Source organism: Conger conger, chromosome 12 (genome assembly GCF_963514075.1).
Source record: "Conger conger chromosome 12, fConCon1.1, whole genome shotgun sequence".
NCBI lineage: Eukaryota > Metazoa > Chordata > Actinopteri > Anguilliformes > Congridae > Conger > Conger conger.
Genome location: NC_083771.1, coordinates 46046866 through 46118954, shown reverse-complemented (window position 1 = coordinate 46118954; position 72089 = coordinate 46046866). Strand labels below are relative to the sequence as shown.

General features: G+C 43.7%; 3 protein-coding genes across 3 annotated transcripts in view; 1 reads left to right on the top strand and 2 right to left on the bottom strand.

Annotated features, from left to right (window-relative positions):
* The window catches only part of LOC133142069 (stromal cell-derived factor 2-like), a 6164-nt gene extending 5082 nt beyond the window's left edge, over positions 1-1082 (bottom strand). The window contains exon 1 of the mRNA XM_061263022.1: positions 763-1082. Within this exon, the coding sequence (XP_061119006.1) occupies positions 763-946 (184 nt within the window). The 5' untranslated portion in view covers positions 947-1082. The remainder of the gene's footprint in view (positions 1-762) is intronic.
* Positions 1083-9194: 8112 nt separating this feature from the next.
* LOC133105650 (ubiquitin-conjugating enzyme E2 L3-like) lies at positions 9195-13905 on the bottom strand. Its single transcript, XM_061215876.1, has 4 exons — positions 13794-13905; positions 11993-12088; positions 10671-10857; positions 9195-10203 (listed from the first exon to the last, which is right to left on the bottom strand). The coding sequence occupies exons 1-4, from the start codon at positions 13827-13829 to the stop codon at positions 10046-10048; spliced, it is 477 nt and encodes a 158-aa protein (XP_061071860.1). The 5' UTR covers positions 13830-13905; the 3' UTR covers positions 9195-10045.
* Positions 13906-37504: 23599 nt separating this feature from the next.
* Positions 37505-57911, top strand: LOC133105583 (hypermethylated in cancer 2 protein-like). Its single transcript, XM_061215775.1, has 2 exons — positions 37505-37585; positions 56154-57911. Exon 2 carries the CDS (start codon positions 56184-56186, stop codon positions 57909-57911), a length of 1728 nt encoding a protein of 575 aa, XP_061071759.1. The 5' UTR covers positions 37505-37585; positions 56154-56183.
* Positions 57912-72089: the final 14178 nt, after the last annotated feature.

The window sequence follows — 72089 nt, the reverse complement described above, 5'->3', positions numbered from 1 at the left end:
TAACTGGTTTAGCTGTGGCTGATCGGTGTAGGGCGGCCTGTAGCGGCCTGTAGTGGTTAAGATAAATAACTGGGACACGCAAGGTCGGTGGTTCTAATCCCGGTGTAGCCACAATAAGATCCGCACAGCCGTTGGGCCCTTGAGCAAGGCCCTTAGCCCTGCATTGCTCCAGGGGAGGATTGTCTCCCGCTTAATCTAATCAACTGTACGTCGCTCTGGATAAGAGCGTTTGCCAAATGCCAATAATGTAATGTAATGTAATGTAATATAAATGTATATATAAAATACATTGTGTTAACGTAAAACATTCACTAGGTGGCGGTAATGCACAAATCTTCGTTTTCAAAACGCCATTAAACAACCACAAGAAGAAGAAGACAGATCGTAGCGTTCAGTCCATCTCGGCTTTTCATTTTAGCATCTTACATAGCTGTAGTGTAGTCTGTCGGACATTGTGTCAATCGTGGAGAGCGAGAAAATGGAAGTGGCCGATCCATTTATTTGAGCGCATTAATGTCTACATTAATTAGTGCCATCTGTCACACATAGAACAGGCTATTTCAGGCCAGGAGCATAAATCGTTAATCTAGCTTGATTAGCCTGCCCAACAAGATTCCTTACTACACAATAAATGGGTGGTATGCTCACGTTATATTCTCCGATGTTTCCAACTGTCGCGCAGGTCTAGTCTTAACTGAGATGTGGTCGAAATACAAACGTAAACATAGATGTTATAATAGAAGAGCATTTTAGGCAACTTACCTGAACCGTATTTGACATCATGGGAGTGGAGTCTAACGTTATGCCGTGTGTTGAGTAATTTCAATAAGGAACCGCAGGTGACATAGTTGAATTCAGTTTCTCGACAATCGCATTGTAGTACAATACAGATCAGCACGAACAATGTTGTAAAGACATGTATACGTAGCTCCTTTATTAAATGCATTGTTCCGACACGGAGTTAATTTACTGTTTCCAGACAGAGCGGATATGTTTGAATGAAAACGGCCACTTTCGTGGATAGGAACCAACCACAACTTGACAGGTATAGAGCAACAAAGTGTCCACATGCTGTTCCCCAATTGGCCGATGCGCCGGCGAATAAAAGGAAACGATTATCTCAGTGGTTCAATTTCTAATCCCTCCTGATGATTGGTTGACCGACGTTCCACTTTAATCTCTGTCCGGAAAGACTACGGAGACGAGTTGGCCTGACATTGCTTATCAACATAAGAATAGTAATAATACATTAGCAGATGTTATACAAGAGAATATATATTCGAGGGATATTGCGGATGTGTGTGATGCTAAATACGTGCCAAACTAATGTCACGTGTCTCGCGTTGGTGACTTTGAACTAGACTACGAATTGACTGGATATTAGAAACATTTGGGGAAAGTTTCTTTAGATATTGACTTGAAACGAAAACGCTCTGCGTCCAAAATAGATGTAGACTAGCTACAGATGACTGAGTAGTGGCGACTTCCTTTGTATAAATGTTCCACAACAGTCGCATTTTTCAGAACGTTTGATCACGTGATGTCGTCCTAGTTGTCCCCTCTGGTATGGCGGTTGGGCGGAAGTGCGGAAAGTAGGTGGCCACCATCTTAGTCATGTTTCAGGTGTAGACAACAGCTACCTTTTACAAATGGGCTACATTTCATTTGAGTGTGACCGAGATTATACATTCTTGGGACCTATCTGGTTGCCGCTTGCTTTAGCTTAAAGTCTTGTATCGGTATTGATGTGGGTTGTTCAATAGGGCAGGACGTCATGAGACTACCACCGAATGGAGATTCTCCATACAAAAGTCCGTGCAGGGCTGAGCTTAATCTTGCCAAACTGTCCTATATTACATATAATTCAGACATTTGATTTAATGTGAGTTTATTCATGTAAATCATATAAGGACAGTCAACTACATACTACTACTACCACTACTAGAGGAAATGATGTGCCATCTTTCGGATGAGACCAAGTGCACCCCCACACACTGCAAAAAACTAAAAATAAGTCACTAAACACGTATTATATTGACACTATATTGACTTTTACTTTTTTGAATCAAGATTTGCCAGTGGAATAAGAAATTTCACTTGGCAAGCGAACAGCAACTTAAAACAACCTAATATTTCCTACTTCAGAGACAAAAAGAGCACAAGTCTTATTAGAAGAGTGAAAATGCTTATTAATACAGGCATTTTTTTGCAGCACAGTGTTCACCACAGTTCAGGTGGGGCGACATTGGCTCAGGCAGTAACAGCAGTCGTCTAGCAGTTGGAGAGTTGCCGGTTCGATTCCCCACCCTGGGTGTGTTGAAGTGTCCCTGAGCAAGATACCTAAGCCCCTGACGGGCTGGTTGGTGTCATGGCAGCCAATCGTCATGAGTGTGTGTATGAAAAGCATCAATTGTACAGCCTTTTAAATAAACACCGTGAAGCAGGTCCTGTGGGAGACGAGGAACATCAAGGTCTACCAAAAAACAACTGTAGACCTGATCACTCTCCGGAGGAGGATTCAAAACCTCCTCCAAGACGGCGTGATGTTGGACATTCACACCAACAAGACCCTGGCGAGAGAGAAATGGGGGGTGGACCACTGGAAAGAACTGGTTATATAGTCCACCCCCCCAAGAGGGGCAAGACATTCTCAACACCTGCCAAACCCGAGCAAGATGGACCCTTTTTAAGCATTTTTGCCCGCTTTGGGCTTTCTTAAAAAGACTCACTTTGTTGTTTTTCGTTTGTTCTGATATGATTTTCCTTAGACTTGTTTCTCATTTGTTTAGTTATCTGTTTGCACGTTTTTGTTTGGAGTTATGTTTCTTGTGATTTACAGTTGTTGTCTAGTTTTGTCGAGTGTTTGTTTTTGTTGAAATCATTATTTTGAGTTATTGAGTGTGTTTTAAAAAAGGAAAAGAATTTTAAAATGTAAAAGAAATTTAAACCAATAAAACAACCTTTTAAATAAAGGCGCTACATCAATTCCAACCATTGACCATTTACAACAGGTGACCACAATCTCACACCTTCTCAGTCTGCATTCTTGATCCCTTCCCCAGCCTGGAATTGTAGTATCCATTCACCTGCTTGGCAAAATGTTTTTATGAATACATACAGCATTCGAGTGAGTTCTTGTAAAATTTAATATTTCTTATTTTTTATTCAGTGCATTCAGGGTTTGCTAACTTAGCTTTTCTTCTGTATAAACTATGATGGTACGACATTAATGTGTCATTGTGTCCTGTACAGCACTGCTTTTAATGGAAATTCTCACTTGCAGGCTCTTTTAAAGTTCGTATTTATTTTATAGCAGGGGTAGGGTAGGCAACCCCGGTCCTGGAGTGTCCATTTCTTGTTTTCGTTCCACCTCAGCTTGATCGCTAGGGTTTGGTGGATGATTAAAAGGCTAAATATTCTGAATGGTGAAACACTGAGTGCCTCCAGCACATGGTCGACTAAATTCATTAAGCCTGATTGACTAAAATTAAGTAAATTAGTAAAGTAACTAAAATTAATTTATGAAGGCAAAAGTGCAGACACTGGAATCTAGAGCAATTTACACATGTTTACACAGTATCAATTTATAAAACCATCTTTGCATGTATCCGAGCATATCGATTATGTGCGTTTTTACAGTGGGTATTTAGAATTATGGAATAGCAAACTCTTCAGCAAAATATTCACTATTCAATTCAATACGTGACACAATTTATCTTTTACCGTAGGAATGTGGGATTATGGGCAATTGTATTCAATACGTGGCACTATTTAAAAATAAAAAATAAAATGAAATCAAATTGTTTTCAGGAAATACCAGGTAGACCTTGGGAAGCTCCATGCCAGGTATACAAGCTATTGATTTCATGACTTTTTACTGTATTAATTTAGAATTATGGGATTGCAAAATCCTCCAAAACGGTAATTGCTTTCATTACATGGCACTTTTCAAAAATCAATAATAAATTTAAATCAAACTGTTTTCAGGAAAGACCACATTCATCTTGAAGAACACCATACCAGGTGTGGACAGCATTGATTGCATGACTTTTTGCTGTAGGAATTTGGAACTATGGGATTGCAAAGTCCTCCAAAATGGCAGACATATTCAATACATATCACTTTAAAAAAATCAATAAAAAATGTAAATCAAACTGTTTTCAGGAAAGACAACTTACATCTGGAAGAACACCATACCAGGTATAGAGACCATTGATTGTGTGACTTTTTGCTGTAGGAATTTGGAATTATGGGATTGCAAAATCCTCCAAAATGGTAAACATATTAAATACATGACATGATTCAAAAATCAATAAAACATTTAAATCAAATTGTTTTCAGGAAAGACCATGTCCATCTTGAAGAACACTGCCCGGTATAGACAACATTTCATGCCCAGCATTTTACTGTAGGAATTTGTAATTATGGAATTGCAAAATCCTCCAAGAAGGTAAATGCTTTCAATGCATGGCACTTTTATAAAATCAATGATAAATTGAAATCAAACTGTTTTCAGGAAAGAGCACTTCCATCTTGAAGAACACTCTGCCCGGTATAGTCAAAATTTCTGGTGCAGCATTTTACTGTAGGAATTTGGAATTATGGAATTAAAAATTCCTCCAACACGGTAATTGCTTTCAATACATGGCAATTTTCAAAATCCAATAATAAATTTAAATCAAACTGTTTTCAGGAAAAACCACTTACATCTTGAAGAACACCATGCCAGGTATAGACACCATTGATTGTGTGACGTTTTACTGTAGGAATTTGGAAATATGAGATTGAAAATTCCTCCAAAATGGCAGACATATTCAATACATATCACTTTTAAAAAATTTTAATCAAACTGTTAAGTCAAATTTTCAAAATCCAATAATACATTTAAATCAAACTGTTTTCAGGAAAAAACACTTACATCTTGAAGAACACCATACCAGGTGTGGACAGCATTGATTGCATGACTTTTTGCTGTAGGAATTTGGAACTATGGGATTGCAAAGTCCTCCAAAATGGCAGACATATTCAATACATATCACTTTTAAAAAACCAATAAAAAATGTGATTCAAACTGTATTCAGGAAAGACCACTTAGATCATGAGGAAGACCATACCTGGTATAGACACCATTGATTGCGTGACTTTTTATTGTAGGAATTTGGATCTATGGGATTGCAAATTCCTTCCAAATGGTAAACATACGAAATACATTACACAATTCAAAAATCAAAACTTTTTTTAAAATCAAACTGTTTCAGGAAAGACCACTTCCATCTTGAAGAACACTATGCCAGGTATAGACACCATTGATTGCGTGACTTTTTACTGTAGGAATTTGGAATTATGGCATTGCAAAATCCTCCAAAATGGTAAACATATTAAATACATGACATTATTCAAAAATCAATACAAAATTTAAATCAACCTGTTTTCAGGAAAGAGCACTTCCATCTTGAAGAACACTCTGCCCGGTATAGTCAAAATTTCTGGTGCAGCATTTTACTGTAGGAATTTGGAATTATGGAATTAAAAATTCCTCCAAGACGGTAATTGCTTTCAATACATGGCAATTTTCAAAATCCAATAATACATTTTAATCAAACTTTTCAGGAAAAACCACTTACATCTTGAAGAACACCATATCAGGTATAGACACCATTGATTGTGTGACGTTTTACTGTAGGAATTTGGAATTATGGGATTGCAAAATCCTCCAAAATGGTAAACATATTCAATACATGACACTATTCAAAAATCTATCAAAAATGTGAATTCAACTCTTTTCAGGAAAGACCACTTACATCTTGAAGAAACCCATACCAGGTATGGACAGCATTGATTGCGTGACTTTTTACTGTAGGAATTTGGAACTATGGGATTTCAAAGTCCTCCAAAATGGAAGACATATTCAATACATATCACTTTTTTAAAATCATTACAAAATTTACATCAATCTGTTTTCAGGAAAGACCATGTCCATCTTGAAGAACACTCTGCCCGGTATAGAAATAATTTCTGATGCAGCATTTTACTGTAGGACTTTGGAATTATGGAATTGATATGTATTGAATATGTCTGCCATTTTGGAGGACTTTGCAATCCCATAGTTGTAATTGTAAAGGACATTTCTATGCTGATGACGGTTGTCTGCACCAGTGCCCCCTCAGCAGGCTCTTATTCTCCCCAGAAATCCCTCATTGGCCTTAACCTGGTCCTAACTGCAACAAAAAAAAACTAAATTCATGTATGTTTCTAGATCTAGTAACTCTGTTAATGATCTGCATATTCACACATTGAATGGAACTGAAATTGAACAAGTCCCTCATTATAAGTATCTGGGTTCACAATGCTCTAACTTTTAAAATACATATTGAGAATTTGCAGAATGGCCTGAGGATAACATAAGGGTCATAAAACCGGAATGGAACTGCAAAGTTCCAGGTTCAGTAGCCAGGCAGGTTGCTACCCCTGAGCGGGGAACTTAACGTGAATTACTTTAGTAGATGTTTAGCTGTTTAAATTAATTTAATGTAAAGGTAAGCTCTTTAAAGTTGCTCTGGATAACAGTTTCTGCCAAATACCTGAAACATAAATGTAATTTTTGGCAACATCAAATTCTTGAATTTTGTGTTGAGCTGAATTTTTGTACTGCATTCGTTATGGTAGTTGTGTGCAGGCTGGGGGGAAAATAAATAAATAAATAAATACAAATTATGACAGTGGTGATCGGTGTCTGAAAGGTGTCTGAAAGGTGCCATACTCCACACGTATATAAACCACTGGGTACTGTACATATACTGGACATGCCACTGCAAAACTATATTAAATATGACATACCAACCACCCAAACTGATCCTTTATCATTTTTCAACCATTACAAATGATCAGTTAAAAACTGTGAACACATATTCTGTCTTTTTAAATGGCCACTCTTATCTGAGGTAATTTGTTTGTCAGGTTTCACACAAGGGGCTCATGGCAAATGGTGGACACAGGGACATGCACAGATAGACCCCAGGTAGTGACCAAGCACTACGTTACATGTACAGTTGATTAGACTAAGCAGGAGACGATCCTCGCCCGGAGCAATGCAGATTTAAGGGCCTTGCTCAAGGGCCCAACGGCTGTGCGGATCTTATTGTGGCTACAACCGGGATTAGAACCACTGACCTTGCGTGTCCCAGTCATGTACCTTAACCACTACGCTACAGGTCGCCCAGTCGCCAAACTAACTCGGCATTGTTTGTCACTGTTGTGAAATTAGACCACTATTAAAACATTTCAATACAGCAGCAGTCAGCCTGGAAATAGGCCACCTGCCCTCTTAAGCTCCATGTGCACGGACATTACTCCCGTGCCTGACATTAATCTCAGAGGCTGTAGAGGGCTCATTTTTAAGAACTAAGGCATGCATTGGTACCCACCCTGTCATGGTTGCTTGCCGGGAAGGGGGGTAAATAACGCTTGAAAGTTACACTAAATTCTGGCAAAGTGCCAAACTGAGGCTTACTGTTGACTCCCTCACCAAGCAGTCTTACCCAAATAAATGTCATATCATACTGTTCGTCTATTTTAGGGAGATTCATTCATTCATTATCCTAACCCGCTTATCCTGAACAGGGCCGCAGGGGGGCTGGAGCCTATCCCAGCATACATTGGGCGAAAGGCAGGAATACACCCTGGACATGTCGCCAGTCCATCGCAGGGCACACACACCATTCACTCACACACACACACACACTCATACCTACAGGCAATTTAGACTCTCCAATCAGCCTAACCTGCATGTCTTTGGACTGTGGGGGGGAAACCCACGCAGACACGGGGAGAACATGCAAACTCCACACAGAGAGGCCCTGGCCGACGGGGATTTGAAACCCAGGACCTCCTTGCTGTGAGGCGGCAGTGCTACCCACTGCACCATCCGTGCCGCCTATTTTAGGGAGATTAACCCTAAAAATGAACCCTTTAAAGCAGGAGAATGATCCCGCTCCCTTCATCTGAGTACACAGAACGCACTTTGACTAATTGCTGCAACTGAACATGGACAAACAAAAGGTTGCAGACCAATATCAAAATGAAGAGGAGTAACTTGCACTGATTACAAAAGGAGAATGAGAGTGAGTGGGCTCAGGCCGTAAGAGCAGTCGTCTGGCAGTCGGAGGGTTTCTGGTTCGATCCCCCGCCCGGGCTGTGTCGAAGTGTCCCTGAGCAAGACACCTAACCCCCAAATGCTCCTGACAAGCTGGTTGGTGCCTTCCATGGCAGCCAATCACTGTTGGTGTGTGAGTGTGTGCATCAATGGATGAATGAGAAGCATCAATTGTACAGCGCTTTGGATAAAGGTGCTATATAAATGCCAATCATTTACCATTCAATGCAGATTGGGCTAGTATACCGTTTCAGATAAAAGATCAGCACTCATTGGCTTTCTATAGTTGTTACACCCACATTTCCAATGATTTCTTTAAGTTTTTCCAGAGTCATAGCTTTTTAAGATGTTGCCGTTGTTGATGTGCTTGTAAGTTCACCTTACACACCCGTGTATTTTTGACATTTTACATTGTCCAGGGGCACATACCTTTTCCTATAAGTAGGGGGCAATCACTTTATTTAGGGGGTTATTTTATTTATTCAGAGAACAGCTTTTTTCTGTTTTTTTTGTGTGAAGACTTCTTGATTTTGAATGGTTATTTACCACTAAAGTTTGCAGTGGCATTGTTTCCTTTGTCATTGCCAATGCTTGTCCTTGCGATACAGAAATAGTGAATGCTAAAGACCATCATGTCCGTGTGAATTGATACAGTAATTTCGGAGAAACCTGCTGAGTATTAAACATCTGGGTATTGAAGTGTATGGGTATTGAAATAAATATGCCAGTACAAGATGTGCCACTGCAACTTTATTTTTGTTCAATAAATAAGAAATTGTATCAATATCGCACTGATATAACTTAGTGATACGGACATGAGCCTCAATGGTGCATGGAACAAAGGTGTTATGCGGTTATAAATTATCTGGCTTACTTTGGAAAGATTTTTTTCTTTGTGTTTTTGTACAGCAAATAGTTATAATACATATGCATCACTAATATTGTGACTAATTTCGCAATATTAATTTCTCAATTATAAACACACGTCCCGTACTTAAATGTGGTTTTGCTTTTAAACAAGAATACAATGACTGGTGAAAGGTTTCCAAAGGCCAAAAAATTTTATATATTTTTTTTAAAGAACAGACAGAGACAAAGGCATATCAGACAATACTTCAATGACAAAGAAAGTACTGGAAATCGCAGTGAAAAAAGAAAAATAATTCTGCAGTGATCTTTTAAAAATAAACAATTACATTCAGCCACACACACACACATTTCTCCTTATTAGAATCCTTGATACATCCCTGTCGGTGAACAGGCCGCAATCTTAATCATTGAATGATCGGGAAACTAAGGTTAAGAACTGAATAGGCTAAATCACACAGACTCCAGAGAAGCTTCAGAATGAGAGCAAGTCTGAAGGAGTACAAGACATTTCACCACACCTCTGTGCCTGGAATTAACATCTTTTTTTTTTCTTCTTTTTTTTCTTAAACACATTGGATTTAGAAGAGAAATCACAAGAAAAAGACAAAAGGAAAGGGGGCTACCAACATTACCACCTGAAAGGGATAGTACCACGTCTTGAAAAAAAATAAAAATAAAACAAAAAGTGTCTGCAATGGAAGTGTACACTTGAGCAGTGATTGTTTTGTTGTTCTGGATCTCTCCTCCATCTGATTTTAGTTCTGTGTTTTTATTGACTGATTTATTTAATCTTTTTAAGTTTTTTTAAATTTAAGACCGTTAGAAAGTTCAAAAGAGCCTCAAGACTCTAACACCAAGAGGCGACTTCTGGTTTACAAAAAGTCCTACTTCGAGAGAGGATATGCGTGTGTGTGTGTGTGTGTTTGGACCAGCAAGAGGAAAGATAACGGTGAAGGTTAAAGGGAAAGGCAGAAAGAGGTATACGACACGGGAAGGGGGTCCGGGGGGAGGTAGGCCGTCACGTTAATTGTCCGACGGCCGCTGTTCGCTATGTCTCTTTGTAAACTCTTCTGCGTTCCTAAAGAATTTTGAGCGCTCCTTTGAATACTCCTCGGCCAAGTCAGCCCTCAGAGGGTGGTCTGGCTCAGGGTCGTTCACCAGTGTAACAAGGGCCTGGATCACTGGTGGACAGAAAGAGGGGGGGAGAAAATAAATGAATAAATCAAACATTTAAAAACTACATTTCCCATCAGCCACTGCACACGAACCAAGATAAATAATCAAGACTGCTTGTCTACATTTGTGGACTTTGGATGTCATTTCTACTAGCAAACCCCACCCTCCCTCTACCAAAGTGACTTTAATTATGACGCAGGAAAAGAACACTAAAGTGGTGCCGACACCCAACATTAACGTTACATTAGCTAGCGTCATACAAATAAAACAATTACATTCAGTTTTCATTCACCTTGATTAAATGACACAGAAACCACTGCCTGCTATTCATGTTCCCCAACCCTAAACAGCCGGAACAAAAGTTCTTCGCTGTTGTGACGTCATGGTGATTTAAATCTATATTTGCTACATCATAAGACCATTGAACTTAGACCCGCAGAGTTCATGGTGATGTGCGGTTGATCTCGCTTACCTTGATCGGTCTTGGTCGCTGGCTTCCAGTTCTCGGCACTAATGATTGGCAGACAGACCTGACCCTTCTCGTCAATGTTGGGGTGGTAGATCTTGGTCTTAAACATGATCTTGGGGGGCTTGAACGGGTACTCAGAAGGAAATACGATCTCGATCCTGAACGCTCCTTTGTTGTAAGGGGCGTTATCCTATTCAACAAGACCACAATGCCAAAAAAAATGTCATCCACATGTACAGCACCGTTCATCCAGTGCACATCCACAATTAATAAAAAAATCCAAATTAAAAACACACTAAGAAATTAACTATGAACAAATAAGAAAAGACACTGCAATGATAAAACTGACTGGACAAATCTTCAACCCCTTCAGTGAACCCCAAGAGTGCCATATGGCACTCAAGCATAACTACCGTAAAATCCCAAGAGTAACATGGGTATAGCAACCTCATACCTTCTCAACCAATCAAAATGACTGCCAAGCCATCATTCTGAGCCCCTATTAAAACCCTACTAAATTCTCTCAGCCAAAGCCAAAGCCAAAGCCCCTGGGGACTTGGGAAGAGCCACTTCATATTGGGCTTGGGACTGAAAGGGCCAACAGGCCACATTAAGGTCTGTAGTTATTTAACTTTATTGAAGTTAAGAGGCCGAGAAACATCTGTACAAACACTGGGCCTTCCCTTTGTGGACAGGCTTAAAAATGAATGTGATCCATCCTTCTGCTCTTTAGTTTTTTTGTTTCGTTTTGATACGAAAGAGCCGTTCCCCTCGTTGACTAAACCACTCTGTACAAAGACGTGGCAACAACAGTGACACCAGTTAATCAGTACCTGTACAGTTCTCCTCATTAGGCGTCATAGTCATACACAGCCATCAAGATTATTGGTAACACTTTATTTTACAGCCTGTTAATTGCCTAGTATTTCTGGGTAAGTGCACAACTACTTTTGTAATTAGCAGGCAAATACTTTGTTTCATAGTACTTACCACTGAAATCAAAGTCAGTGAGTACCATATGCAAGTACTATGTAAATAAATTTTACAGCACGTTTCAAAGTAGATAGATAATTGCATTTATGTAGCACTTTTCTAGACGGTCAAAGCGGTTTACAGTGATGGGAGGGAAACTCGGCTCATTACTAGGCAATTAACAGCCGGTAAAATAGCGCTAACTGCTAAGCAGAAATAGAGAATTGACTGTGTTGGGCAAGTAATAACAGAACAAGATAAGTAGTATGTAGCCAGAAAATACGATTATTATTATTATTATTGATTAGTTGCTTGGAAACCACTTGTCACCGGAGAGAATGCAATATACTTACAGGTACAATGAGCCCTTGCCAGGAGAGAATATTCCTTTCATCAACTATGATGTGACGGAAATTTTTCATGGGAGTCGTCTGGAGTTCCGAAAGTTCCTGCAGAACAATTAAACAAGAGTATAAATAAAGCACTCTGTGTGGGGCTTGAACCACCAACCTAGATATAGGTCTGGTTTTTTTACTCTTCCATGTACTCTTCTGCTTCTGCTACTCTGTAAAGCCACTTCTGTAAAAAGTGCTAAACAAATTAAACTGGATTGAATATTCATAATTTGTAGAAAGGGCTACAAAGGGCTAAAGGGATACAGTTTTCCACTCAAACTGAAACTGAAACGCAAACGCACAGCACAGTGACTCAGCATTATCATTTCTGGAGCTGTCCTTACAAGTGAACACTGATACAACAACAAAAAGATTTGTATGGGCTATTTTCATATCCAAAACAGGCTAGTGTTCAAGTGATTAACACACCCCGTTTACTTTCAGCCGACTGGCACACCCACTGGTAAAGCGATAAAGTTTAACTGGCCACTGGCTCAGTGTTTCGTTAACAGATTTCACTGTGTCAGCTTGTTAATTTAGTCTGTGTCCGATATTTCCTTCATATCTGGGAAGGTTTTTACGAATAACGACCTAACCTGATCAACCTGTCCACCAGGCCACATTTACGTTTTAATGGAAAAAAAGCAAGCACAGGCAAAGCCACACCCAATCAGCTCTCGGCATGGTGAACTATTAGGGAATTTCCTGCTAGATATATGACATATGGCAACAAAAAAAAAAAGTCCTCACGGCCACTGAAGTATTTCACAGCGAGCAACAATGAAATCTGTATAAACCCATCTCATTTGTGCGAAACACAACCAACCGTTAGATTCGTAGACACATTCACGTAGTTATTGTTTAGCTAACTTTACGCACTTCCCTAGCAAGCTAGCTAGTTATGTCGGTAGCTTGATACACACAATCGTGCACTGAACATTTCCCCAAAATGACTTGGCTACCTTCGGTGCAGAAAATAAATAACGCATTCAAAATATTTTGTTGCCCGACATTGATACAGTACTTAAAGTGTGTATACAAGTAAAGCACAACGCGTGAAAATATTTGTAGTATTTGCGTCAACTTAAGATAGCCAGCTAGCCACACATTTCAAGTAAATGGCAGCCAGTAGCGATTATTACCTGAAGCCCAAGATAATGGAGAATGTTTGAATTAAATTAGCCAGTCGTTTAAATGAAACCTAAAGCATGTTTACTGTCGAACAAACGGCTATGCAAGGTTAGCCAAATGAGCTCTAGCTATTGTTAACGTTATTCATCTTCCCACATATAAAAGTTTCACTTGATAATGTCTTGTTCACTGTCGGAAGGTGCTAGCTAAATTAGCCAACTTAGCTAACTAGCCAGTAGCTCCTAATGCGCTAGCTGATTGGATAATTCACATTAGCTAGCTGCTGCTTGCAAGTCAACTTATTTTGTAGGAATGGCTAATAATGGAGCTCTCTTTAACTAGTCGCTGTACTAAGTAACTATCTAAATTAAACGAGTCTGTGTTCTTTGCACTTCCGTATTTAAAAAATCGAAGTATGCCGCTAGGGACTAACATGCCGGCGTTTAGCTAGCAAGCCACAGCAGTTGCCTTGATTTAGCGCTTCCAAAAATCCCAATGTGATTACGAGAGAGGAATGAAATGACGTTAAAGTACATTTTAAGGCTTCGTTCGCTTAACCGATCGAGCATAATCGCGGTGTTTTCGGCTGCATTTCAAACGAATGAAAACAACGAATCCTTATATTTACCTTGCGCAGTCTCTTGTGGCTCTGTTTGTCTGTCATCTTTGCGTTTAGTGACTGGTAACTGATGATAGACTGCACGGCGGCAGCGCATATAAAGCCTAATCTGGAGAAGGTGGGCGGGTCCAGGATAGAGCGTCAATAGTAACTGGAGGGGATGGGAGGGTCCATACTGTGAAGAACCCGGAAGTATGTTTGCTGAGTGCGAAAGACCTTTGTGCCCATTGACTTCAATGTAAAAAACCCATGCTGATTTAATTACTAATGAAAAGCTAATCAGTCCATTCAAAAACAAAACAGTGAAACAGTGATTGTTTAGGTCCAGAGGGGTTGGGAAATCTTGAATTTTATAACATGTTTTTTACAATAGAAAGCCTTTGGAGCCCTGCCTCCAATCTGTTGTCTATGAGGCCTGTAAGAATATAATAGAGAATTATGAATATATTATTCAAAGTTATAGATAGGATATATAACTGTTGCGCTTCAGGTGACCAGCTATGTAGTATGCAGTTAATATAGGCTGCTAGCTTGGCCAAGTATAAAGCTAAGCTAAAGTAATTGATGTATTGAAAACATGTATAGGTAGATGGCAAGTAATCAATCTGACCTTATTTGATTTTATTCTGACTTTATTTACATACAGAACAAGACGTAAGATTTGCTTTTCATTCCTATTCAAGTTTAGATACCCATTGGCCTGGCCCCAGTATTTGAAAACTTTTCATCTTGATCAGAATTATCCAGATTTTGAAATCACCTTTTTTTGCGATCTCAGATCAAAGACATCTTTTTGGTTTTGTCCCTGTTTTTCAAATACTTTTCAGAGAGGTTCATTCTGATGCAGATTTCAGAAGATCGGGATTACAGAATCTCTATTTTCAGTCTTTTGATATGTCTCTATCTGTTGGTCAAAATAATGCAAAATTTTCATGAAGACAAAACACACGAGTGAACATGTTGGAATACATGTAATTCAGTTTGCATACATTACATGGCATTTTCCTATTCATCCGCATTAGAACACCATATATATAGTATATCAATGTTGGTCCAATTTCAAACAATAATAATAATAATAATAATAATAATAATAATAATAATAATAATAATTCTAAAAAGCTTTAAGTTTAAACCCTAGTTGAAATAATGGTTCGCTGGGAGTCATTCCAACTGGTCCATCTGGATTTTCTTAGGAAGAATTGTGAAATTCCTGTTTTTCCAGCTACCCGTGAGGAAAGTATTTTAGAATAGATAATCTATTTTCAAATAACATGCCAAAGCATCTGCACATTCTTAATGCCTGTTTTCTTTAGAACATTTTTAGTTTTGTGGGGTTCTTTCCAAAAAATATGTTATTGTCCGTTTAGATATTGTTTTGAAGGCTCTGTGTTATTTAATGTGCAATCGTTGGGTAAACATTTAAAAAATTTTTACCAGATCTTTTAACTTTTAGTATCAACATTATCCTAATCTCCACCTTAGAGTTTTTTTTAAATACTCAAAATCAACATTTGATCAATTCTAGGTAGGATTGGATTATAAAATCCTTTCAGGATGTAGGCTTTTAGTTCTTAAATACCCAAATTTGAGATTGAATCCCATCTGATTACTGAAATCCTATCCAAAAAGCTTTTAAAATACTGGGCCTTGGTGTACTGGCTTCATGCATCATTGACCAATGAGAGGAAGCTGCCTCCACAAACCGGAATCACCATGGATACGCACAAAACACTTGTACACATGCAACGTTCAACCATCAATGTATATACTGTACAACATTATGGCTACTGTCATGTGTCCTTATGAGAATAAATGTTTTAAATGTATTGTCAGCTAAAAATGTGCTTGACAAAGCACAAGCTGAGGTCACCTTAAGACGGGGATTTGTCAAATCCTGAAAATCTGGAAAGGTCACCATTTCACTACCTGTTGTAATATCTCGCACTTGGTACTTTCATTTAAGCATTCTTTTCATGTTAGTGCAAATGCAAATGTTAGTTTCAAATGCTTTAGCCATTTGAGCTCGTCAAGAGGGTACAGTGCATCTGCAGGGGAATGACTGCGTTAATCACACACTATTGTTTCCTGTCAATGATCAGTGAAGCACAAACAGGCATTTCAAGCAACCAGTGTGCTACACCACCAATGACGCCATACTAATTCCCACGAGGTTAACTATCTTAAGATGCCAAATACTGTATATGGAAAACCCACGATCTATACAGTACGATTTCAGAAGTTCTGGGAGAATTCCACTGAGGTGGCAGAATATCACGGAGGCAGCGTAATGATGGGAGCAATAGTCCTCTATTGACGAGCACTGTCTTTTCATCAAACCTTGCTGACCCTATGTCAACATGGCAAACACAGTCTGTTTCCTTCTGGGGGTCTGTAGAGAGGCACACTTGTGTAAAATTCATTTTATTATCCTTACTCAAAACATGTAGATAAAAATTACATTAACATACATACCATCTCAACAGATACTGTATATGCCCTATATTCAAAAGAAATTATCTAATTGGAGACAGTATTCATGTGTACAGATTTGCTTCGATTTAAAATAATATTTAAATTTAGTTTTAAAAATGTGGTAATTGGTGCAGATTCTGATGGCTATAGGGAGTCTATTCTGCAGCTCTCACGGAAAATACAGAATTTCCAAATTTACAATAATGATAGAGAAAGTCAGACTGACTATGCCCCATGTGAACTTTTTGGCCTCTATGAGTTAAATAGGATTGTATCCAATTAATTACTTCACTACAAATATTACATGAGGACAGCTTAGTGAGAAACACATCATGATTTACAGTATCAAATGCTTTTTTTTAGATCCAGGAATACTGCACCAACTTCACCATTTAAGTCCAGTTGTGCTTTAATAGGCTCAATGAAACAACAAACAGCTGTTTCAGTTGGATGGTTATTTCTGAATCCAAACTGCATCTGAGAGAACATGTTGCTCTTGTTAAAATGAGAAGTGAAATGATCAGCAACCCAGTAACACCAGCACTCTTCCAAGCAGTGGGAAATATCCCACTTTGAAATGATAGATTCAGAAAGGGAGAAATTGGGACAATCAAAGATTCTTTGTGAATCTTCAAAAAAGCAGTATATAGACCATGTACATCTTTACATTTTGAGTTATTTAAAGAGGTAATGATATGGTTAAATTTGGATAATGATATTTCTGGAATTCTAAATATTGGTTTGGTAGCATCTGGTGGAATAATATGTAAAGTTTTGTTGACATTTTGTGAAGTCATTTCTTCAACAGAATCAACAAAAATGTAATTCAATATGTTGGATAATAACTGACAGTCTTTGATTAAAGTCCCATTTACTTTCAATTCAATATTGTTCGATTTATGTACTACCCTTCCCATGAGTTTATTGAGATTTTCCCAAATGTTTTTACCATTACCATCTTTAATCACTCCTAGAAAGAAAACTGCCTTAGACTTTCTAAGATATTTCTGAGATATTTAAACAAAATGTTCTCCTCATTGTGACCAGATACCAAAGCCTTTTTCAAGACATAATCTCTCTCTTGCATCAGCTTTCTGAGTTCCTCATTTATCCAAGGTTAAGTTGTTTTATATCTAGGCTTGAATTTACTTTCTCAACAAAAAGATTTTATCACATTGTTAATAATAGGCATAAAAGCTGGATAACAAGACTCGATGTCATTATTGGAAATTAGATCAGACTAGTCAATAGTTCTAATAGCATTGTTAAAGTTACTTTGTTCACGTTTTGGAATTGTTTGATGATGCTCTTTGAGTTTCTTAAGATTGCTAAATCTCCTTCTGGTAAGATTTCGAACCACCAAAGTGCCCTACACGTGGAATAAACTTCATTTCTGGTCTCACTGTTCAGTCTCCTGGTCATCTCTTTGTAAAAGCCGACACAATATAGTATGTCAATTGCAAAGTAGTTGTTCAGGGCTTGATGGTGGAAAAGCTCTGAACAATAATTAAGACAATTAAGCATTAAGCATTAAGACAATAATAGCTTGTGCTAACACACAGTTCAGGGAATGGTGAATGACTTGGAATGTTACCGGTCATCTAAACATTCCATCTTAAACCAACCTAAACTGGTCAAATTGGATTAAGATGTGTTTTTGATACTTAGAGTTCATCAATCAACTGGCTGGCCTAGGCCAGAAGTTTGACCACTATCTTACTCTACTAGGTTAACGAGCATTGACCACAATTCAGGGAATGGTGAATGACTTGGAATGTTACTGGTCATCTGAACATTCCACCTTAAACCAACCTAAACTGGTCAAATTGGATTCAGATGTATTTTTGATACTTTGAGTTCATCAATCAACAGGCTGGCCTAGGCCAGAAGTTTGACCACTATCTTACTCTAATAGGTTAACCAGCTTTGACCAGATTTGATCAAGACTAAGAACAGAGGAATCTGGCCAGTACAGGGCTCTTCCTTGAACATGCTGTTCAGACTTAATTTCTTGAATTTCTTACAAACATACCAAGAATAACCTTGATGCCATTGAAAATCTTGTCTCTAAGCTCAAGGTGAGGTGAGGCATTTACTTTAGAAATAGATCCTGCTTCTCCTTTTGAACTAGGAAATACCTTGTGTTAGCAAGCTTCTTGCCACTGCTAGATTATGGTGATTTGGTTCATATACAGTGGTGTGAAAAAGTGTTTGCCCCCTTCCACTTAAATGTTTCAGATCATCAAACAAATTTAAATATTAGTCAAAGTAAACACAAAATGCAGTTTTTAAATGAAGGTTTTTATTATTAAGGGAGGAAAAAAAATCCAAACCCACATGGCCCTGTGTGAAAAAGTGATTGCCCCCCCTGTTAAAACATAACTTAACTGTGGTTTATCAAACCTGAGTTCAATTGCTCTAGCCACACCCAGGCCTGATTACTGCCACACCTGTTCTCAATCAAGAAATCACTTAAATAGGACCTGCCTGAACTTTGGAAGGTGTGTGTCCCATTACATCTGGCGTAAAAGTAACACCGCATTTCAGAAAAAGAACATCATACCAACAGTAAAATATGGTGGTGGTAGTGTGATGGTCTGGGGCTGTTTTGCTGCTTCAGGACCTGGAAGACTTGCTGTGATAAATGGAACCATGAATTCTGCTGTCTACCAAAAAATGTCCGGCCATCTGTTCGTGACCTCAAGCTGAAACGAACTTGGGTTCTGCAGCAGGACAATGATCCAAAACACACCAGCAAGACCTCTGAATGGCTGAAGAAAAACAAAATGAAGACTTTGGAGTGGTCTAGTCAAAGTCCTGACCTGAATCCTATTGAGATGCTGTGGCATGACCTTAAAAAGGCGGTTCATGCTCGAAAACCCTCCAATGTGGCTGAATTACAACAATTCTGCAAAGATGAGTGGGCCAAAATTCTTCCACAGCGCTAAAAGAGACTCACTGCAAGTTATCGCAAACGCTTGATTGCAGTTGTTGCTGCTAAGGGTGGCCCAACCAGTTATTAGGTTTAGGGGGCAATCACTTTTTCACACAGGGCCATGTAGGTTTGGATTTTTTTTTTTTCCCTTAATAATAAAAACCTTCATTTAAAAACTGCATTTTGTGTTTACTTGTGTTGCCTTTGAATAATATTTAAATTTGTTTGATGATCTGAAACATTTAAGTGTGACAAACATGCAAAAAAAATAAGAAATCAGGAAGGGGGCAAACACTTTTTCACACCACTGTATATACGTGGGATAAACTTTCATTTCTGGTCTCACTGCTGAGTCTCCTGGTCCTCTCTTCACAAAAGCTGACACTATTTAGTTTGTCAATTGCATAGTATTTGCAACCAAGAATAACCGTGATGCCATTGAAAATCTTGTCTATCTGTGTAGACGCGGACGTGCCTCCGGCCTGTATAGCCTACAATGATACGTTTATGTGTCTTGTGACGGCACTAGTGTATAGGTGAGTGACCACGGGCTGCAGGTGTCCTATGTTGTCTATGTCTGTTAGGACTGTAAAGTGTGCAGTGGAGGATGCAGGTTAAAATGAATACAATTTATTAAACAATGTGTAATGCAGAAATGGAATGCCAATTGCAGCACATGCGGGGAAATGTGAAATATGAATGGTTATTGGCGAATGGCGCACAGGAGGTCATATTAGCAGGTCTCCTCAAACGATTCGATGTTTCACTCTGTATACACAGGGTTTACCGGAACACAACAAATCATCAAATAAAGAGTCACAGGTCACGGTGACAGCAATGGTCCTGCTGATGTTATCTCTGTACATCTAACAAACCTGGGTAACCTTTGTAGCACAGCTGGATGCTGAATCGCAGGTAACCTGCATTACCTGTGCTTTATTTCTGAATGGCATTTCAAGATCTTTATTCAGCAACCAGTGTGCTACACCACCAATGACACCATACTAATTCCCACAAGGTTAACTATCTTAAGATGCCAAATACTGTATATGGAAAACCCACAATCTATACAGTATGATTTCAGAAGTTCTGGGAGAATTCCACTGAGGTGGCAGAATTGCACGGAGGCAGCGCAATGATGGGAGCAATAGTCCTCTATTGATGAGTACTGTCTTTTCATCAAACCTTGCTGACCCTGTGTCAACATGGCAAACACAGTCTGTTTCCTTCTGGGGGTCTGTAGAGAGGCACACTTGTGTAAAATTCATTTTATTATCCTTACTCAAAACATGAAGATAAAAATTACATTGCAATATTAACATTCATAACATCTGAACAGATACAGTATGTGCCCTATATTCAAAATAAATGATCCAATTAGAGACATTATTCATGTGTACAGTTTTGCTTCGATTTAAAAAAATATTTAAATTTAGTTTTAAAAATGTGGTAATTGGTCCAAATTCTGATGGCTATAAGGAGTCTATTCCAGATTTCTGCAGCTCTCACGGAAAATACAAAATTTCTAAATTTACAATAATGATAGAGAAAGTCAGACTGACTATGCCCCATGTGAACTTTTTGGCCTCTATGAGTTAAATAGGATTGTATCCAATTAATTGCTTCACTAGAAATATCATATGAGGACAGCTTAGTTAGAAACACATGATGATTTTCAGTATCAAATGCTTTTTTTAGATCCAGGAATACTGAGCCAACTTCACTATTTAAGTCCAGTTGTGATTTAATACGCTCAATGAGGCAACAAATAGCTGTTTCAGTTGAATGGTTATTTCTGAATGCAAACTGCATCTGATAGAACATGTTGCTCTTGTTAAAATGAGAAGCGAAGTGACCAGCAACCCATTTTTCAGCAACTTCATGAATAGCCGGAAGGATACTTATGGACCGATAATTATTAACATCTTTTAGATCTCCAGATTTAAATATAGGAGTAACCCTAGCACTCTTCCAAGCAGTGGGAAATATCCCACTTTTAAATGATAGATTCAGAAAGTGAGAAATTGGGACAATCAAAGATTCTTTGTGAATCTTCAAAAAAGCAGTATCTAACCATGTACATCTTTACATTTTGAGTTATTTAAAGAGGTAATGATATGATTAAATTTGGATAATGATATTTCCGGAATTCTAAATATTGGTTTAGTAGCATCTGGTGGAATAATATGTAAATTTTGTTGACATTTTGTAAAGTCATTTCTTCAACAGATTCAACAGAAAAGTTATTGAATATGTTGGATAATAACTGACAGTCTTTGATTAAAGTCCCGTTTACTTTCAGTTCAATATTGTTCGATTTATATACTACCCTTCCCATGAGTTTATTGAGATTTTCCCAAATGATTTTACCATTACCTTTAGCTTCTTTAATCACACCTAGAAAGAAGACTGCCTTAGCCTTTCTAAGATTCTTTACCACTTTATTTCTGAGATATTTAGACAAAATGTTCTCCTCTGAGTTCCTCATTTATCCAAGGTTAAGTTGTTTTACATCTAGGCTTGAATTTACTTTCTCGACGAAAAGATTTTATCACATTGTTAATAATAGGCATAAAAGCTGGATAACAAGACTCGATGTCATTATTGGAAATTAGATCAGACTAGTCAATAGTTCTAATAGCATTGTTAAAGTTACTTTGTTCATGTTTTGGAATTGTTTGATGATGCTCTTTGAGTTTCTCAAGATTGCTAAATCTCCTTCTGGTAAGATTTCGAACCACCAAAGTGCCCTACACGTGGAATAAACTTCATTTCTGGTCTCACTGTTCAGTCTCCTGGTCATCTCTTTGTAAAAGCTGACACTATATAGTATGTCAATTGCATAGTAGTTGTTCAGGGCTTGATGGTGGCAAAGCTCTGAACAATAATTAAGACAATTAAGCATTAAGCATTCAGACAATAATAGCTTGTGCTAACACACAGTTCAGGGAATGGTGAATGACTTGGAATGTTACCGGTCATCTAAACATTCCATCTTAAACCAACCTAAACTGGTCAAATTGGATTAAGATGTGTTTTTGATACTTGATCAAGACCAAGAACAGAGGAATCTGGCCAGTACAGGGCTCTTCCTTGAACATGCTGTTCAGACTTAATTTCTTGAATTTCTTACAAACATACCAAGAATGACCTTGATGCCATTGAAAATCTTGCCTCTAAGCTCAAGGTAAGGTTAGGCTTTTACTTTAGAAATAGATCATGCTTCTTCTTTAGAACTATGAAATACCTTGTGTTAGCAAGCTTCTTGCCACTGCTAGATTATGGTGATTTGGTTCATATACAGTGGTGTGAAAAAGTGTTTGCCCCCTTCCTGATTTCTTGTTTTTTTGCATGTTTGTCACACTTAAATGTTTCAGATCATCAAACAAATTTAAATATTAGTCAAAGACAACACAAGTAAACACAAAATGCAGTTTTTAAATGAAGGTTTTTATTATTGAGGGAGAAAAAAAATCCAAACCCACATGGCCCTGTGTGAAAAAGTGATTGTGACATAACTTAACTGTGGTTTATCAAACCTGAGTTCAATTTCTCTAGCCACACCCAGGCCTGATTACTGCCACACCTGTTCTCAATCAAGAAATCACTTAAATAGGACCTGCCTGAACTTTGGAAGGTGTGTGTCCCATTACATCTGGCGTAAAAGTAACACCGCATTTCAGAAAAAGAACATCATACCAACAGTAAAATATGGTGGTGGTAGTGTGATAGTCTGGGGCTGTTTTGCTGCTTCAGGACCTGGAAGACTTGCTGTGATAAATGGAACCATGAATTCTGCTGTCTCCCAAAAAATCCTGAAGGAGAATGTCCGGCCATCTGTTCGTGACCTCAAGCTGAAACAAACTTGGGTTCTGCAGCAGGACAATGATCCAAAACACACCAGCAAGTCTACCTCTGAATGGCTGAAGAAAAACAAAATGAAGACTTTGGAGTGGTCTAGTCAAAGTCCTGACCTGAATCCTATTGAGATGCTGTGGCATGACCTTAAAAAGGTGGTTCATGCTCGAAAACCCTCCAATGTGGCTGAATTACAACAATTCTGCAAAGATGAGTGGGCCAACATTCCTCCACAGCGCTGTAAGAGACTCATTGCAAGTTATCGCAAACGCTTGATTGCAGTTGTTGCTGCTAAGGGTGGCCCAACCAGTTATTTGGTTTAGGGGGCAATCACTTTTTCACACAGGGCCATGTGGGTTTGGATTGCCATTGCCTACAATGATACGTTTATGTGTCTTGTGACGGCACTAGTGTATAGGTGAGTGACCACGGGCTGCAGGAGTCCTATGTTGTCTATGTCTGTTAGGACTGTAAAGTGTGCAGTGGAGGATGCAGGTTAAAATGAATACAATTTATTAAACAATGTGTAATGCAGAAATAGAATGCCAATTGCAGCACATGCGTGGAAATGTGAAATATGAATGGTTATTGGCGAATGGCGCACAAGAGACCATACTAGCAGGTCTCCTCAAACCATTCCATGTTTCACTCTGTATACACAGGGTTTACCGGAACACAACAAATCATCAAATAAAGAGTCACAGGTCACGGTGACAGCAATGGTCCTGCTGATGTTATCTCTGTACATCTAACAAACCTGGGTAGCCTTTGTAGCACAGCTGGATGCTGAATCGCAGGTAACCTGCATTACCTATGCTTTATTTTTGAATGGTATTTCAAGATGATCCCATGATCTATACAGCATGATTTCAACTTCAAACAGTTCTGGGAGCATTCCACTGAGGTGGCAGAATTGCGCAGAGGCAGCACAATGATGGGAGCAATAGTCCTGTATTGACGAGCACTGTCTTTTCATCAAAACTTGCTCACCCTATGTCAACATGGCAAGCACAGTCTGTTTCCTTCTGGGGGGCTGTAGAGAGGCACACTTGTGTAAAATGCCCTACACGTGGAATAAACTTTCATTTCTGGTCTCACTGCTGAGTCTCCTGGTCGTCTCTGACACTATTTAGTCTGTCAATTGCATAGTAGTTGTTGAGAGCTTGATGGTGGCAAAGCTCTGAACAATAATTAAGACAATTAAGCATTAAGCATTCAGACAATAATAGCTTGTGCTAACACACCATTCAGGAAATGGTGAATGACTTGGAATGTTACCGGTCAGCTGAACATTCCAGTTTAAACCAACCTAAACTGGTCAAATTGGATGAAAATGTGTTTTTGATACTTTGAGTTCATGAATCAACAAGCCATCCTAGTCCAGAAGTTTGACCACTATCTTACTATCTTGGCAGAATAGTTAAAAAAGCCAACGCTTTCCTGCAGTTCTATAAGACAATCAGCAGCATGTGGGAGAACTCTCCACAGTTCTTCTGCAGACTTTGGTTGGCTCCTTGCTTCTGATCTCAGACAGGCTTGATCAGGTTTTTATGTAAAAAGTAGTCAATTGCTTACAGTAATATGTTACATTTTTTAAATTAAATAGAAAAATGTAAAATTAAATCTTTTGGAGAATGAATATTCTGAAATCTCAAATGTGCTCTTTTATACTAACAAGCACACACACAAAAAAACATTTCGATAATAAAGTCTAGGGTGCCCAAGACCTATATGCATGTGCCCAGTGTCTACAGATGCCAGACACTGTCAATATCATTGTGCTGTACCATTTATCACTGTTTGTAAATATCTTTGATTTTTTTTTTTTTCAGAATTATTATATAAATATATTTTTAATGCAGCCATCCCTACTAACCCTCCCAAGTCCCTCCCTCTGGAGCAGCGAGCCAATTATGACGCTCCACGCGAGCCGGCCAAACTTGGCTTTTGGCAGGACCAGGTATCGAACGGTGTGAAACTGCAACGAATAGGAACCGCAAGTCCGCTGCATCTTAGCCTGTTGCACCACCACGGCTCCCACTATTTGTGAATGGCTATCATTGCATGTACCCAGGCATACCCACTGGTGGAGCTTTATCTATAAAACTCTCCTTGGACTGGTTCCCGCTTACTCTTATACATACACTCACCAAGCACTTTATTAGGAATATTTTTACTTACTTACACCGACTTATTCATGTGATTATCTAATCAGTTAATTGTGTGGCAGCAGCGCAATGCATACAATCACGTAGATACGGGTCAGGAGCTTCAGTTAATGTTCACATCTACCATCAGAATGGGGAGAAATTGTGATCTAATTGACTTTGGGGTTTGAGTAGCTCAGAAGCTGCTGATCTCCTGGGATTTTAACATACACTCGTCTCTTGAGTTTGCAAAGAATGGTGCAAAAAAAACTAAAAGAAATACAGTGAGCAGCAGTTCTGTAGACAGAAACGCCTTGTAATTGAGAGACGACAGAGGAGAATGGCCAGATTGGTCAAAGCTGACAGGAAGGTGACAGTAATGCAAATAACCACACATTACAACAGTGGTATGCAGGAGAGCATCTCTGAACACACAACGTATCATAACTCTAAGTGGATACACTACAGCAGCAGAAGTTAAAAAAATCAATTTATCCAATTCAAGGCCCAAGGCTGCTAAGGGGACTGCCCCACCCTACATACAATCCTTGATCACTCCCTACTCCCCAGCTAGACCACTCCGGTCTGCCAGCTCTGGTCGCCTTATGGTTCCCTCTCTACGAGCACCTGGCAGTCGAGCTGCACGTTCACGCCTGTTTTCCGTTCTGGTTCCTCAGTGGTGGAATGACTTGCCTACCACTGTCAGGATAGCAGAATCCCTCCCCCTATTTCGACACAGACTCAAAACACACCTTTTCAAACTCTACCTTAGTCCTCCCTCCTGAATTCCCCCGCCCCCCTTTCTGATATCCCTATCCTCCTTGTCTAACCCCCCCCCCCAAAAAAAAAAAAAGAAAATTTCCTAGTTATGGATGTGATGCTTTGACTTGTGGAAGAACCTATGCACTTGTAAATCGCTTTGGATTAAAAGCATCTGCCTAATGACTAAAATGTAAAATGTAAGATGTAAAGGTAAAGTCTAATAAATACCTCATGATGTGCTCGGTGAGTGTATCATTTCTTTACTCGTGAAAGTATCTTTGCTTTACAATTTTTGTTCATGTGCCGAAGACTTTTTCACAGTACTGCATATATGCAGTTTCCTTCAGCGAAAACTCACTAAAACACACACTGTAGTCCGACAGAGAGTTTGGGCTATTAAACATGCATTTCAGATGTTTGCATAAGAAGAACATTACAATCCAGCCCTCAGATTGCATGAATCTTCTTTGTGGCATGTTGTGTGTGCACACCATTGCCAAAAGTCATGAACCGTGCCTCAGACATAAACAAGGACACATTACAGCACCTTCTGAGACGTGACGGTGAACTGTCCAATTGGACGGTGTCCAATTAATGACCTGAAATTCACCAACAGTACAGCCTAGGAGGAACAATCTGGAAGAGGAGCTGCTAGATTGAGAGACGGAATGGTTAATTTGATTGAATAAAGTCCAAAGCAAATATTGCATTCATTTGGAAAATTAAAATAACCTCAAATATGGGCCTGGGGATTCACTTTGCACAACATTATTATCTGAATACAAAAAAATAAATAAATAAATAAAAAGATTAATTATTTAATTAACACAGCAGCGACCAGATTTCCATACTTTCAGTAATTCAAATTACGACAAATAAATAAAATTAAATTAAAAATAAAAATCTGATGATCAAATAGGCCGTGGTCCTTATCTTTGTTCTGCAGGTAGCAGTTGAAATTGTACTTCCCTCTCGGGTCTTTCAGCGCACTTATCCCTGGTTATGGATATGCACTTTGCACTTCGTTGGACATCGCTCTGGATAAGAGAGTCTGCCAAATGCCATTAATGTGATGTAATGTGATGTGATGTAATGTGATGTCATGTAAAACCACCGTCTGATTTCACCGGTTACTCTATAACGGAACAAAAAAGATTCTGAAAAGAACTGAAAGTATGATTCAGAAAAGTTGAACATTTCAATAATTTTGAAACGAAAACAAATTTGCATCACATTATACAAACACTTTAGACATTTTTATGGACTTGCGCATGAGCAAGTCTTTTTCCTCAGACGAAAATTCTGTCTTGCTAAATCTGCCGTTATAATAGCAACGGGGGTAGCTTAAAAGGAAATTCAAGATTACATTCTGATTGGTTGGAATGTTTTGCCCGAGACACGGGTAATATTTAATTATAAGTCAGCCCAGACCTTTTAAACCTTGAGCCTTACTTTTGCGCTTGTTCGGCCGCTCTCAAACTAGCAAAATACCGTTAAAATGGAGCCAGTGTTGGTTTAAACCATAGACCGTATAGAAAAGGTGGACAGTGACATTACGAAAGAAATGGGTGTACTCTCCTTGCACCGCTAGGGAGCATCCTAACATCGCCGTGCCGTGTTATGCCTGAAAAGAATGGTCACCTTCAGTGACTTAGAGGGCTGAGCGATGAGCTTATTTGGAACGATGTAATGAATATTACTAATATACTGTTGTGCATATGTCTTGAGCCCTGGTTCACTGTGTATTTTTGATGGATTTGTATTACCTGGTCGCGATGATTTAGAATGGAAGCAAGTTTACCCGAAGATTTGCCACAATTATTAATGTAGTAACTGATAGATGCATAGATGGGCTATCGTCATATGATGCACATATTTTCTGACATGTCCGCGAGATTTAATTAATGATATTCATCCATGTCTCCTCGTGCATTTCAAAACGTCAGTTTTTCCCCAATAGAAAGTATGTGCCACATTCTGTAAGCATTACATTATATGCCATGCTCATGTCTATAGACAGTGCCTGGCAGGAGAAACAGAAGTGTTTCTAATTAAAATGAGCAATATGTCAGACCTGACTAACAACATTCCCAGACCGGCAAGTAAAGACATGACATCAGTAAAGACGGAGTGCAAGCAACTCTACTTCGCGAGACCCAAAGTATAGCTACACATTCTAAAGGAAAATACCCCAATACACAATTCGTGTCGTTTAAAAAATGCTGAAATGCTGTTGTAGTTTGTTTTCGTTTTTTTGTTTTTTCAGTTGGAGCTTTCTAAATGCACACTTTTGATATTATTTCTCGACCGTCCTTCCGCTATAACCGTCCATATTTTGCAAATCTGCGCTACAGGGGCCAGTGTCCAGGCCAGTGGTCCTCACTCCTGGTCCAGGAGAGCGGCAGGGAGTGCTGGTTTTTGTTGTTACCCATCAGTTAACTGACCAATGAAAGCAGGTAATTACAGGTAACTCACCTCACCTGGTTTCTTGGGTCTGAATTGGTGGCTATTAAGGCAAAAAAACAAACAAACAAACAAACAAACAGTACACCCTGCGGATCCCCACGACCGGGTTTGGGAACCACAGGTCGAGGCGATGCAGCGGCGATAAGGATCAACTGTTGAAATAAATGCAAATTAGTTCGGTTCTGCTTCTAGCCTGCCGATAGCCTGTCTGTATACACAAACGTGAAACAAACGCATATTCTCTCTAGATGGCGCTCCGAGACATGGATTTGGTGTGGGTATATCCTTCAAGTAAAGAGAAACTTCAAATCCATTCATTTTAAAGAAATTAGCATTTTAAATAATTTGAACAATTATCTTGAAAATGTGTACACACTTGAGGTGCAATTAATAGTTAATGAACAAAATGGAACATTACCGTGAAACAAGTATACAGTTATCCATGTCAGGGTTGTGCATGTAGTCGGCTACTGCATTTGACAAAATGCATAATCACAGAGCTGAATATTTCATGAAGCAATTTTGGAAATGTGTAATTGTTTCACACAAGAAATATCATATTAGCAGTCGTTGGCCTACTCTAAAACATTGCACATCAAATATATCAAGAAGGCAGTCCTTGGTGCCTGCTCGTTTTCTGAAATCACGGATTATTCCCAGTTTTGATTCTAAGAAACATTTCAGTAACTACGTCAGAGTCTTTATATTTTCGTTTATTCGGGGTCTTCTACGGTATTTGGTGGCAGCATCTCTAATCCTAACGTTTAGATTAGATTATTTTTTATTAGATATGGACATCACGATAACATTGGAACTGTAACATACAATTATGCACAGTCACCAGATGCACAGTATTTCTTGTCTGCAGTAATTTACACCTGCCTATAACAAGCAACCAAACAAGGTCAAAATAGAAAGAAAGAAAGTGCACGGCAATCAACTATTGTCTATTAGCCATTTAGCCATCCAGCTCAAAGGTGACTACTGCTGATTCTGTTTGAACGCTTCACTAACTGTTCCCAAGTTTTCATTAAAACCTTTGATTAAAAATACGTATTGATTTGTGGTTACTAGATTATACTTTAGATTTATTGACTACAGATTTATTGAGAGATCTTTTTTTTTTGTTTTTAAACTAGCTGCATTTCAGTGTGTTTGGGTTGGATTACCAATACACCCTGAATTTAACTTTGAATGCAGCAAAAGGACCCCTAAATCTCACCTTACATTTGGCATAACCAGCACCCTGCAGGGGCAGGGGGGTTGGGAAGGACTCCAAGGGCCCTGACTGACAGGAGCCCTAAAAGAATATGGCATAGCTACAGTACATGCGACAGTCCCAGGGGCCCTAAAATACGGTGTGGCTACAGCACTTGGGACAATCCCAGGGGCCCTAAAATATGGTATGGCTACAGTACATGGGGCAATCCCAGGGGCCCTAAAATATGGTATGGCTACAGTACATGCGACAATCCCAGGGGCCCTAAAATACGGTGTGGCTACAGCACTTGGGACAATCCCAGGGGCCCTAAAATACGGTGTGGCTACAGCACTTGGGACAATCCCAGGAGCCCTAAAATATGGCATGGCTACAGTACATGCGACAGTCCCAGGGGCCCTAAAATACGGTGTGGCTACAGCACTTGGGACAATCCCAGGGGCCCTAAAATACGGTATGGCTACAGCACTTGGGACAATCCCAGGGGCCCTAAAATATGGTTTGGCTACAGTACATGGGGCAATCCCAGGGGCCCTAAAATATGGCATGGCTACAGTACATGCGACAATCCCAGGGGCCCTAAAATACGGTATGGCTACAGCACTTGGGACAATCCCAGGGGCCCTAAAATATGGCATGGCTACAGTACATGCGACAATCCCAGGGGCCCTAAAATACGGTGTGGCTATAGCACTTGGGACAATCCCAGGGGCCCTAAAATACGGAATGGCTACAGCACTTGGGACAATCCCAGGAGCCCTAAAATACGGTGTGGCTACAGCACTTGGGACAATCCCAGGGGCCCTAAAATACGGTACGGCTACAGCACTTGTGCAGGGGTGGGGCGGTGCTCAGAGACCCTGGTGGTTCCCCTGGATACATGCAAGCAGCTCAACAGGAGGAGCTGCTGTAAACTAACTGTTAGCGAATGATATAAAGTTATTTGCGTTTGCCTGCGATTCTCATGTCGCGGCTGTCGCATTCCAGTCGTAAGATTAGAATTTGTTGGTGTTCGAGCTGTGGTGCTCGGTCGTCTGAAATAAGCAGTCTACACAAGTCATATTTGAGCTTGCATCTCCATTTTGCTTAGCATGTATGCTTTTGACATTGGGCGACAGGGAGACAATAGGGCGACAATAGGGCAACATTGGCTCAGGCGATAAGAGCAGTCGTCCGGCAGTTGGAGGGTTGCCGGTTCGATCCCGCTCTGAGCAAGACAGCTCGCCCCAAAATGTTCCTGACGAGCTGGTTGGTGCCTTGCATGGCAGCCAACGACCGTCGGTGTGCGAGTGTGTGTATAAATGGGTGAATGAGAAGCATCAATTGTACAGCGCTTTGGATAAAGGCCAACCATTTACCATCATATCATATCTTGATCTGACACTTGTATAAGCACCAGCCCCAGCTGCAGACTGCAAGTGTGTCCTCAAGATTTCACCGAGCCCAAGTACAGGAGTGAACCAGCATAGTTTATGCCAGAAAGCTATAACTAAGGGAATTGGTTGGAATAAAAACTAGCACGCGGACCGGCCCTCCAGGACCCCTGTCTTAACAGCTTCCTTTCCCCTTATCATGCGCCTCTAAGTGCTCTGTATTGCTCACTAGTGCCCCCAGAGGTGATATGAGCTCCCTGCAGCTGTCAGAACTACACCATCTTCCTTCATCTAACCATTCCAGTTCAGAATAGCGGCTCTCCAGGACCAGGGCTGGGGACCCCAGCAGACCCTGTGGCTCTCCAGGACCAGGGTTGGGGACCCCAGCAGACCCTGTGGCTCTCCAGGACCAGGGTTGGGGACCCCAGCAGACCCTGTGGCTCTCCAGGACCAGGGTTGGGGACCCCAGCAGACCCTGTGGCTCTCCAGGACCAGGGTTGGGGACCCCAGCAGACCCTGTGGCTCTCCAGGACCAGGGTTGGGGACCCCAGCAGACCCTGTGGCTCTCCAGGACCAGGGTTGGGGACCCCAGCAGACCCTGTTGCTCTCTAGGACCAGGGTTGGGGACCCTAGAACACCCTGTGGCTCCAGGACCAGGGTTGGGGACCCTAGAACACCCTGTGGCTCTCCAGGACCAGGGCTGGGGACCCCAGCAGACCCTGTTGCTCTCCAGGACCAGGGTTGGGGACCCCAGCAGACTCTGTGGCTCTCCAGGACCAGGGCTGGGGACCCCAGCAGACCCTGTGGCTCTCCAGGACCAGGGTTGGGGACCCTAGATCACCCTGTGGCTCCAGGACCAGGACTGGGGACCCTAGAACACCCTGTGGCTCCAGGACCAGGGTTGGGGACCCCAGCAGACCCTGTTGCTCTCTAGGACCAGGGTTGGCTACTGGACAATGGTATTATGTGACTGATAAAAACCCAGTAACTGTTTTTAGCTCTTTCTTTATGATCCAGTCTTGGTCTACACAGTAAAAAAGAATTTGAAAATGATTGGGTGATGGGGTCTCGAGAAATGGTAAATGGGAAATGGTTGGCATTTATATAGCGCCTTTATCTAAAGCGCTGTACAATTGGTGCTTCTCATTCACCCATTCATACACACACTCACACACCAACGGCGATTGGCTGCCATGCAAGGCGCCAACCAGCTCGTCGGGAGCATTTGGGGGTTAGGTGTCTTGCTCAGGGACACTTCGACACCGAACCGGGGATTGAACCGGCAACCCTCCGACTGCCAGACTGCCTGAGCCCATGAGATGACTGCTCTTACTGCCTGAGCCAATGAGACGACTGCTCTTACTGCCTGAGCCAATGAGACAACTGCTCTTATTGCCTGAGCCAATGAGATGACTGCTCTTACTGCCTGAGCCAATGAGACGACTGCTCTTACTGCCTGAGCCAATGAGACGACTGCTCTTACTGCCTGAGCCATGTGCAAGTAAAGGTGTAACAACGAAATAATAAATGATAAATAATTGGGTACAACTTCATTTTACAGTCCCCTTAGTGCTAGGTATTTACTAGGTAAATATGTGACCCTTTCTCACCCCCTACTCGACCCAGCTCCTGGTCCAAGCGATGGTTCTGTCCCGCCTGGACTACTGCAATTCCCTCTTGGCTGGCCTCCCAGCGTCCGCCATCAGACCCCTCCAACTCATCCAGAATGCAGCAGCTCGCCTGGTCTTCAACCTTCCCAAATACTCACATGTCACCCCCCTGCTTACTTCCCTCCACTGGCTGCCTGTCATGGCTCGCATCAAATTCAAAACATTGGTGCTAGCCTTCCAAGCAGTTAAAGGGTCTTCCCCAGCTTATCTGCAAAAAATCATCAGACCCTACACCCCTGCCAGACCTCTTCGTTCAGCCTCCACAGGCCGCTTGGCACCTCCCCCTCTCAGAACCTCCACCTCACGCTCACGACTACTGTCTGTTCTGGCTCCACGGTGGTGGAACGAACTCCCCGTTGAGGTCAGAACTATAGAATCTCTCCCCACCTTCAAGCGCAAGCTGAAGACACACCTCTTCAAACAGCACCTCTCCCCATCCCTCCCTACCTCCCTGTGAACCTTAATTGTTGTCTCTGTGACTTGCTTTGTGTATCGGTATTTTAGTTGGCTAGGTAAGCAGTGTTTGGATAGTTAACTTTGGTGACTTTTGCTCTGTTTGTTTGTTTGTTCAAAAAAAAAAAAAAAAAAAAAAAAAAAAAAATGGCCCTTGTCCTTATCTTTGTTGTACAGGTAGCAGTTGAAATTGTACTTCCCTCTAGGGTCTTTCAGCGAACTTATCCCTGGGTATGGGTATGCACTTTGTTGTACGTCGCTCTGGATAAGAGCGTCTGCCAAATGCCAATAATGTAATGTAATGTAATGTAATGTGACAGAAATATCAAATTATTTGATAATCACTACTGATAAAAAAAAAAGGTAAATACTAAGAAACTAAAACAGAAATATTCAGAAACAACTCCAGTACCTATCCATTGAAGTGAATGGGTTTAGGTTTGTTAGAGCCTATAATTGTGTATTTTTTATGAATTTAGACAATCCTTCATTGGAAACATCTGTATTGCTTCATTTCCTAGGAAGTACACAATTACATACTATACTCACCCTAAAAATGACAACTACTAGATAGTCACGTGAATTGATAGGGAATAGGAAGTATTTCAGTTTCAGTTTGTTAGTTCCTTTTTTTTTTAACCAGTGGTCTTTGGCAGTTATGTGCTATTCGTAACACATATTTAACTCAAACCTTTGTGGAAGAAATTATATACTGGCACTGAGATGCAGTTCTGTCAGGGTGTAAAGGGAGACTGGATAACAGAGAATTCAGCCACCAGGATGAATGTAGCCAATAAAACACTTTAAAAGGCTGAATGCCTTCACCAGGAGGTGGCCATCCAGCCAAAATGTACATTCTAAAAAGTACTCGTAGTTGTCCAAAGTTCAGGGTTTGGTGAACATGTTGACTCAGCATCAGTGTTTTTGGCAGTATTTAGGTATTTTCATACAAATGCGGTTTTATAATATATCTTCTGGCCCTTTTCACCTTGCGTCTCCTAATAATAAAATAATAAAACTATTATTTGCCATGTTTACCATTTCAGTTCACCTTAAAGAGCTCCTTTAAGCTCAAATTCTTCCTCAGTCAGGAACTGAAGAGGCAATCGCAAAGAATCCAATGATTAATTTAATACCCTGTCCATTGGCTTTGATAAGGGGCATATCATTCAAGATTAAAAATTATTAACGCTGGCCTTGGGGCACGAGTTAGATCCTTGTAAATAAATTTGCTTACCTCACACTTCCTAAATTCACAATTGACTTATAACTGAAGCTACATTCTGGATGAAGATGTTGCTTTGATTCAACAATCCCAGCATGTATGTGCCTGTATTTGCACAAACCCCGCTTGTACATGACTGTACGTACACTTGTACATGACTGTACGTACAATTGTATCTGACTGTATGTGTGCTTGTAAGTGACTGTACTCACACTTGTATGTGAATATGTATGCTTTTGACTGTATTTGTGCTTGTAAGTGACTGTATTTGTGCTAGTAAGTGACTGTATTTGTGCTAGTAAGTGACTGTATTTGTGCTAGTAAGTGACTGTATGTATGCTAGTATGTGACTATGTAACTATGTAACTGTACATACGCATGTACAATCCCCTCCAAAGTTAGCAAGGCCAATTCCTTTGTTTTTGCAGTACACTGAATATGGGGTTGAGATAAAAAGATGAACACAGTACAATACAAGAGTTTAGGATTCCAGCTTTTATTTCCCGGCATTTACACCTAGATGTGTTAAACTACTTAGAAGATAGCACCTTTGGTATCAGGCCACCCAATTTTCACAAGAGCAAAATTATTGAAAAAGAGAGTGTTTGAAGTTATAATAGGTCATTTCGGACTTCTAATGACCAAGAGAGGAATAGCAGCAACAAACACCTTCAAACCACAACACTGTTGTCCCTCCCCCTTCTCTGTGAACACACTGACGTTGAAACGCCATTGGCTGTGGCAATTAGAACCAATTTTCAACCAATGAGCTTGAATTATTGTACAGCTATAGAATGTTTTGGTACAGATTGCCAGTCCGTCAACTGTATATTTTGAAACCCGAATTTAAGTACTATAAACACAGGCAGAGGGTGAGTCAACATGTCAGTAAGCCTTTTTCAATGATAGGAAGGGATTGGCTAATGGTCTTGTAACAATGTTTTAACACAAAAATCTTACCTATTGTACCTTTAACAAAATGAAAGTAATTAACACTTAATATTTGGAACCATATCCCTTGCTTGCAATAACTACATCAAGCCTGTGACCCAACTAACATCAGCAAACTGTTGCATTCTTCTTTTGTGATGCTTTTCCAGGCTTTTACTGCAGCCTCTTTTAGTTGTTGTTTGTTTTGCAGTGAAATGCATGCTCAATTGGGTCAAGTTCTGGTGATGGACTTGGCCAGTCTAAAACCTTCCACTCTTTCTCCCTAAAGATGTTGGCAGTGTGTTTTGGGCCATTGTCTTGCTGCTTGATGAAGTTCCTCCCAATTAGTTTGGACACAGTTCTCCATAAGTTGGCAGATAGAATGTTAGACTTCTGAATTCATCCTGCTAATACCATTAATGGGTTACATCATCAATAAAGATTGGTGAGACCACTCCAGAAGCAGCCATGATACTTTGTCCACCATGCTTCACAGGTGAGCTTGTATGTTTTGGATCATGAACAGATCCCTTCTTTCTCCACACTTTGGCCTTTCCAACACTTTGATAGAGGTTAATCTTGGTCTCATCTTGTGGAATAGCCTCTATATTGCTGCTCTCTAAGTATTCTTTGAACGGTTGATTGAGATGCCTTCACCCCTGCCCTGTGGAGATTGTCTGTGATGTCACTGATGATCAACTGCTGTTGTTTTCCTTGGTCGACCTGTTCAATGTCTGTTGCTCAGTACACCAGTGGTTTCTTTATTTTTCAGCACATTCCAAGTTGTTGTACAAGCTATGCCCATTGCTTTCTCCTCTTTTCTAAGCTTCAAAATGGCTTGCTTTTCTCCCAAAGTCAGATCTCTGGTCTTCATTACATTACATTTCAAAGCATTTAGCAGACACTCTTATCCAGAGCAACGTACAATGAAGTGCAGATCGAACACAGGAACAAGTGTGAAGAGGACCCTAGAGGACAGTACGGTTCTGAGTCCTAGCATGACCATACAGGTACAATTGGAACCCTTGAAGAATACATCAACTTATGAACATACCACGGTTGGCAGTTAGAATACCCTGAGTACATGTTGGTTTATCTTTTCTAACACAAATGTCTTCTCAGGCAAAACCAAAGGCTAAAACCAAGAGTAGACATTCAGAACTATTTATTATTTAAAGTCTAACAGGGCACATCTGGGCAAAAACAAGTACCTGTCCAGCCACATGTTCCAATACTTTTGCTGATCTGATACAAAAGGTGATATGTTCTAAGTTGTTAAACAAATCTAGACAAAAAAAATACCAGGAAATTCAGATCTGTCATCTCGTGTACATCCTTTGACCTAAAACTCAATTGTCTTCATTGTATAGCAAAAACTGAATTGAACTTGCTGTTCAAATATTTTGGATGGGGACTGTGTCTGTATGTGTGCTCATATGTGACTGTACTTCCGCGTGTATGTGAATGTATCTTTACTAAAGGATTGAAAGGCTGTTGTGTTAAACGTCAGTGAACAGTTTAATTTCCATGCAGTTCTGGTTTCTTGTCAGTTTCACAATGTTCCTGTGATTTGTGTTTGTGTTTCATAAACCTTTGGAGACTGAAGATGCTAGATTTATTTATTTATTTATTTATTTATTTATTTATTTATTTATTTATTTACTTACTTACGTATTTATAAACAATATATCCGACTGCTGTCCATGCTCGCAAAAAAAAAAAAACAGAAACTGGACCTGGCGGAGTCATGAGATTTCGGAATAAATTAGGGATTTATTCCTTCATTTTATGTTTTCTGAGCGGGCTTTGCGCGGCCGCGATTAAAACAATAATCTTAAAGAAAATGCGGCTGTATTCATCGTATTCTGACAAAGGCTATTGGATTTGTAGGTTTTCCTCTTCCTTGTGCCACCGTGGTACAGTGATGGAGATAAAGAATATGATTTAGCCATTCTGACGCATCAGCAGACTTCTTTGTTTTATTCATATTGAATAAATCGACGCTAAATCCATATGTGATTATGGTATCCCTTGTTGTGATAACAAAGAACATTTACTTGGTGAGACCAGAGAGAATGAGCTGCCGGGTATCTCTCCGCAGAAACACTTCTGCGTTGGCACAGGCTGCGGGTTTTTTCCCCTCTCCCACCCCCTTCGATCGGCTTCCATTCAAATTTGGGTCAGGGGTGAGAGATCCCAACGTCACAAGCTTGCAAGATGGCGCTCGGAAGGTTGTGAGATGAGAGAGCAGGGTGGTAAACTGAGAACACTCCTACCGATGTATTAAGGTATCGAAATATCCTTTCTGCTATTTTTGGGGCGCGCAGAATGTTGCTGCGAGGGTCCGGGGTGCGATCTTGGGTCGGATTGTGTTTGCGCCGCGCGTAAAAATGCAAGATTTACCCGATTTTTGGTTGCTATCGTATGCCAGTAAATAGGGGCTTCTCTTGTCTAATGCCTACTCGCAGAGAGCCAGTTTTACCAGCTTGGCAAGCTGTGGTTGCTTCGGGTTGTCTTGCTAAACCCGCGATGCTATCGCTAGCATACAGGCTCCGCGAACACGGCGCTGCAAATTTGAGTGAGTATTAGGCTACTTGCATGTTGTTATGCAAATATTTGATTTTGTTTATACGTGTTTTAGAAGCTCCATCTCTTGGGAAGCCCGCATTTGTGAATGTGTAGCTTGGTGAACTGGCAATTTCAATTAAGCGCAAGCAAGGCTCCGTTTCATCTCGTGGTGAGCAATTATGGGGACACCCGTTCTCTGTTTTTTCACGCTTTTTTCTTTAAGTAGTGCATGCCTTTAGAATACCCAATGCGCAGTGCGAGGTTGGCATCGAAATCGCATCAATGTGCAAGATATGATAAGAAATGTAATTGAGCTGTAGTCGGACAATCGACACAGTCCATTTAAATTAATCGACTACATTTGAATATGCTACGGGCGCTATCCACTGAACCAGGTATTGTATCGTTTTGTACATTATCAACATTATCAAGTGCAGTAATCGCTGTCTTTATACGTGCATTCGGGTGTGTATGTCTTCTCGAAGCGCATACGGACGGAAGTATAGCCTAAACATTGTTCTCTCTGGCAAGGAGTATTGTCGATCATCCAAGGCTTTGATGTAAAGGTCTGGTAACACGGGAGTTATCTCTTCCTGGACAAGATCTGATGCGAGTTGTTACAAATATGCACAACGATTGACTTGTTTTTATGTAGCTGTTGTTATTGTTGGAAGTTTACGCAAAGAATGAATATGACAGGTTGGCTTGATTAAAGACGCATATGTTGCTATGTCTTTACGGTGCATTTGCTGATGGTGTAACATCTGAAGCGCGTCTCCTTGGGGACATATTTTTTTGTATACGTAGGCTACATAATCACGCTGCTCTTAAAGTGGTGATCTGGAGCGTGTTCATTCAGAATGGGGAATACTTGTATGATTGACAAGTTCATTGAGGCGTCCGTGGTTTGTATCGGGTTGCATTGACTGGAAGGACATCTAGCTTTCTGGTGTATATGGGCAGTTTCACTTGACAAAAGAACGGCATAAGTCCGACGCTTCGCATTATTCGCTGTGTGTAGGCCTGTAGATCTAATCACCCATAACCTAATATGTATAGTCGTTTTGTTTATGTTTTTGTTTTTTTGCAACAGATTTACCTGCAGTTTTTTACTTTTGTGAATTATGACATTGTTGAACAAATTCGATGATGTTATTTTGACCACAAAATGACGGTAACCACCTACTACTACTACTACATGGGCAGAAACGCTGGGCTCGGTTGTGAATGGCAGTCGCCCTACTGTGTTTGGAAGAAAAATAAAGTAGCCAGTGGGCGGGGGGGAGACCCTAGGTAAGGTCATGAGTGCTTCCGGTACCAGCGCCGCGCCTTCATTCACTGGTATTGCGATTTGGGTAGAATGGCGGAAGTGGCCTGTCAAAAGTGTCCATGGCTGTGTCGTGAAGCTGTCCGTGAAAAACAGTCCGCAACAAAACGAATTATCTCTCTCTCTCTCTCTCTCTCTCTCTCTCTCTCTCTCTCTCTCTCTCTCTCTCTCTCTCTCTCTCTCTCTCTCTCTCTCTCTCTCTCTCTCTCTCTCTCTCTCTCTCTCTCTCTCTCGCTCTCTCGTGTCTGCTGAGCCGACAAATCAGTCAATTGGCTTAATTGCCACATCAGGCTTCAGTGATGCGACTTTTCCCCTCATTTGTTTCTAATAGGTATATCTTTTTTTCTTTATCCTAATCATCAACTAAAGGCTCTCAAAACCACACACACACACACAAAGCGCTTCGGCCAGCTGATTGCAGGTGAGAATGCGGCGATAAACGCAGAGACCGTTGCCGTCCAATTCAGGATCGTGGGACTAATGAGGAAAGCCTCCCCCCCCCCCCCCCCCAGACGCTGGCGCTGATCTGGCAGGCCTGGGAGAGACTGGGGCAGTTGTTTACCCTGGAATAGGGGACTCTTGTGCTTACTATAAGTATATTAGTGACTTAATGGATATAACTGGTCACAAGGACGGGCGCACACAGGCAGCAGGGTTAATGGGGTCCTCGTACTGCTGCCCACTGTACTGCCTGCTGGTAAACACAAACACCGGTGCTCGCAAACGGATGGAGACATAGCTGGGGGTGTGTGTGTGTGTGTGTGTGTGTGGGGGGGGGGGGGGGGGGCGGGCGGGCGGGGGTGCATTTGTGTGCGTGTATGCTCATGCATGTGTGCTTCTGTGTGTGTGTGATTATTGTTGTGCTGTTGGTTGGCAGCAAGCATGTGAAAAGGGCATGATCATTCTTAGATCAATCCCCTGTACCACTGATGCCAGGATTAGAGCAGATTATTTGTTCTAATCATTTAAGATTACAGGTTAAACTGCTCCATTTTCATTACTGTTTTTTTAATTTACTTTTTTAATGAATTTTCTTTTTTTAAAAGTTATGCATTTAGAAATTTCAATTTTGAAATTCAAATTTGGGGCAATTCATAAGGCTACTGTGTTGAACGAACGTTTGCATATACACTGCATTTGTTTTAGGGGAGGCAAAAGCTGGGGAATTTCCACACCGGTTGCAGATGGCATATGTATTTTTAATATATCGAAGAAACAGGGGCACAATATACTGGACAAGCTGGCTCCTTTTTTATTTTATTTTTTTTTATTTTTTTTTACATTTTATTATTGAGACAAATGAAAAGTCCAAACCTGGAGCTACAGCTGCGGGATTATTCATTGTCATGCGCCAGTAGCCTTCTTTTCCTGCTAACTGACCACTCTGCTCCTCATATACAAACCCAATACCAGTTTTATCCGTTTCTTTTAACACATTAACCTCTTTTGTAGACACAGGAGTATTTTGGCCAGTGCCACATTGGCTGTTGTCGATTTCACAGTTTGAACTACTAGTACATATAACTACCTGTACATATGACTACATCTACATATAACTACCTGTACATATAACTACAGTCTATATAATGTCATTTATCAAAGCTTTTTTTTTTTTTTTTTCCAGGTGAGTGGATCTGTTTGTCAATTCTAGCATTGCGTTAAACCTAAATTTTACTCGAGCGTTATCTGGAAGAAGGCGTGCGGTGATAGCCAGATCACTCATTTATGTGGAGCCCTTTCTTTACGGAGAAGCTGTTTGCGCAGGTATAGAGTGACCGCGGCCCATGGAGCCTGGGCTTTCAGCGGCGTGTCCGAGAGCGTAACCCTAGAGGTTGGGCGGGAGTTGAGTTTCTGGTTCTCTGTCTCGGCCCCTAATGCGGCGTGGTGGGTGGCCATGTGATAGGCGTGAGCAAAAGCCCAGGTCTGACTGCTGAACCCCGCGGAAAAAATGACATTGAAAACGCCTGAACACGCATTTCATATGCGGTAGGTGTTTTTTTTTTTTTTTTTTTTTTAACCCTGGAGTCTGAGGAAAATATTTAGTCTAAATGGTAAATGGACCTCAATAATATAGCACATTTGTCCAAAGCGCTTTTACTATTAATGTCTCTCGTTCACCCATTCATGCACCCAATGGCAACTGGTTGCCATGCAAGGCCGCACCAACCAGCTCGTCAGGAGCATTTGGGGGTTAGGTGTCTCGCTCAGGGACAATTCGGGGGATCGAAGATTACCTCCCGAGCTCTTCTTCTGGAATGTGTAATAAATATCGTAAATAATAGAAGGGTAATTATTACACCAGTGGATTAACTATGGCCAGTCTAAAGAGGCTATCTGCAGTATGTCTGTGCATTAGATTGTGGGTAAATACTGTGGGTTTTCAACCCTGGTCCGGGAGAGCCACAGGATCTACTGGTGTTCGATATTAATCTTCACTTAATTGCTCAGTTAAAGCAGCTGATTACATGCTGCTCTCCCTGAAGAAAGAGCTGTAAAAAGCTCCTCTTGGGAGGAACCATATCTAGTTTAAGGGGTTTTTTTGGGGGGTTTTTTTCAGGCAAAATGGGAGCTTTCAAAATTTCCACACTTACCATTAAACCTGGGTCAGATATGTCATTGTTTTGGATTTTTAATACTTTTCTGCGCTTTTACTACTGAGCTTGTCTGGTCCCTTGCAACCTATTAAGTGCTCTCAAAGTGCAAACCCTGCCTTCTGGTCCTCTCGTTTGGCTCACTTGCACCAGGCAAGGCCAGTCGAACACAGAAGAGCATTTGACTCCGAAACAATTATGTAATTGAACCAGTTCTGCTGACCATAAGGGGTTCCATAAAGAACTAAAATGGCTTCCTCTGTGGAGACAAGCTAAATGTGCGCAGTGCTTCTGATGTGTGCAGGGCTTTTCGTGCCAGTTGCACTGGATCACAAGGCAGGAGACAGCCGTGCAACAACACACTGATCCCAGTGACGCGCTTTTGGCTTCGGACAGGAGAGTCCGTCACACACACACACACACACACACACACACACACACACACACTACTGGGGGAACCTCAACATTTCAAGACCGCTCCAGAAATATTGGTCAGCTGTTTTTATGATTCCTTTTTTTTCCCCCACCACATTCTTTAATTCAGCTGAAACCAACCCTGTTCCTGGAGATCTACAGTTTTCAATCCAACCCAAACAAAGCACCACTTCAACAGCTAGAGCAGGGCTGCCCAACCCTGTTCCTGGAGATCTACCATCCTGTAGGCTTTCACTCCAACCCAAACAAAGCCACACCTCATGCAACAGCTAGTGATCTTGTCAAGCTGCTAATGAGTAGAATCAGGTGTGCCAACTTGTCATATTGCCACTCTATAAAGAAAATGTATTGTGTTGCAATGACGACATTGCGCAACGGAATGCATTGGCTGTTTTTTTAAATAAAATTTAAAAAGATGAGTGACTGAATCAGAAAGAGCTGGCATGGGTTTTTGGGAAAGGTGGAGAATGTCTCTGAGGATAGCTTGTGTCAGACTGGGACATGAGGGGCCCGGTGTGTGTGTGTGTGTGCGCGCACGTGTGTGCATTTGAGGGTGGCGTGCGCGGAGAAAACGGGTTACAGATGAGCCGCATACTTCAGGCAGAGACCACAGGCTCTTTCCGATCAGCGGTGTCTCACCTCCTCCTTCCTGTTCTCGCTCCGAGCTCCGCCCATCGGGGGGAGGCAAAGAGAAAAAAAAAGAAAAAAAAAGTGAGCGGTGAAGGCAGGGGGAGTCGAGTAAAACCGACGGAGGCAATGACCTCGTTTCAAACGGCGGCTTGAACGTGGCAGATGGGGAGAGGTGGATCCACAGGTCGGTTACAGACGTGGCAGGTGGGGAGAGGTGGATCCACCGGTCAGTTACAGACGTGGCAGGTGGGGAGAGGTGGATCCACAGGTCGGTTGCAGATGGGGAGAGGTGGATCCACAGGTCAGTTACAGACGCGGCAGGTGGGGAGAGGTGGATCCACAGGTCAGTTACGGACGTGGCAGATGGGGAGAGGTGGACCCACAGGTCCGTTACAGACGCGGCAGGTGGGGAGAGGTGGATCCACTGGTCAGTTACAGACGTGGCAGGTGGGGAGAGGTGGATCCTCCGGTCAGTTACAGACGTGGCAGATGGGGAGAGGTGGATACACTGGTCACTTACAGACATGGCAGGTGGGGAGAGGTGGATCCACAGGTCAGTTACAGACGCGGCAGGTGGGGAGAGGTGGATCCACAGGTCAGTTACAGATGCGGCAGGTGGGGAGAGGTGGATCCACAGGTCAGTTACAGACGTGGCAGGTGGGGAGAGGTGGATCCACAGGTCAGTTACAGACGCGGCAGGTGGGGAGAGGTGGATCCACTGGTCAGTTACAGACGTGGCAGATGGGGAGAGGTGGATACACTGGTCACTTACAGACATGGCAGGTGGGGAGAGGTGGATCCACAGGTCAGTTACAGACGCGGCAGGTGGGGAGAGGTGGATCCACAGGTCAGTTACAGACGTGGCAGGTGGGGAGAGGTGGATCCACAGGTCAGTTACAGACGTGGCAGGTGGGGAGAGGTGGATCCACCGGTCAGTTACAGACAGGGGGAAGGTGGATCCACAGCTCGTCCATTTATGTGTCACGCATTCCGGAGAAATACCTCCGCACCCGACGCGCTCGCTTTCTCGCTCAGGAAAACTTTGGCTCCCCGGCTCCTTGAATGGACGTTGAACTGCTTGGAAGGAACTTTCTTTAAGATGGCGGACCTTCCGGATGGATTTACGGGTCAGGCAGAGAACAGGAGCGAGGAAGATGGGAGGAAGAGTAAGAGATTGGAAAGAGGCCCAGGCGTGCGGCAGCTGTGCTGGAGTTCCCAGCATGCCCTGCTCCTCTGGCCTGCGGCGCCGTCCAGCCTGGCAGCGCCTTAGTCAGGCACGCTTGTGTTTGTGTTACGGAAATGCGTCCGTAACATGAAAACAGGGACACAGTGTGGGCTTACCGGCCTTGCTCAAGGGCCCCGCGGCTGTGCGGATCTTATCGTAGCTAAAGTACATCGGGGCTTGAACCACCAACCTTCCGGGTCCTGTGCCTTAGTCACAAGGCCACGGGGCTGCAGCCATTCTGAGCTGGGAGGTGTGGAGTGGGAGTGGGAGTGGGGGGGGGGGGGTTGTGTCGTGGAGAACTGAACGTGGAATGCGTGTAGTTCGTCTCTGATTGGGACTCCCCGGTTAGCGCTGGTCTGCACAGTGTGGTGACACACTGGCGCTTAAACGTTTTTCAGCTTTTCGTATCGTCCGAGACCTTTCAGGTTTGTGCTCCGTACTGATCCGTTTTCACAGAAGCGTGCATATTTTAGCTGTATGTAAAAAAAAAAAAAAAAAAGAAAAAAAAAAATTCCTACTTGACACGACGTATGTTTTTGCATAATTATCGGGTGACGTTGCTAAATGTTAACACGGAGAGCTGAGCGCTGGAGGCGGAGGCGGAGGCGGGGGCGGGGACGGGGACGGAGGCGGGGGGGGGGGGGAGGACCAGGGACCGCGCCAGCGCTGTTTGTGAACGTTTCGTCGGCGTTTTTTCGACACAGCCAGGAAGAGAGCGCTGACGCGCCCGCGCGGGCCTGTAATGTCCGCAGCCGTTGGGGATGTCGCAACATCGGACAGGCGGTTGGCCGTTAACACCCACGAGTTCGCCTGGCTGCGTCTTCATTCAAGACGCCGTGTTCTGGGGAGGGCGTTCGTAGTGCCTCTTCGTGTGAGCGGACAGGGTGGGGGGGTGGGGGGGGGTTGTGGGAGTGCACACTCTTAGAGTGATAGGATCTTATCAGCAGGCAGTGTGTGGCTCCCAGGTAAATGAACGTTTGTTTGAATGTTCAGTGTCATTTCCTTCATTTGCCATAGGGGTGTTGGATGTGATTCTCGGCTAAAAGCTTGCAGGTAAAAAAAAAAAAAAAAAGAAAAAAGCAAGAAAGGTGGGTTTGGGATAAGTGGCAGGTATTATCATTTTTTTTTGTGCCCATTTTGAGCAGGGCTTGAAATACCTGTCTGCGGTTCGGCAGATTTTCAAAAACTGACAGGAATTTTTAAGTGAAAATATTCCTGGGGAACCTGCCATTCTGCTTTGCCACACTTCGCAGTGTGCAGTTTGACATGTGGTGGAACTGGAGCCCTGCCACTGGAGCAAAGTCAACCCTGTGTTTCTGAAGTGACTCAAAACAAAAATGACTTGGCACAGCACAGTAAAACACCGCACCAGTGCATAAATCAACCCTAAGCTGGCTTATGTGCATCATATCCCCGTGTAAGTGAATACGTACAGTATTACTAAACGGGCGAGAAACCCATCCTTTGCCCCTTTGGAACTGTAAGCGTCAGTAGAAGATCCAGGTCTTCGGAATGGGAACTGGTTAGGAAATTTGGCTTGTAAATGTCCAGTTTTCATAACAGAAAAATGGTGCATGTGCACAAATATTAAGCGCAAGGCACTACACACGGGTGTAATTCTTGGGAAGCCAAAACACTCATTATATGTTGGCAGCGATATATATGGTATATGGTTAATATAGAAATCGTTAATAGTTCAATAATGAAATAAATGACACAAATGAGTTTCATATTAGTTTTTAAAGATTTCAACGCAATTTTTTGAGGAATTGGGGAGCGATGGACAACAACGACGACCACAGTCTGTTGTACAACAATACAGCTTTCACAAAAGCAGTTTCAGTCGAGCGTCATTCTGTCACTGTACTGTAAACTGGCCTTAAGACACGGCGGCCATTTTGTGCCAGACACTCGCTGAGAGGAAGGGTTATTTAGGCAGTTAAATCAGCAGTCATTAGACAGCCGGGTGGGGGCATGGTAAGTGGAAGGCAAAGATACACAAATGACTAAGCGATGACAATAAATAATCTGCTTTAATCGTTCAATTCCAGTCCAATTAATAGAGAGGGGGGGGAGGGGTGTGTGTTAATGTCCTCTGAGTAAAATGTACAGTGTCAGTGTTGATTAATCAGTGAACATCTAACAGTGAATACTCGTAGGGGCTACAAAAAACAAAAAAATAACTCTGGGGGGAGCCTGTAGCCTAGTGGTTAAGGTGCGCCAGGGACCCGCAAGGCTGGTGGCCCCCTGTTGTAGCTCAGTTGTTGGGCCCTTGATGTAGTGTAGTGCGACGTACTCAAACAAAAAGAGCCGGGTGAGGATTGTGGCATCTGATTGGTGTTTCATTAAACATGGCAGAGATTGTGAGCTGAGCTTGGTGGAGCCTGCAGTTTTTGGGTTTTGGGTGAGGGGAGCGAGTTTTTGGGTTTTGGGTGAGGGGAGCAAGTTTTTGGGGTTTGGGGGAGGGGAGCGAGTTTTTGGGTTTTGGGTGAGGGGAGCCAGTTTTTGGGGTTTGGGGGAGGGGAGCGAGTTTTTGGGTTTTGGGTGAGGGGAGCGAGTTTTTGGGTTTCGGGTGAGGTGAGTGAGTTTTTGGGTTTCGGGTGAGGTGAGTGAGTTTTTGGGGGGTTTTGGGGGGTTTTGGGGGAGGTGAGCGAGTTTTTAGGTTTCGGGTGAGGTGAGCGAGTTCTATGCTTTTGGGGGAGGTGTGCGAGTTTTTGGGTGGGTTTTGCGCAAACAGGTTTTTCAGAGGGGCTGTTGGGGGGGAAGGGGGACTTCCTCTGTTCAGCCCCCCGGTTGTTGAAGGCTCAGTAGTGTGACCGCTGGACTGCAGCTTGGCAGTTGTGTGACAGTGATGGGGGGGGGGGGCGGGGCTTGCCCAGGGGTGTGTGCTCCCCCAGGACCTTGAGGGGACAGGGGGAGGGGTCAGGGGGTCAGTTAAGCATAGCTTGTGTGTGCTTTTTAAGTTTAGCAGTCTGTCATTTTTAAGCTTCTTTTTAGCTCGTTTGATTGGCCTCTGCGGTGTGCGTTTTGAAACTCCTCGACAATGGCTTCGTTGGACAACTCGGTGAGCATACGTGAGCTTTATTTAACTGACCGTCTGTGTGAGACAAAAGAACAGGAACACTGATCCACCTATCCAACTGGAACACGCTGTAATGTTAGCTAGTAGTTACTGAACAGTTGCAAGTGATTGATGGCAGCCATTGTTTTGGATGACATCACTGCTTCTGTATAATTTCATAAGCGAGTGGGTCCCTTCACTGCTGCCAGTGTTCTGCTCCTGCCTGCCTCCTGTGGCTCTCTCCTCTGGCCAGAGCTCTGAACCTCACCTGAACCTGAATCGGTGTGGGTGCCGCGTTCCTACGGCTGCCCTTGGGATGACTGTGCGCGGCGTGACAGTCGGCACTTATCAGAAAATGTTTTACTTCCGATTTCTAAATGTAGGTCCGGCCTGCAAGACCATTTCGAAACTTGTCACTTGCAGAAAGCGTCATTTTAACAATCGGCGCGCATCGAAAGGTCCTCTTTCAGGTGGTGTGAGGCCGTCCTTGCGAAATCGTGAGGGGGGGGGGGGGGGGGCAGTCCGCGGGTTGGGTTCGTGATTTTTCTTATCCGTTCCAGTTCCGGCTGGAGGAAGAGGAAGAGGAAGAGGAAGAGGAAGGGGACCGCTTTCGTTTCCCCACCGTGGGCCGCCGCTAGGAGAGCTGACCGCCAAACTGTCAGCACGTCGTTGAAAGTAGCAGCAGCGAGTGATTATCTTGGATTTTCCCCCGCGCCGAGCGTGGTCTTTGTGGAGGCGATCGTGCCGTATCTGCGCTGCTGCAGTGCCAAAAAGCTACGGGAGCGACAGACTGCGCAGTGCTGTCTGCGGAAGCCGGGGGGGGGGGTTCTCTTGAAGGGAGAGACCGAAAAAAATGGCGGCATGCACGCTTCATTTTACAGTCCGTTAATTACCTTGTAATTATTGAGCAAATGCACAGCCACTTAGGGGAAGCCTGCAACCTAGCGGCTGCGGTGGACCCAGAAAGTTGGCTGTTCGAGCACCCGTGTGGCCACGATAAGATCCACACAGCTGTTGGGGCCCTTGAGCAAGTCCCATAACCCTGCATTGCTTCTCAGTCTAATCAACTGTAAGCCGCTTTGGGGAAAAAACGTCAGCTAAAAAAAATACACATTATTTATTTAATTACTTGTATAAATATTTGGTAACAACTTTGATTTCAGTCAGTGGTAAGTACTATGAAACAAAGTCTGGAAGTACCATAGGTACCTCCTATGTAAGTACGTTTTTTTTGTTTTTTTTTACAGCGCATTTCATAGTACTTCCATCAAAATAGTTGCCTAATAAGTACCCGGTACTTTCCCGGTAAATACGAGGTAATTAACGGGCTGTAAAATGAAGCTTTACCGAATGAACTGCAGTTGATATGGAAAAAGGCTACTTGTCGCGTTCAAAATAGGCCGAGCTCGCCGTAAGACATTTTTAAAGAAGTTGAAAGGACAGGAATACACTCGGACAGAATGGAGGGCTTTGTGGTCGCTGTCGATTGCCGTTGGTAAGGAGGACTGCATCCCCTATAACGGGGTTATTTATAGACTATCTCACAAGACACATCTCCCTGCAGCTGGTGATAACGTTGAAAGTGAGTCGAAAGAAAAACGCTGTTTGTGTGAGACTGCCTCCTGATAACGATTCGATGGCTTATCTGTGGGGGGGGGGGGGGGGGGGGAGGGATTTTCCTAAAATGTGACCAACTAAACTTGCTTGCGCCATCATTTGCCTGAAAGAGCAGCTGGTTCATTTGCCGGTCTGGCGGTAGATGTTTAAACCCGTTTGAAAGTTGTTTGTGTTAAAACATTGTTACAAGACCATTTCTATCCTATTCCTATCCCTTCCTATCATTGCAAAAGGCTCAGTGACATGTTGACCCACCCTCTGCCTGTGTTTATAGTCCTTAAATTCGGGTTTCAAAATATACAGTTGACGTGCCGGCGCACTCATTGTATAGCTGTACAATAATTCATTGCCACAGCCAATGGCGTTTCAACGTCAGCGCGTTCACAGAGAAGGGGGAGGGATATAAACAGTGTTGTGGTTTGAAGGTGTTTGTTGGTGCTTCTCTCGACCGTTAGAAGTCAGAAATTGCGCCTTTAACGCTGGCTTTCTAACGCTGCTGCTTGGTTTTGTGAATGCGATCGCTGACGCTTTGCGGGTTTCGGACTCCCTGCCTCTGTAGCTGATCTGCGCTGTGCCTCAGCTGAGCTCGGATAAATATGGTTTGTTATAGGTGCGTCGCTATGGAAATGCCTGATGGATTTTACCGACTCTCTCCGGTCTTTCACCCGCTATCGGCAAACGGACAGAAACTGGGGGCGACATGGCTCAGGCAGTAAGAGCAGTCGGGAGGGTTGCCGGTTCGATCCCCCGCCCCGGGCTGTGTCGAAGTGTCCCTGAGCAAGACACCTCACCCCCAAATGCTCCTGACGAGTTGGTCGGCGCCTTGCATGGCAGCCAATCGCCGTCGGTGTGTGAGTGTGTGTATGAATGGGTGAATGAGAAGCATCAATTGTACAGCGCTTTGGATAAAGGTGCTATATAAATGCCAACCATTTACCATTTACAACACAAGCACTCTTTCTCCAAAGAGTATTTCGGTCAGCTGACATTGTTAAAGATGCACTGTGTAATTTCAGAATTTTAGCAAATTATATTATGGCCCAATATATACTCATTAATTATTTAGCTTATCTTACAGTTGATTGCCTGGAGCAATGTGGGGTTAAGGGCCTTGCTCAAGGGCCCGACAGCTGTGTGGATCTTATTGCGGCCACACTGGGGCTTAAACCAGCGCTACAGGGTGCTTGAAAACATGCCCTGATGTCGTCATTTCACTGATCTGAAGTGACTTGTGATTGGCTAGGTGGTGATCTGAAGTGACTTGTGATTGGCTGGGTGAGATTTCAGACCTATTGCTTTCATCTGCCCCGTAGCCTGTAGGGAAAACAAAAAATGAGAACCCAAATAGATGGCATTGACAACCCCGCTAGTGGTTACCTAAAGGTGTTGAAATCGAGTTTGTGGGAGACATTGTGCAACGTGATTGGGTTTTGGCCAATGATTGGTCAGTTTGTTCAAGGTTTGTGTTCTTCCAGGCAGTAGAGCATAGTTGGTGTGTCTTATGTCTAGCAGTCTGTTATTTTAACATCTGATTAATGCACTGTGTGCATTTTGAAACTCATTGAAAATCACTTCATTAGCTAACTTAGTGAGCCTTTTTGAGCTTTAACCAAATGAGTATTGTATTTGACAAAAAACATGAACATTAACCTAGCTATCAAACTGGAGCACTCAGTCATGTTAGCTACTAGGTACTGAACAGTTATCATTAATTCAGTGAATGACAGTTACCAGTGTTTTGGATGACATTACTCCTTCTGTATAATTTCATAACTACATAATTTCACACAGTAAGGCAAACCATGTCTATTTGTATTGCACATTTCATACAGAATGCAATTCAAAGTGTTTTACGTTAGAATTAGAATAAAAGAAACGGGACAAAGTGGCATATCATCTAAATATAATTGGCACAAAAATCAACTCACCACCGTGATTAGCCTTAGACTGTAATGGCACTTATGTATAGATTGTATAGATATTGTTACTTGTATAGATATTGTTGTTTTTTATTGGCTGTTGTATTGTTGTACTCTGGGTATTCTAGCTGCCAACTGTGGTATGCTAGTTTGGAAGTTGATTGTACTCTTCAAGGGTTCTGATTGTATCTATGTTTACACTAGGACTCGGAACTGTACTGTCCTCTCAGGTCCTCTTCGCACTTATACTTGTACTGTTTGATCTGCACTTTGCTGTACGTCGCTCTGGATAAGAGCGTCTGCTAAATGCCATGTAATAGGAGTCTCTGTGGCTTGTGGCCAAGTTGCTTGACTGCGACCCAAAAGGTTGGTGGTTCAAAGCCCAGTATAGCCACAATAAGATCTGTGAGCCATTGAGGGAGGCCCTTGCCCTTAGTCTAATCAACTGTAAGTGGCTTGGATAAAGGCATCAGCTGAATAGCTAATGTAGTGTGATGTGGGGAAGGGACTAAAACATAAGGGCACAGAGTAGAGACATTCTGACCAGCTGTACGTGTCCTTAGGCACGGCCTGACGCCTCGGTGACGTAGAAACTTCCAGATAGTATTCCTCAGGCATATATACGGCTACTCCAGCTTCCACAAACGGACGAGCATTCAAATGCAGCGGCTGTATATGCAAGGCGTCTAAAGGTTTCTCTGTAAACACCTCAAGGAACCAGGTGCAACGTCCTGTCAAAAAAAAAAAGAAAAAAGAAAAAAAACTTGGGTCTTTTTTCATTTAACCAAACTAGGCCCCTGCAACTTTAAGTTTCTGCTCATCTGTTGTAGTTTTTTTCTCTCTCCATGTTGCCTGCAGGTTAATATGTGTCCCAAACAGTTGTGCACTGTGGGCCTCACAGTGTGTGGCCCTTTGCCCATGCAGCCAATGCCACTGATGCAGAAAGACTTTCATGCTGCCATTTTGCTCATTTTCTTTTCTTTTTTTTTTTTTTGATTTTCATATTCGGTGAAAAGTTGTCCGCCAGGCTTTCTGCCATTATCAGTCACCCAGCTGGCTTTGAAGTCCTCCGTAGCCCACTCCGGCCCTTCCTCACATACAGGGCACTGGGACCGTTAATGCTACTCATCCTCCCCTCTCTGGTGAACATTCTGCTCTGCCGCAAAATGGCCGCCATGCATTAACCCGGCCGGGTGCTCCCCCACCCCCCCCCCCCCCCCCACCCACCACTGTAAAGCGCTTTGAGTGTCTAGAGAAGCGCTGTATGAATGACAACGATCTATCCGTCGACCTATTTATTTATTTATTTATTTATTTATTTGTTGTTGCTGTGAAAAAAAGTAATGGGTAGTGACAAGGTAGTGAGAGCGGACGGGCTGTCCCGGGCTCCGATGGGCTCTGTCTCCCCGTACGAGAGACCTGGACAGCAAGCGGAGAGGAGCAGCTACTACTACTACTACCGTGTCTTCAACTCAAAGCTCTGTTTGCGTGCCAGGGTGTGGGGTGCGGGGGAGGAGGACGGAGGAGGAGGAGGGGGGGCGGGGGCGGGGGCGGGGGCGGGGGGGTGTATGCAAATTCCGGGGTACAAGCTTGAGCCTGCCAGGTAGAGCTGACCCAATCAGGAGGCTCCGCCACACCCACACCCCCCTGGTTTTGAGTTTTCCCAGATCAGGTTACGCAGCACAGTCACCATCACCCACCACAGCACCCCCCCCCCCCCGCCCCCTCACGGCCCCCGGCCCCCGACCACACCCTGCGCACATCCGCAAACAAAGTCACTAATCTGGTGTTACCGGTCAGTAATTACGGGTGGCAGGACCGCTCCTGTAGCGCTCTGAAAACAATACTGGTGGGGGGTGGGGGGTAATGCTACTTCATTTCTCCAACCCCCAACCCTCCCCTTTGTAACCGGAAGGCTACATTACATGTGTACACTGCAGAGAGGGTGACACTGTATCTGGGCGTTGTGTGGGCTCCAGGTGAGGGGAGATTTCCTGCGCCCCCATTCCCCCCCCCCCCCAGGGCGCGAGACAATGCCTCACTCGCTGTGCTCATCGGTTGTGTTGCTGGGAGTTTGGGGGGCGCTTGATGACTTTTGTTGTACACTAATGCAGGTCCATGGTTTGAATAATTAAAAAAAAAAAAAAATTTTTTTTAATGTATTTGTTGAGTGGGATTTCTGAATCAAGCCCGTACACACCCCAGAAGTAACTGTTTATATTTCCTGTCTACAGTCTGCTTTCTGCTTTATTTAAAACTTTTTTTTTTTTAAATGCCATTTACACCTTTAATGTTGTTCCAACGTTTCCCTGCTGCAGACCCCTGGGTGTACACGTGTCCTTTACACCCCAACATCGAGACAGTCGGATCTCTTTGCCATGTTGTTGCTCACTAAATGAGACGGCCTGTAGCCTAGTGGTTTGAGCCCCAGTGTTGCCACAGAAAGACCAGTGCAGCTGAAGGCCACATTCCCCTGGGGGGGGGGGGATTGGCTCCTGCTGGGACTAATAGCAACTACAAGTTGCTTTGGATAAAAGCGTCTGCTAAATGGCAAACTGGGTGGCGCGGATGGTGCAGTGGGTAGCACTGCCGCCTCGCAGCAAGGAGGTCCTGGGTTTGAATCCCCGTCGACCGGGGCCTCTCTGTGGAGTTTGCATGTTCTCCCCGTGTTCATATGGGTTTCCTCCGGGTACTCCGGTTTCCTCCCACAGTCCAAAGACATGCAGGTTAGGCTGATTGGAGAGTCTAAATTGCCTGTGGGTATGAGTGTGGGAGTGAATGGTGTGTGTGTACCCTGCGATGGACTGGCGACCTGTCCAGGGTGTATTCCTGCCTTTCGCCCAATGTATACTGGGATAGGCTCCAGCCCCCCAATGACCCTGTTCAGGATAAGCGGGTTAAGATAATGGATGAATGAATGAATGAATGAATAAATGGCAAACTGTAAATGTGTTGTGGATGTCTAATACTGGCACTTCCCACACCAGCTTCAGTGTCCTTCATGCCTGAAGCCTGGTTCAAATCTGCCGTGACGCATCGTGACCAGAACAGCTGGTTTTCCAGGCCAGGATGTGCTTGCGATGACGCAGAGTTTGAGACTACACGGTCCACGGCAGAACAACGGTTAAACTACCGAGCGCTTTCCGAGTCGGCCGAGCAGACCGGTCTCGTCTTTAAGCCCCTGTACTTTAGATTTCAGATGTGTTGAATCCCCAAGCCGTAGCCAGATCCTCTGAGCCTCTCCGTGAACAATACAATTATTGCCAGTGCCAGCTGAAAATAAACATACTAACTGTTTACCAAAATAAAAATCTGAATTGTGAACAAGTCACACTTTATTCAAGACCAGGTGGATGAGTGTAGTGGTAACGGTCTCGGCTGAGTGTAGATCAACTTCATTAAGGCCCAAAATCCCCAGGAAAGACCTATATAGGAGATGTATTTATACTGTTATAAAATCCCTTTATGTACCATCTCGTTTTTGAAGCGGTCCTGACAAAAAAACAAAACCAAAAATGTGTGTGTGTATACATATATATATACATACATACATACAGCATAAGATACAACACAATATGCAATGCATATCAGACATGGTTACAGTTACTAATTACACTGTAAAAGGACAAAAACACACACACACACACACACACACACACACCATGCACACCAAGAACTAGACCGCTCATAGCCAATATCAGCAGTAAACAGTGACAGCTAACAGGAGCAGTCCGTTGTGAGGTGAGTGATAAGATCATTTTTAAATGAACCTAAATGCTGCAGAGCTTTCAGAGAAGTTGGTAGGTTGTTCCAGTCTTCAGGAGCCTTATAATTTGCCCTTACAATTTAAGCCTTATAGTTAAATGTTTTTTTTTGGTTTATTTCAAGGGAAATTTTTGGGACATGAAAATGATTATTATGTCTCAGAGAATAATTAGAATGAGAATTTTGTGGGATGAGTAGCCCTTGTCAATAGCTAGGACGGTTGAAATGAATACATCAATGCTGTAGATCGTTTCAGCTCTTTAACTGAGATAAGAGACGGAGAGTAGGATGTTTGGCGGGTGTGGTTGAGCACATGACAGTTCATCTTTCTGTTTGCCGAGGCCTGTGTTCCTCTGGCCCAGGCCCAGGGGCAGGGGCATGTGTGTGTGTGTGTTTTTTTCTCTCCCAGTAATGGTACAATAGCTAATTTCGGACTTCTAACGGTCAAGAGAGGAACGGCAGCAACAAACACCTTCAAACCACAACACTGTTTAGCTCACCCGTTCTCTGTGAACGTGCTGACGTTGAACTGCCATTGGCTGTGGCAATTAGAACCAATTTTCAACCAATGAGCTTGAATTGTTGTTCAGCTATACAATGTTTTGATACAGAGTGTCGGCCCGACAACTGTACATTTTGAAACCCTGAATTTAGGGACGATAAACACAGGCAGGGTGTGAGTCAACGTGTCGGCCTTTTTTCTATCACAGGAAGGGATTTACAATGGTCTTGTGACAATGTTTAAGCACAAAAATCATACCTATTGGTTCAATGTGGGTGTCGCAAAGGGTCTCTCCCCTCCTGTTATCCTGGTATTGTGTGTGTCCAGTTTGGGGACAGAGGGGTGGCATCTCTGCTGTTTGCCGACGATGTTGGCCTTTTGGCCTCAGTGTACCGTGACGAGCACTGGAACGGTTTGCAGCGGAGTGTGATATAGATCAGCACCACGTCCAAGTCTGCGGTCATGGTTCTCTCCAGGAAAAAGATAGTTTGTTCCCTTCAACTGCCCCGAGGTGGAGGAGTTCAAATATCCTGGTCTTATTCATGAGTGAGGGGAAAAGGGGATGGAGAGAGAGGTGCTGTGGGCATTTTATCAGACGGTGGTGGTGAAGGAGCTCAGTGGGGAAAACCCAAAGCTCTCGGATTTACCAGCCGATTGTCGTCCCTACTCTGTGATATGGGTCGTGACTGAAAGAGTGAGGTCACAGCCACAAGCGGTGGACATGGGGCTCATCCCAAGGGCTGGGGCGGTGGGGCGCTTTCCTCTCCTCAGGCAGGGCGAGGAGCTCAGCCACCTGGGACAACCTCACAGTAGAACTGCCGCTCCTCCATGTGGAGAGGAGTCTTGTTGAGGTGGTTTGGGCATCTAATAAGGATGCCCCCCTCCCAGGTGCCTCCGTTTGGGGGTGTTCCAGGCACGTCCACCTGGGTGGAGACCCAGGGGTTCACCCAGGACACGGTGGAGGCAGTAGATCGCCCAGCTGGCCTGGGATCGCCTTGGGCGATCACCCAGCTGTAAATGGACATTTCTGCATTTCGTTCTGCTCAACTTCCCATAAAGTGGCATCACCAGAATTGTTCAGGTGTTGTTAAAGAGCATGCCGCAATGTCCAAAGTATAGCTTTGTTTCTATAATGAACGTAACGGTGGGTGGCCGCATAAAAATTGTTTCTGTTTGATCGCCTTTGAGTCTTACCGGTCTCCCTCTTTGCTCCCAGGTTGTACAGGTGAGGGAAGAGAAGGTGGAAATGGAACTGCCAAATCATGCCAAACAATTGCTGCTGCAGCTGAACCAACAAAGAGCCAAGGGCTTCCTGTGCGACGTGATCATCGTGGTGGAGAACGCGCTCTTCCGGGCGCACAAGAACATCCTGGCGGCCAGTAGCATCTACTTCAAGTCCCTCATGCTCCACGACAACCTCATCAACCTGGACACGGAGATGGTCAACCCGTCCGTGTTCCGCCAGATCCTGGACTTCATCTACACGGGCAAGCTGGTGTCCTCCGACCAGACCGGCGAGCAGAACTTCACCGCCCTCCTGACGGCGGCCAGCTACCTCCAGCTGCACGACCTGGCGGCTCTGTGCAGGAAGAAGCTCAAGCGCAACGGCCGGCCTCTTCCCGCCAAGCCCTGCACGCCCAGCGGGGGGCGCCCTCTCCGCACGCAGAGGCTCTCCTCCACGCCCGTCGTCCTGGCCCGCCTGCCCTCGGGGGCCAAGGGGTGCGAGAAGAAGGAGCGCCAGGGCGAGTCGGCGGCGAACGACAAGCCGTCGGACGACGAGCTGGGCGACTCCGCGGGACGGGCGGGGCCGGGCGGCGGGAGGAACCAGGCTCTGGGGCTGGACCTGTCCAAAAAGAGCCCCTCGGTTGGCACGGCGACGGACGAGGTGAGCCCCAACAGCAGCACCCCGCTGGAGTCCCCGCCCGGCTCGACGTCCACCGCCAACAGCGCCTCGTTCGAGGAGCCCCAGCAGGGCGGCGACGGCGAGCCCATGGACCTGGGGGAGGCGGGGGGGCCGGAGGAGCGGCAGGCCGCCCTGGGGGTGCGCAAGAGCTCCCGCCAGATCGCCCGCAAGAAGGAGTGGCCCAAGAAAGAGGAGGGGGAGGGGGACGGGGACGCGGGGAAGGACCCCGCCCGTCCCGTCCTGACCAACGGCCTCGGCCGGGCGGCCAAGAAGCACCCGGCCGGCGAGCAGCGCTCCAGCGGCGGCAGCCTCAGCTCGGACCGCTCCTTCGTCTGCAAGGAGGAGGAGGAGGACGAGGACGAGGACGGGCTGGAGAACGGGAGGGAGCACAGCGACGACAGCGGGCAGAGCGAGGCGGAGGGGCGCGGGGGCCGCGCGGGGGCCGGGGCCCGGCGCCGGCCCGGGGTCAACTACGTGTTCCGGCAGGAGGGCTTCGAGCCGGCGTTCGGCGACAACCTCTACGTGTGCATCCCGTGCGGCAAGGGCTTCCCCAGCTCGGAGCAGCTCAACGCCCACGTGGAGACGCACACCGAGGAGGAGCTCTACATCAAGGAGGAGGACTCCTACGCCAAGGAGGAGGACTCCTTCGCCAAGGAGGCGACCGAGGCCGAGGACCTGTCCTCCCAAGCGGCCGCGCCGGCCGCGGCCTTCGCCGTCGCCGCGGAGCCCCGCCCGTTCAAGTGCTCGGTCTGCAGCAAGAGCTACAAGGACCCGGCGACCCTGCGGCAGCACGAGAAGAGCCACTGGCTGACCCGGCCCTTCCCCTGCAACATCTGCGGCAAGATGTTCACGCAGCGCGGCACCATGACCCGCCACATGCGCAGCCACCTGGGGCTGAAGCCCTTCGCCTGCGAGGAGTGCGGCATGCGCTTCACGCGCCAGTACCGGCTGACCGAGCACATGCGCGTGCACTCCGGCGAGAAGCCCTACGAGTGCCAGCTCTGCGGCGGCAAGTTCACCCAGCAGCGCAACCTCATCAGCCACCTGCGCATGCACACGTCCCCCACGTAAAGCAGCCTCCCGTCGTCAGGCCCAACTGGCCCCCCCCCCCCCCCCCGCCGTAAACGTCCCATCAGCCACCTGTGCATGCACACACCTCCCCGTCCCCCCCGTCCCCCTCCCCCGTCATAAAGCCAAAGACTCTCCATATCCTCCTCTTTTTTTTTCTTTTTTTTTTCTGGTTATTTCTCCAGAATCGTACACGCACCGCGTGTCCGTCCCCGTGTCCTCCCTCCTTTTCCGCGATCGAGACCGGCCGGCACGCACAACAAATTCCTCAGAGACTTCTCTCTCTCTCTCATTCGCCATCCACGGCGGTGGGTCACATGGCCCACAAGGCTTTGGGTGAAGATGGGGCGGGGGGGGGGGGGGTCTCCCTTCTTCCGTAAACCTCAAGGGATGAGCGGAAGTGCAGCTTTCCGGTTTTATTATTATTATTTTTTTTGTTTTACTACGCGCTGTGAATGTTGACTTGGGGTACTCAAACACTCACAACCACTTGAGATGACCAAAAACCCTAACCCCTTCCACCCTTTTCTCCAAAAAGAAAAAACAAAAACAAAGTCTACGCTTTCTCCAAAACGAGTCACACTGAAATAGGTAGACCAGTTTACTACCGACAGGTGTAGCGTCATGTAGTGTGAGTTGTAGAGGGATACAGAAATGAAATGCAGCAAACCCGCCCTGGTGTTTGCTGGTGGCTGAAACGAAGCCTCTTGAATCGTACGGCATTTTACCAGCATGCAAGTTAGGTGATAGAATCTTGTATCCTAAAGGTAAGAATGCACACCATTTAACCTGTGTATAAAGGGGAGAAACTGTGGGTTAGATTATGTAGTCTGGCTCATTGAACTGAGTGGGCTGAAGGTTCATTTATTACCCCAACGTACACAACTATACCCTGCTTGTGGTCCTTTTGATAGGATTTTAGAAATGGGGGTCTGGAATTCATGAGGATTATTTTCATTTATAGATCTTATAGGGTTATTCCAGCAAAGGAAAGAAAAAAACTTAGTGGTACTCGTTTTATTGAAAGAACTTGTAATGTATGTGAATGTTTAAACTGGAAGTTCTAGGAATATTTCTTGTAGGGGTGGGGTGGTGGTATTGTTTTGGAGGGGGAGGGGGGTGTCTTTTGATATAGTCAGGAGTAGGTACCATCTTTTTGTTTTTGGGTTTGTATAGCTTTTCCCCCTCACAAAAAGAAAAAAAGACAAGCCTACACGAATAGGCTTGTAACCTTGCTACCTCTTATCTTTAAGAACAATATATGGATTCCTCTGAGAAAATGTCAGAGGTGTCCCTGATTGTAATTAAATGTATAAAGTCTGTAGAGTAACTTTTAACATGAGGCTTTAAACCTGCCCATCTCTCAACAAAGGTTTTCATGCGATGTTTCTGAGGTTTACTGGTGATCATGGTTTTCTTGTCAATGGAAAGGATAGCTTTTTGGACACTGAGTATTCGGGGTCCCTCCTCAAAAATGTACTGTAATTTCCTTGCCTGGAGCCTATAGCTGAAAGTAGGTTAGTTTTTTTCTGAACTATGTTCCAAAGAGATAATGAATGTCAAGGAGCTGATTAACAAATAAACTTTACTAGAGAAGTCCATAACCAAAGTAAAAAAACAAAATAAAAAAAACTTGCAAAAAAAAAAAACTACGAGAGTAAATATACAGTGTAGCTCACTAAATTATTTTATTTTCCTGTAATGTTTTTTCTTTTTAAAATTCTATCCTAGACCAAGAACTTTGTAGGGGGGAGGCTTTGAATGTTGACTAATTGCTGTATTTTTCTGACCAATGAAAGTCTGGGGATTTGCAAGTAAAACTTCTGCTGATTGGTGGGCCGGTGACTGTAAACTTTGAAGCTTGAGGAGTTTGCAGTGTTCCCTCGATAACAGATTATCCTTTCCCTTGTACCATCACCTGTTCTCAACAGGGTTTTATTTCATTGCAGACCAAATAATAAATAAAAATAAAAAAAACAAAAAAAACAAAAAAATAGGAAAAAAAAAGGTTACATTTAAATGTAATAATGTGGATTTAGGCTTGTAGATTTGCTTGTTTTTTGTTGTTTTTTTGGCCAGAATTGTGAAGCTTGTATTGGATGACAGAGATACACTGGACATCTGGCCATGTCTAAGAGAATTGTTTCTTTTGGGCTCTATTAGCAGCCATTCGGTCTTTGCCCGTTTGAAAATTGCTATGGACTCATTGTCAAATTATAAACAAACAGTAAATTAAGCATTTTGATGTACAATTCTATATTTAATCGCGACCTTAAAACCCTGAGCCCTCTTGTTGGTAGGTGTAATTTTAATGTTCCTGCATGAGGGTAATTGCTTTAAAAAAAAAATTGATTCTACAAATGGTGAAATTCCCCCAAAAGAAGCATTCGCACAGAATCCAGAGTGTGTCATGTTCCCAGCAGATCTCTGCAGAAGGACCTTCAATACAAGCCTTGTAGACATTCCTCTATGCTTGCTCCTAGTCCTGTTTTGTTATGTGAATGTGTATCGGCATTGCGATGTGGCCACAGTCCTGATTCTGTTCAGTGCAGTCAGAGGCGAACGCATTCTGGGCTCCTTCTGGTCGGCCATCTTGGCTCTTGTGAAATACGTCCTTCCTGTCCCCTTGTTTTGAGATGAAAGCAGCGTTGAGACGTTGCTCGATTATTTAACATTTTACAGTTATTAACAACAACAAATAAGCAATACACTCTTATAGTTCATTATAGTTCCAAACTCCTGGTTTCCACAAGGACTTTTGAGTCATTTTTATTTTATATTTACAATCGTGGAGGGGGGGTGGGGGGTGGAGGGTGGGGGGGAGGATCTGACCTTAATTTGAGTCCCAACTCCCAGGCGTCTCCCCTTCCGTTTCCCGTCCCAGTTTTATTGGTGTCGGGGGCCACATGTGGCCCCGGCAGAGGTTAATTGGAAGCTCTAGCGATACTTCACCCAACCCACTTTACAGGCAGACCCTCCATTTTGTGCTTTTGTCGTTTCTCTGACCGGTTTGCTTCACGATCGCACTCTTTTTGCTGAAGCGAGCATTAACGCACATTCCCTTGTTTTTTATGTCCTCTCAGATTTCCCAATAACGCATCTTTTTTTACTCCCAACCAGAACCTCAGGGGCCCAGAATGCATTGCCTCTGTACACTTGTGTACATGTCAGCACTTAACCATTAGAGTGTAATGTCTGTGAAGCTAAGGTGTATTGTACAGTGAGATCAGTTGATCTCTGCAAAGACGTTGGCACTGCAATTAAAACTAAAGAACACAAGAATGACAAAAGGAAAGCAAAAAAAGAAAAAAGAAAAACAGGAAAAAAAAAACCCAAACTGTGACAGTAATGCTACTACTCAAAATTTCAGGGATGGTGCTGTGTCTTAGAACGCAGGACTTTCGACTACATTTGTACAACATTTTATTGTATTGATTTTCTGTATTTTGTCAAAGAAAAAGCAAAACACTAGTTTCATATTTAAAACTTTAAAAAGGTTCCTTTTTCCACTGATCACTGGGCCTTCAGAGAGGCAGGCAGCTCTGAGTGAAACATATAAACTTCTATTTCTAAGTTCCAGAGTGTGTTAAGGAAATACATTTAATTGTAGAGTACGTAAACAGTGGTGAAAAGAATAGCTCATACCCAAATCCACAAACTTTTTTAAACCAAAGCACATTTGAATGATCGACACCTTGTGTGGCTCAACAAAAATATGACGTATGTATTTATCTCATTGTTTACAAAAAAAAAAACTTTTACAGTTTCAGACCTCAAACCAGGTGAGACCAGTCCCGAGATGTTTTTGCTTTTCCTTACGTCGCTGCAGAAAAGGTGGCGAGCTTTGGCCATTTTGTGAAAATCTGCTGCACAATTTTAAAATGGGGGGGGGGGGGGGGGTGGCTGTTATTGGCTGGTCCACTTCACTCAGGCTTGTACAAGGCTGAAATTGGCCTAGTTTTGAGATCAGTCCATTGGCAGCCCTTCCATAATAAGTTTAATTCTCTCATATATAGATAACCTGAGCTCTCTCTCTCTCTCTCTCTTTCTTTCCACTCTCACTCTCTCTGTTTTTAAAGTGTGTTTACATAAAACAGGAACACAAATCTAAAAGTGGTACCTCATTATATATCCTTTTTAGGATGTTTACCTTTAAGAATATCAGCTATTATAATTATATTGGTATTGCATGTGAATATTTTATCTTGTGGGGGTCGTATCTGTGATTGTCCCTTTAAAAAGAAAAGAAGAAAAAGTACTTCGTTTTCCAAGCTGTGTGTTAACGAGAAAAGCAAATCCAACCCTGACTGGTCTCACTCCAAAAAAAAAAAAAAGAAAAAAAAAAAAACTGGTGCAAACACTTGTTCAGTGTTCTTTTTTATCAAATGTCTATTATTGTCAGTGATGAATGTATTTATTTCTCTTGATCCTGTTTTCACTTTTGCTAAAGAATTCCTTCGGTGTGTGAGATGAGGTGTTCACAGGGTCCTTACTTTATTCTTTAAAAAAAAAGAAATCTTTTTTTTTTTTTTAGGTTTTTCTTTTTTTTTTAAACTAAATTTCAAGCTGAGAAATAACAACAGCCATAAACCACAACCAGTGAGGTCCTTTGTACAGTTGTAATGTACGGTAATCTCAGCTGAAACGTACTAGCGGTCTATGTTAGTTTTCACTGTGCACTGGATAAAGTAGTGTTCGCCCTGGTCAGGAACACTAAAAGACTTTCACTTGTAGATGCCGAACAGCCAGTCGCTGTATGTCTGTTCTATGAAAACATGGGTGTTGCCAAGCTAATGATTTAAGGCTTGTTTTTAAAAAGTTTTTTTTTTTTTTTTTTTTTTTTTTTTTATTCAATTCAATTGGTTCATCTTTGCAAACTCTTAGTCCTGAAAGCCAAAGCTCTTTTCACATCTGGAGACCTCGCTTTAGTTTCACCAGACAGTTACAACCTGTACAGGTGTGGATTGAAATAGCTTTATAAAATGCACTTTTTTTTTAAATTTTTTTTTTTAATGTCAAACCTGGTTTTAAAGTCCCTCGATGCCGTATATGTCCGTACACGTCGTGGCACTGCCGTTCATTACCTCCTCGCAGCCGGTTTTGTTGTATTGTTATGCAGTGTTACAGAGCTTTAAGAGACTCGGGACCGCAATGCCACACAGCAGCTCCTCCGTTCCACCGGCTATACTTGGGCGATTCTGAATAGCATTACCTACACGCTTCTGAGGTGGTTTTTGTTTATTAGTATTATTATTATTATTATTATTATGATTATTAATATTTCACTGCAATATCTCCGCCCAGATTCTCCTTAGACCCCTCCAGAGGTATGCTGGTTTCGCCGAGGTTCCCGGTGAATCTAAACCAAAGCCAGTCTCAGAATCCCCCGCGGTGTAGCGCCGGGTGCTTTACGGAGAGTCGGGAGCTCCCGTGTGTCCGTGGAGATCTTTACCGAGTCTGTCGCTGCCCCCGCTGTTCCCCACCGGTTCTCACCGTCCCCCCGCCGTCCCCCCCGTTTCTGCATCTACAGTCACGGAGATGCTTCCACACCCGATACCTCAGCGTTGGCGCGACGCGATCGCGGCAAAGCCAAATCTGCCAGTGTTTTGGCTGCGTAATGGCCTACAGTACAAACGTCCGTTTACAAAAAAAAAAAGTTTTTACATTTTTCCGACATTACCGCGCAGTGTCTCAGAGATCCGTCACCCTCCGGTCTACATTTCACCAGAGCGTGGGTCTCAGGATTCAGTCACGGGGGGCGGGGGTCGCGGTGTCTGCCGGTTTTCAGTGCGTTTTGCCGCAAATAATTTGTGTATGCCGTTGCCTGGCTGAAGAATCCAGATACCTTGTTCTCAAGGCCTTAATTGGATGGGGATTGAAAGCCAAGCGGAAACGCCTACAGACACTGCGGCCTTCCCGGGTTTAATTTTGACGCCTGTGCATCAGTAGAACAGCTGTTGCTCCCCCCCCCCCCCCCCCCCGATGTCCCACGTTTACCTCCGATCCCAACGGGACAAACAAAACCTGCTCGCACACGAGAAAACGAAACCATAGCTGCTATAATATTGTACATGTACTTGAAAAAATAATAATCATTACGTGAAAAGAAACTGATTTTGTTCCTTTTTTTTTTTCTTTTTTTCTTTTTTTATAGCTGAGCAGTTTTGGATCAGGTTCTCCATTAATGCAGGATTCAAGGGCTGTGAGAACGTCTCTTGAGCTTGAATGTTTGTTGGAGGCAATATGCATGCACACACGCACACACACACACACTCAGTCGAAGCCTTGAACATGTCTTGGTTGTGGCAACACTCGAACAGAATGTTTCAAACCCTCAGAGAACATGTATTCAGGTCCGAGCTCCATGAAGCATGCAGCTCAAACTCAAACGTGTCAAAAGTGTAATACAGTACGGAGAGCTGACCTCAGCATTCAGAAATCTCACAGTCTTAATGTACAGCAATGAGAAACTGTTATTTTATGATCTTTTCAATTAAAAGCTTGATTGAAAAAAAAAAAAAAAATCATGTTTTGTCCGTTTCTGTTTTTGTTCCTGGTTCAATCAGGAAGTGATGCCTTTTAAAGGCCCATCAACACCAAGAATGATAACCATAGCAATAAATATGTTTTTTAAATCATTGGGATCACATTGGGAGTGATTTGGTCCAGCTCCATGAACGATAAAGTGGTAGTTTGCTACTTTAGGCTCCATGGAGTGAGAGACTCAAAATGCCTGCGGTTCCTCGCGAAGGTGGAGTTAGGACAGGTGATCCCTCCCTCTTCATATAAGATTTTGAGAAAGGGTTAATCAACTTTTATACAACAGTCAGTTCCGTCCTAATCAAACGGCGAAAAGCCCTGAAAAACAACGCCCCGCTCGGGTGCAGGGAGGGGCAGGCGCTCATCGTTACAGCAGGCAGACCAGCGTGAAGCAGCACCACCTGTAAAACCTCAATTAACTCAAAAAGTGCATCACCAAGGGAGGGAAAAAACCATGGCACTCCCGTTTCCGGGCGAGAAATTGGAATAAAAAGCCTTAATACGGACAGGCGAGGGCAAGGAAAAAAGACCAAGGTGTGCGGCCTCTCCAACCGCTACGAAGCCTACGCCTGCCGTTTTCTGAGCCCTCGGAACGAGCTGCGCACAGCCAGTCAAACCCAAACACCTTTACATGGAGTTTCTACTCTAAGCCCTGGACTCCGGTGCAACCAATGGCAATGTAGCCGACGGTTAAATGTGGTGTACAGAACCAACAGTGATAACGCTGTCTCACAGCCCGGTGTGGTGATGAGTACGAGTTCTTTATTACACTCCGTTATCACTTTACTGGGTAGACCTGTACACCAGCTTATTTAATTATGTAATCAGCCAATCGTCTGGCAGCAACTAAATGCATAAAAGCACACACAAATGTGATTCAAGTAACTTTGACCGTGGGATGATTGTTGGTGCCAGACAGGGTAGTTTGAGTATCTTACAAACTGCTGATCTCCTAGGATTTTCACGCACAACAATCTCTAGAATTTGCAGAGAACGGTGCAAAGAAACTAAAAAACATCCAGCTAGCAGCAGTTCTGCGGGAAGAAACACCTTGTTACTGAGAGAGGTCAGAGGAGAAGGGCCAGACTGGTTTACAACAGTGGTATGCAGAAGAGCATCTCTGAACACACAACACGTCAAAACTCTTAAAGTGGATAAGTTACAGCAGCAGAAGACAAATTAAGTCTAAAAAAATACCTAATAAAGTGCTCTCTGTGTGTTGACATTAGCATTATCATTCACCTAAATATTATTATTAGTCACAGCAGTAGCAGCAGCAGTATATTTTATAATTATTTGAGTGGTGAATACTCAATGAGGGGTGTCCTACAAATGCAATCCATTATTATAATTATATGAATTCTTAATTCTCAATTCTGTGCTTTAAATGTATTTATATATATATATATATATATATATATATACACAGTACTGCGCAAAAGTTTTAGGCACCTGTATAACATTCTGTACAGCCAAGGTTCTTTCAAAAATAATTCAATGAAAGGTCCTAAATAAACATACTATACATTTTACATTACATTTGAGTAATTTGGCAGAATAGTTAAAAACTGAATCAAATCAATATTTTTTGTGACCACCCTTCGGCGTTAAAACTGCATCACTTCTCTGAGATATAGAACTGCAGGACAGTGTTGGCTAAGACAATCAGCGGGGAGGTTATTCCAAGCATGTTGGAGAACTTGCCACAGTTCGTCTGCAGACTTTGCTTGGCTCCTTGCTTCTGATCTCAGACAGCCTTGATCAAGTTTTTATGTAAAAAGTAGTAAATTGCTTACAGTAATATGCTTTTTTAATTAAATAAAAAAAATGTCTCTGTAAATGTCTTTTGGAAAATGAATTTGAATGAAAAATGAATCTCAAATGTGTTCTTTTATACTAACACACAAAAAAATAAACATATATAATAAAGTCTAGGGTGCCTAAGACGTATGCACAGTACTGCAAAGTATATTATATTGTATATAAGTGTCTTTGGGTTGGGAAAAGCACTATATCAACACAATTATTATTAATGAATGAAAGGATGCCATGTCAGTTGTGGGTAAGTGGATGGCAGTAGAACAGGGGCAGTCGAACAGGCCATGGGAAGGGGCAGGGCAGCAGTGATTGATGGGGGGCACGCCACACTCAACCCCAGCTCCCCCCAGCCCCCCACCCCCCCCCCCCCCCAGCCCCCCACCCCCCCCCCCCACCAAGCTCCGTCTGCCGTCTGGTGGTGGAGTCGGTCTCAGGCACTCAGTTTCTGCCAAACTTCGAGGGTTCATTTTAGCCGGTCCCTAAAATGGCTGAACTTGAGGCGAGGGGAGTTTCCTAGCTGATAGCAGGAGTCAGGAATTAACAGTAAAGCCGAAATACTACTGCCCCCATCCATCCATCCCGGACGAGTTTAGTGCGTCTCAGAGGGGCATCTCCTGCCGCGGGGGGGGGGGGGCTCTTTATGGTGCATAATGTCTCCCCCCCCACCCTCCCGCTACTGTCACATGCCCGGTGACCCTGAATGAGGTCGGCTGGAGGAACAATGCACTGGGTGTTGACATGGCCTCCGCTGTCCCTTCTGTTAACCGTGGGCACAATCAAGAGAAGAAGAAGAAGAAGGGGGCGAAAAAAAAAAAAAATCACTTTCCTGAAGAGAACTATGACTCTCGGTGGATCGGTCGCGGTGTTGTGACTTCTCTCGGGCGGTCAGCTGCGTTAGCACGAGGTCTCCGGGACCACGAGCCCCGCCGCCATGGGCCCCCCAGTGCATGATGGGATGTGCCGGGTCTGAGGTTCCAGAGAATGCGCAGCGGCTGTGTGCGAGGCGAGCGCTTCACTCCCTTCATTAAGCCGGCGGGAACGTCCTCATTCAGCACGGGCAGGACGTGTCCCGACTTGAGAAGGATGGGAGAAATAATTCATGTCGTAATCATGAAGGGTTAGGGTTAGGGTAATAATAATTAATGTTAGGATCATAAAGGGTCGCATGAGCAGGACACCCTGCAGGCCCTCAAAGCACTCGCTTCAAAGTCATTGAAAAGACTTTCTATTTGAAATTGTTTTTAGAAATATACACTATTAATGAGCACTTTATTTAGGTATTTATTTTTTATTTTTTTGACTTATTGGTCTGCTGCTGTCGGTTTTGAACAGAATTGGTGGTATGGTGGCGGTTTGAACAGAATCAGTGGTATGGTGGCAGTTTGAACAGAATCAGTGGTATGGTGGCAGTTTGAACAGAATCAGTGGTATGGTGGCAGTTTGAACAGAATCAGTGGTATGGTGGCAGTTTGAACAGAAGCAGTGGTATGGTGGCAGTTTGAACAGAAGCAGTGGTATGGTGGCAGTTTGAACAGAATCGGGTATGGTGGCAGTTTGAACAGAATCAGGGGTATGGTAGCGGTTTGAACAGAATCAGTGGTATGGTAGCGGTTTGAACAGAATCAGTGGTATGGTGGCAGTTTGAACAGAATCAGTGGTATGGTGGCAGTTTGAACAGAATCGGGTATGGTGGCAGTTTGAACAGAATCAGGGGTATGGTGGCAGTTTGAACAGAATCAGTGGTATGGTGGCAGTTTGAACAGAATCAGTGGTATGGTGGCAGTTTGAACAGAATCAGTGGTATGGTGGCAGTTTGAACAGAATCAGTGGTATGGTGGCAGTTTGAACAGAAGCAGTGGTATGGTAGCGGTTTGAACAGAAGCAGTGGTATGGTAGCAGTTTGAACAGAAGCAGTGGTATGGTAGCGGTTTGAACAGAAGCAGTGGTATGGTAGCAGTTTGAACAGAAGCAGTGGTATGGTAGCAGTTTGAACAGAAGCAGTGGTATGGTGGCAGTTTCAACAGAAGCAGTGGTATGGTGGCAGTTTGAACAGAATCAGTGGTATGGTGGCAGTTTGAACAGAATCAGTGGTATGGTGGCAGTTTGAACAGAATCGGGTATGGTGGCAGTTTGAACAGAATCAGGGGTATGGTGGCAGTTTGAACAGAATCAGTGGTATGGTGGCAGTTTGAACAGAATCAGTGGTATGGTGGCAGTTTGAACAGAATCAGTGGTATGGTGGCAGTTTGAACAGAAGCAGTGGTATGGTAGCGGTTTGAACAGAATCAGTGGTATGGTGGCAGTTTGAACAGAAGCAGTTGGTGACATCACATGCTTGTCACTGCTCTCCTGGATTGGCTGGATGCAGCAGGAGCACGGCTGTCTCTGATTGGGCAGCTGAAATTGGGGAATTAAAACGCATTAAAAATGTGCACGACACCAGTTTATTGCTGGTTTGATATCCGCAACAGATACATTATTGTTAACGATTGTTCATTTGCTTTTGTGACGAATGGTTACTTTCTTGAATCAAAAAAGTCCTCAGACATCATAGTTATGGTTATATAGTTCTTGGTGTGGATGCTCACATCGTTATCATCGTAGTCTCCGTTTTCATTAGTATGAACCTCAGGAGTAAACCTCTCACTCTCTCTGTCTCTCAAATGGTTTCTCTGTGTTCAGCTGCGCACGCTGAGAAGAATATAAAATATATCGTAGGACGCAGTGCAGTTACTCTCGTACGCTCTCAAAATCCTCCCCTCTGTCGATACACGGAGCCTGCTGTTCAGGAGAGGAGCTACACGTTCCCCCCCAATCAGCAAGGCACTCTGGGTAATCCCTCCACCGTCCCGCATGTCATCGATTCTTTTTTAACTCTTGGCTTCTTGGCCAGCAGCCGCCGGTTCTCCACTAGGGGACTGAGGCACATGAAGGGAAGTTAATGTTTTGATGCGCGGAGGCTGGGTATTAATAAAACATGGCGCTCCGCGGCAGGCTGGTGTGCGCGGGGCCTTCGTTAAAACTCCATCAGAATTCCTCTCCCATCCCGGCCGCGGAGGAACGCCAGGGATTTCCTGTGTGCAGCTGCGTCCGGAATCGAACGCTGCGCTTCCTGTGTGAGTACACTAACAGCACACTGTGTGAGTAAACTAACAGCACACACTAACAGCACACTGTGTGAGTACACTAACAGCACACACTAACAGCACACTGTGTGAGTACACTAACAGCACACACCAACAGCACGCTGTGTGAGTACACTAACAGCACACACTAACAGCACACACTAACAGCACACTGTGTGAGTACACTAACAGCACACACCAACAGCACGCTGTGTGAGTACACTAACAGCACACACCAACAGCACACTGTGTGAGTACACTAACAGCACACACCAACAGCACACTGTGTGAGTACACTAACAGCACACACCAACAGCACGCTGTGTGAGTACACCAACAGCACACACCAACAGCACACTGTGTGAGTACACTAACAGCACACACTAACAGCACACTGTGTGAGTACACTAACAGCACACACTAACAACACGCTGTGTGAGTACACTAACAGCACGCACTAACAGCACACTGTGTGAGTACACTAACAGCACACACTAACAACACGCTGTGTGAGTACACTAACAGCACGCACTAACAGCACGCTGTGTGAGTACACTAACAGCACACACTAACAACACGCTGTGTGAGTACACTAACAGCACACACTAACAGCACACTGTGTGAGTACACTAACAGCACACACCAACAGCACGCTGTGTGAGTACACCAACAGCACACACCAACAGCACACTGTGTGAGTACACTAACAGCACACACTAACAGCACACTGTGTGAGTACACTAACAGCACACACTAACAACACGCTGTGTGAGTACACTAACAGCACGCACTAACAGCACACTGTGTGAGTACACTAACAGCACACACTAACAACACGCTGTGTGAGTACACTAACAGCACGCACTAACAGCACGCTGTGTGAGTACACTAACAGCACACACTAACAGCACGCTGTGTGAGTACACTAACAGCACACACTAACAACACGCTGTGTGAGTACACTAACAGCATACACTAACATCACACTGTGTGAGTACACTAACAGCACACTGTGTGAGTACACTAACAGCACACACTAACAGCACACTGTGTGAGTACACTAACAGCACGCTGTGTGAGTACACTAACAGCATACACTAACAGCACGCTGTGTGAGTACACTTACAGCACGCTGTGTGAGTACACTAACAGCACGCTGTGTGAGTACACTAACAGCACACTGTGTGAGTACACTAACAGCATACACTAACATCACACTGTGTGAGTACACTAACAGCACACTGTGTGAGTACACTAACAGCATACACTAACAGCACACTGTGTGAGTACACTAACAGCACACACTAACATCACACTGTGTGAGTACACTAACAGCACGCTGTGTGAGTACACTAACAGCACGCTGTGTGAGTACACTGTATGAGACACTTTAGTGAGGTCACAGCAGGTCTGCTCGCCTGCACAACCCTCCCTGCTCTATTTACCATGTGCCCCCCGGGGGGGGGGCTCTCTCAGTCGCTTGTTTGAGAGAGAGAGAGAGAGAGAGGGAGAGAGGGAGAGAAAGAGAGAGACAGAGAGAGAGTTACAAAAGGAGGAGGCCGGGGGTGAAATTCTGACACCTGGTTTCCCCCACTCCTTTCACAAGATGCTAATGCATAGCACGGCACCAGGAAAGCAGATTACAAAACGGAAGCATTCAGACACAGTAAAAATAGTATGAGTGGTGTAATGATTATAGGGACAGTGAACAAACTACATCATACATTTTTTTGCTGCATTAATGCTATTATTTTGTCAAAATAAACCTTCCATACCTTTATATCTAACAATCTGGGCTATCCAACGACTCAAAGAGTGTGGATGGACAGCTCATCGTAAGAAACTTTCCCTCAGGGACCCATTGTAGAAACAGTGCTGAGGTCTGCATATGCAGATTTAAGTATGGAGCGGTTCGGCCTCTGGGTTGGACTTCTCTCTATTGTTGCTTGCAGGTGCAGCTCCAGGTTTTCGGACCATAGCTTCACCACTACGTGCGGGCGACATGGCTCAGGCGGTAAGAGCGGTCGTCTGGCAGTCGGAGGGTTGCCAGTTCGATCCCGCCCTGGGTGTGTCGAAGTGTCCCTGAGCGAGACGCCTAACCCCCAAATGCTCCTGACGAGCTGCTTGGTGCCTTGCATGGCAGCCAATCGCCATTTGGTGTGCGAGTGTGTGTGAATCCATCCATTATCTTAGCCCGCTTATCCTGAACAGGGTCGCAGGGGGGCTAGAGCCTACCCCAGCATACATTGGGCGAAAGGCAGGAATACACCCTGGACAGGTCGCTAGTCCATCGCAGGGCACACACACCATTCACTCACACACTCATACCTACGGGCAATTTAGACTCTCCAGTCAGCCTAACGTGCATGTCTTTGGACTGTGGGAGGAAACCGGAGTACCCGGAGGAAACCCACGCAGACACGGGGAGAACATGCAAACTCCGCACAGAGAGGCCCCGGCCCCACCGGGATTCGACCTCCTTGCTGTGAGGCGGCAGTGCTACCCGCTGCACCATCCGTGCCGCCTGTGCGTGCGAATGAGAAGCATTAATTGCACATCGTTTTGGATAAAGGCGCTATATAAGTGCCAGCCATTTACCACGTACTACGCCGCCATTTTGTCACGCCAGCTCCCGACTCGGGCCTCATTACTGGAGGCGTCTCGGCACGGACCGGGCGGAGACGCCCGCCTGTTTGCA

Excerpts from the sequence above, each read along its gene's own strand:
- LOC133105650 (XM_061215876.1), bottom strand. The coding sequence starts at position 13,829 with ATGACAGACAAACAGAGCCACAAGAGACTGCGCAAG. Across the intron at positions 12,089-13,793 it reads GCCACAAGAGACTGCGCAAG|GAACTTTCGGAACTCCAGAC; the intron begins GTAAATATAAGG and ends ATTGTTCTGCAG. Across the intron at positions 10,204-10,670 it reads AGCGACCAAGACCGATCAAG|TGATCCAGGCCCTTGTTACA; the intron begins GTAAGCGAGATC and ends TCTGTCCACCAG.
- LOC133105583 (XM_061215775.1), top strand. The coding sequence starts at position 56,184 with ATGGAACTGCCAAATCATGCCAAACAATTGCTGCTGCAGCTGAACCAA.